Source organism: Sminthopsis crassicaudata, chromosome 2, assembly GCF_048593235.1.
Source record: "Sminthopsis crassicaudata isolate SCR6 chromosome 2, ASM4859323v1, whole genome shotgun sequence".
Classification (NCBI taxonomy): domain Eukaryota; kingdom Metazoa; phylum Chordata; class Mammalia; order Dasyuromorphia; family Dasyuridae; genus Sminthopsis; species Sminthopsis crassicaudata.
In genome coordinates this window covers 451,559,950-451,614,177 of record NC_133618.1, presented here as the reverse complement: position 1 = coordinate 451,614,177, position 54,228 = coordinate 451,559,950, and the positions used below count along the sequence as shown (strand labels likewise).

The window sequence follows — 54,228 nt, the reverse complement described above, 5'->3', positions numbered from 1 at the left end:
GAAACAAAGCCTTTATTAGAACCCTTAGATATAAAAAAAATTTTCCCCAGTTTCCTGCTTCCCTTCTAATCTTGTCTGCATTGGTTTTATTTGTACAAAAATTTTTAATTTAATATAATCAAATTATCCATTTTGTATTTCATAATGTTCTTTAGTTCTACTTTGTTTTTAAAATCTTTTCTGAGTTCTTCTATAAATTATTTCTGGGCAAGTAATCACTTAACATTACTCTTTGGGGAACTAGAGGCTTTTTTTTCCCCTTTAATGTTCTCATCTGAAGATGAACGTGGTCATATCTCTTCCTATAGTAAGTTTCTATGGTTGGGTTCTTTCTCCTTTGCCTGCTCATTTTTTAAAAAACAATGAAAACTTAGTATAACCACTTCTAATCCTAGGGTGGGGGCATAAAGCTTTAATCAATATTCTTTCCTATAGGCCCACCATAAACTTATATTAGTTAGAGACAAGACTATCAGTAAATCCTGAAATTCTGAGATCTGTTCAGAGGGGAACTCAAAGTCCTCATTTTCAGGTAAATGTTTAGCTTTCACACTGAAGTATGAGAGCCAAGCTGTGCCCCTCCTTTTCCTTTTCATTCTAGTACTGAAGAAACAGGGTTTAAGGAAAATAGTAAGGTCCCACCATATTACCCTAATCAGTGCTAGACACTACTGATTACAGTAATGACTGCAACTTGACAAACTTTTCTCAGACTTATAAGAACTGGTACAAAGGTCTGGACCTATCATTAGAGCATTAGCAAACATTAGGCAAAAAGGAATAAATTAGGTTTCTGGTCTTTGGAAATCTCAGGGAATGGGTTCTCAAACTGAGAAGGGGAGAGGAGAAGGGAGGGGAGAGAAGATAAAGGGGAGGACTGGAATGGTGAAGGTTGGGGAAGTTGGAATCCACCTCCTAGAGTCTAACCTATTTTATGCATAAGAAGAGCTGGAAAGGACCTCAGAACATGAAAAGTCAAAAGATGGAAGACAGAGCTGTATTGGGCCTTAAAATATAAAATTTCAAAGTTGAAGGAGATCTTAGAACACAATGTAATTATTGAATTATCTATGTATATGTATATGTACATATATATTTAATTAAAAGACATTAAGAATTGAAAGGAACATAGGACCAAATAATATAAGAACCTGAAGGAACCTCAGAATATGAATTAAAAAAAAATAGAAAACACTGAAGATAGATCATTAGAAGAAGAAAACCTTAGAACATCAGATTAGAAAAACGGCCATGAGATCACCTCGTCCAAGGATTCCTAAGAAATGTATATAAATTACAAAAATGTCCATGAATTTGAGTAGGAAAAAAATTATATCTTTATTTTAACTAATCTTTGATTGAAATTTGACATTTTTAAATTTTTTCATCTTTTTAAACTGCATTATTCTGAGGAGGTATAGAGTCATCAAAATGCCAATGAAGTCCATTACACAAAAGAAATCTAATCCTCTCATTTTACAGATGAGGAAACTGGGTATGAACAAGAATTGATTTTAGCAAATTTTCATAAAGTCATAAAGAAAGTTCATGGATGCTAGGTCTCCAATACCCACATGGTTATGACCTGACAATCTATATAGAAAATTGTATGAGCACAAAATGGGTATCTAATTCTGGGTCCTGTCTGGGTCTCAATTTTCAAAGGATTCCACAGTCCCCTCTCAAAATAATTCTTCAATAAACTGGGAAAACATTTTTACAGTTAAAGGTTCAGATAAAGGCCTCATTTCCAAAATATATAGAGAATTGACTCTAATATATAAGAAATCAAGCCAATCTCCAATTGATAAATGGTCAAAGGAAATGAACAGACAATTCTCAGATAAAGAAATTGAAACTATTTCTAGTTATATGAAAAGATGCTCCAAATCATTAATAATCAGAGAAATGCAAATTAAGACAACTCTGAGATACCATTACACATCTGTCAGATTGGCTAGGGAAAGGTAATGCAGAATGTTGGAGGGAATGTGGGAAAATAGGGGCACTGATACATTGTTGGTGGAATTGTGAATACATCCAGCCATTCTGGAGAGCAATTTGGAACTATGCTCAAAAAGTTATCAAACTGTGCATACCCTTTGACCCAGAAGTGTTGCTACTGGGTTTGTATCCCAAAGAGATCTTAAAGAAGGGAAAGGGAGTTGTATGTGCAACAATGTTTGTGGCAGCCCTCTTTGTGGTGACCAGAAACTGGAAACTACGTGGATGCCTATCAATTGGAGATTGGCTGAATAAATTGTGGTATATGAATATTATGGAATATTGTTCTTCTGTAAGAAATGACCAACAGGATGATTTCAGAAAGGCCTGGAGAGACTTACATGAACTGATGCTGAGTGAAATGAGCAGGACCAGATCATTATATACTTCAACAATACTATATGATGATCAATTCTGATGGACGTGGCCCTCTCCAACAATGAGATGAACCAAATCAGTTCCAATAGAGCAGTAATGAACTGAACCACCTACACCCAGCGAAAGAACTCTGGGAAATGAGTATGAACCGCTACATAGAATTTCCAATCCCTCTAATTTTGTCCGCCTGCATTTTGTATTTCCTTCACAGGCTAATTGTACACTATTTCAAAGTCCGATTCTTTTTGTTCAGCAAAACAACTGTTTGGTTATGTATACATATATTGTATTTAATTTATACTCTAACATATTTAACATGTATTGCCATCTGGGGTGGGGAGGAGGGGAAAAATTGGAACAAATGGTTTGGCAATTGTCAATGTTGTAAAATTACCCATGCAAATATCTGGTAAATAAAAACTATTAATAAAAAAAAATCTTCAAAAGATCCATTTCCTGATTTTCAGAAATTAAACAGCAAACATTACTCTGCAAGTTTACTCACTGCACTTTAAGGAAGACATAATAGAGTTAAAAATGTTTACAATCATGCAACTCCGTGGGGAAAAAAAAGGTGAGGGAAGACAGCAACTCACTTTTTTACACAATGCTTGCATGGTCTATCACTTTGCATGTGAGGAAATTGGATTTCAGAGAGGTTGAGTTTTCCCCAAACCACATAGTAAGTAGTAGGGTTAGTTTTATGGGTTCTTTTCACTAACTGCCGCATAAAGACTAAAAAGATTGGGGCTTTTCAGTATAGAAAAATGAGGTCTGAGGGGTTTAAAGCCAAGGATATAAAAGTATAAGAAGTTCATCTTGAAGAGCTTAGAAATGGTCATCATATTCCAGACAAATGTACCCCTTGAAACTGGAAAGAGCTTACTTTGTAACAGTAAAAGATCTACAACTCCCTCCCCCAATACTTACTTAGTACCCAACTAAAAATAAAACAAAAATTCAAAAAGTGCTTAAATTCCTAAAATAATTAGGGATTATAACTGCTCTTTTCAAATATATGAAGAACTGGGGAAGTTAGGTAGTAAAGTGGAGAAAGCCCGGAGTCAGGAGGAGCTGAGTTCAAATCCTGCCTCAGACAGACCTGTATGACCTTGGGTAAGTCACTTAACCCAGAGAGAGACTCTCACATGTTAGTTAACACTTATGCAGTGCTTTAAGATTTGAATATCTATGTGTGTATATATATATATATATATATATATATATATATATATATATATATATGACATTTATCCTACAGGATTGTTATGAAGATCAAATAAGATTTTATACATATATATACATTATACATGTATATATGTATAAAATCTTATTTGATCTTCATAACAATCCTGTAGGATAATCTTATTTGATCTTCATAACAATCCTGTAGGATAAATGTCATAAATAATCTCACTTTACAGATAAGGAAAATGAGGTTCAGTCATACAACTAGTTAAATATTTGAGACAGGATTTTAATTCAAGTCTGGCCTAAATCCAGCACTAAGTCATTTAGTAGCCTCTCTATCATGTAAAAGAAGGCATAGTATAGTGGCAAAAGTACTGGGATTGGGATCAGAATCAGTTTCAAATATTGGCTCTGCTACGTATCATCCATGAAATCTTAGTCAAGCCACTTATCTGAATTTAATGTCATTTTCTTCACTTGAAAAGTTAAACGATTAGACTGGGCTCCCAATTCTATGGTACTACAATGTGTTGTACTTGGCCCACAAGGACAGAGCTAAGACCAGTGTGGGAAGAAACATGGAAACCAGTTTTATCTCATTATAAGGAAGAATTGTTCATGAATGCAATGCATAGCCTCATGAAGCAAAGTCCCCACGCACCAAGAACTTTAAGTAGATGCTAAATGATCACCTTAGATATGCTATAAGAATGTATTTCTCAAGATGGTGTTGAAATAGGCAATCTTTAAGACACCAAACTCTTGAGATTCTATGACCTGGTTATTAAGGAAGCTCAGGATGTTCATGTCCATCCTTACCCTTGGATGCAAATGTTGGGGACAACTCTTGAGGTTCACATGTTACAGCTTTGGACTAGATGGACAATGGAGTGAGTGATTGTTTATGTGGTTATTTTTCTGCCATTTTCTTGAACCAATTTTCTCAATTGTAAAAAAAAACTTACCCAGCAATACTGCTCCTAAGTCTATCCTTCAGAAATAAGAAAAAAAAAAAAAAGGAAAAGGACACATACATACAAAAATACCTGTAACAGCTTTTTGTGGTACAAAAAAATTAGAAGCTGAGGGGATGCCTATCAATTAGGAAATGGCTGAACAAGTTATGATCTATGAATGTAATGAAATACCATTGTAGTTTAAGAAATGATAGAGATGTTTTGGAAAGATTTAACAACTCTGATCAATAAAATGATCCATGACAGTTCCAAAGAACTCATAATGAAAAATGCTAATTATCTTCAGAGAGAGAGAAAGAACTGACTGGAATGCAGATTGAATCATTATTATTATTATTTTTTTTTTGCAATACTGCTAACATGGAAATGTTTCACACAATTTCCTTTATGTATCATATTTTTTGCCTTTTCAATGAGTGGAAAGAAATAAATTCAGGAAAAAAGTGGTTTTGCATTTTTAGTTTCTATTCCTTCCTGGATCTCTAATAAGATCTGATATAATTTGCTTCATTTGGCATATTCTTACCATGACTCAATGTGCTAGGGACAGGTGAAGGTTGTTTAGATTACAAGATTTTAATCCTGAAATCATCTAGTTCATTCCCTTCATTTTACAAATGAGGAAATGGAGACTAACCACCTTGTCCAAGGTCATACAGGTAAAGCAAGTAAAACTTGGGATTCAAACCCATTAATCCTGACTCTCAATACAGTGCTTTTAATATCCTAACATACTTCCTGGCTTCTTCATGTAGATTGAACCAAACTGCCAATGCTCCTGCTCTAATCCAAACTATCCTCAGTTCACAAGATCATAGATCTAGAACTGAAAAGGATCTTAAAAGTGAGCCAGTCTACGTTTTTCATTTTATGGATGAGGAAACTGAGGTCCAGAGTTGTCCAAGATCATACAAGTAGCAAATAACATTAGCCAGAATCTGAACTTAGGTTTGTTATTTCAAGTTCACTGTTCTTTCCACTGCAACACATCTCAATAATTCTTGAATGGCTCTAGGGATTAGACTATAGCAACTTGGGTAGTCTTTCTTCTGAGATGTTTAGATTCAAATTATTCTGCCTGAATTCCCACATTCTTAGGATCAATTTCCATTAGGAGAACACATTGTAGAGGCAACTATGTGTTGGGGAATCTAAAACCTAAATACCACACAAAAAGACCAGTATTACCTCACAAATAGGGCTGGAGTCAGAGGTCTTTCATAATTCCTCAGCAATTAGCCATACTTGCTTACCATAGCTACAGAAGCTGGAAGAAAATCTGAGTTCCTTTAGCCCAATCCCTCCACTCTGCAATAAAACTGACAATCCTGAAAAGGAAAATGACTTGCAGTCATGAATGTAGGAAAGACACAGGACAAGAATTCAGACCCAGATCCTTTAGCACCCACTTCAGATTTGTTGTGAGGCTCAAAGGAAAATAAATGTTTTAAACTCCTATGGTATTAGCTTACCGTAATTAGTCCAGAGCCAATGAGTACCCTTTCTCCACTGTCCTGGCCTACATTTAAGAGCTAACATTTATAAAATGAACTGATGGACTGAAGAAAAATCTGCCTTTACACTCACTTGTCTTAGTGGCTCCTGATACAATGAGTTTAGTGGTGGTGACCAGTGTCTGCATAACAATTCTCATTTCTTTGATGTTTTATGGTTGACACAAGAACTTTCCTCTTAATACTTTGAGGGAGGCAGAACAAATATTGTCCCCATCTTGCAGATGAGGAGACTCAAACTCAAAGAACTTCAGTGGTTTTATACATCTTTGAAGCCAGAATTTGCACTCCATTCTAATACTATACCCAGCGTCCACCTGGTTGTATGATCTAGGGCTTTCAATCAACCCAACAGCTTGAATATTTAACAAGATGAAAAGCTGGCAGGAATCCTAGAGATCATTTCAACCAACCCATGAATTTTAGGTGATGAAAAAAATAGATCAAGAAAGGTCAGGCAACTCCTCCAAGGTCAGCACAAGTGATCAGCTGTATTGGAATTTACACCAGGTTCTCAGACTCCAAACAGACTCTCCAATGGGCCACAGTGTTCCTACCATGTCACTCACACTCACTCTCTTGCTTGGCTGATCAAAGAATCAGTTTGTGGATTTGGCTGAAAGGCTCCAACTCTTTTCAAGTGTCTTTCCAACCCTTTCCCCAATCAGAGGCTCACAACTTCCAAACACATCATTCAAAGGTTTTTAATAAACAACTTCATTATAAAAACTTTCTTCTTGAAAATGTAATTCTGTAAAACATTGAAAAATCTAATTTAACAAAGATACGCCCTGTGCATTTTCTAATGGCACTTAATATTTTACAATTAAAAACCTTGTTTTATATAAAGCCAAAAATACTCCAATAAAAAGAGGTTATTCACTGTGTATACAAAGTGCTAGAAAGTTTTTGTTTTGTTTTTTTTTTTTTTTCCTTTTTTCTTTTTAAATAGTCCGGCCTTATAAACAGGCAGCTCTGTGGCCTTAACAGCCAGGGGTGGGGTGTCTGTGTGTGTGTATAGGACTAGGATTTGGAAAGGGGAGTTTGAGGAGTGGGTGTGCTAGAGCTGGAGAGGGTGCCAAACATCCAGATTATCAGGGACAGCCTGCTGAGGAAGCTCTGCTGCCTGTAAAACTCCACAGTTAAACCCCACTTTTTCCTGTCTCAGTCCCTTGAAAAGCCTTCTCCTGGGCATTTGGAGACCCCCCCTATTTGCTCCTCTTAGGGAATACCACCCTCCAGCTGTGAAGGTCACTGGCAATGTTCCTCCCACAGCAGGTTCAGAGCTCAACTAGTATTAGGAGAGGCCGGGGTGGGGGCTCCAGAGACTCTGGACTTCTCCGGTCACCACCTGCCTAAGGCAAAGTTTCTTATTACATAAATATCCTTGTTAAAAAGCAAAATATTGATCCTGTACAATATAAACTGTTACCAAAAAAAAAAAAAAAAAAAAAAAAAAAAAAATCGTGCTAAAAACAGCTTCTAGATATGGGGAAAAAAACTACCAAAAAATTAGGGGAAGGGATTTTAATGAGGCACTAAGGAAAAATTGGGAGTGAGGAGGATTTCATAAACTTAGGGCAATATCTACGAGCATAAGTAATCAAACCTGCTCTGCAGATTTCCACTTTAAACAAAATATCATTAGTCAAAGGCTGAAAAAGTTCATTAAAGGGCCTCTCCATCTCCTGTGGCTATAGGGGCTCAGGGACTCAGATCATGCCACATTTCTCCCCCCCCCAAAAAAAAACCAGGAATAGGGAACAACAGGTTATACAGAAGCCAGACTGATGGAGGTTCAGGATGGGAACAGAATGGCCAGCTCTGCTGCACAAGGGAGGCAAAACCAGGTCAGTCAAAAGCTGCCAGTGTTAAGAATGGGAAAATATTGGGGAATAGGGATGGAGGCAGAAAAAGGTACTCTGGGACTGGAGTTTCCTCTGCTATTCATATTCCTGATACTCAGTTACCTTGACTGTACAAACTCTTAGCTGTCTTTTGGTCAATGCTGCATAAGTTTATTATCCTTGGTCAGGGTGAATGAGTTTTTGCAGCACTTTTCAACAAAAATCTTTAAGTCTGGTGCTGAATTCAGGGCAAAGACAGAGTAATTAAGCTATTTGTATCTTTAAAATAACTGCACTTTCAGCCTTTAAAAAAAATGGGTTAACTTCACTTCCCTAATTTGGACCCAAAAAGGAATGATCAGATGGCTATTGGCCAAAAGGAGCTGCCGATGTTTCCCCTGCACAGGGCATACTGGAAAACTGACCTTGAAATAGTAATTTCATGGTGATTTGTGAGGATATTTGGAGAGGTAGGTGTGGGAAAGTAAAGGGTGACAGGACTTGGGGACAGTGAAATGAGGTACCAGTTTCAGGGTTAAGTAGTTGCCTTGCTTATCACATGAAGTTCTTGGGAGCCCTTTTACATTTGTTACTTCAGCAAGAGAAAGCAAGTGGAAGCTGGAGAACAAGGGGCTTGGGGACACACAGGGGGAGGACAGAGATGAATACACATTCACATCCAAGTCCCCTGCCACTTGGGATTGAGGGAAATTTGTATTTTACAGCCAGAGGTCCCAAGACCTCTGCTGGTCAAGTGTGCAGTGACCGCGGGGAGGGGGATGGGGGTACAGTGGTGAAGACAAAATACAACAGATGAGTATAAAGTCATGAATGGTAGCGATGAGCCCCACTGGCCCCTCCTTTACCATTTTCCATAATATAAGTCTTAGATGAAATGAACAGCAACTGGCCATGTGGACAAGGCCAACACCTTTCTTTAGAAAACATAATTAGTCCATGGAATTCACTTATAGCTGATTCTTGAAAGCAAACCACCTAGTCCAAACCTAAGGAGGACTAGACATTTCTACATCTGAAAACAGTATCCCAAACTACCCTGGTTAATTTTTTTTTTTAACATGCTCATTTGATTCTCATCCCTTCACAATTAAGGGCATCAATGTGTTTTAACACCTTCACCTCAAACAACTGATATGCCAGAGGCTAGAGCAGGTGCCTAGCATCACTTATCTGCTCTTCTCCTAAATGGCAATTCTGAGATAATTCCTAACTGGGAATCAAAAGACTACAAAAGGTGAACTAGGTGTAAGCAAACTGAGGCAGAATCACCTTAGTATGTTCTAAAAACTGAATGATGAAGCCAGAGTGAGACAACAGGTGAGGGAATCACTCAAAATGAGAAACCCTAGGGGACTGGCCACTGGATGCGCTTGTGGAGTTAATAGTGAAAGAGGTAGATGTGTGTTTCCTGGGTTGGTAGAGACATCTGGATGGGTTCCAGCAATGTTGGCCCTGGGACTCCTGCCTGCAGGCTGGTGGGAGCACATGTTGGGTCACAAACATAAAGGGGCAAGCCAGGAAGGGGGTGGGGGTGTGTGAGGGAAGATGGACAATACTTAAAAGACAAGCAAAGATGGATGGGAATGTGAGATTGAAAGCTGAAAGGGATCAGACACTTAGTGGGTGACAGATATCTTCCTTGGTACTACCACACAAAACCAAGGATGAAAAAATAAAGAGTAGAAAAGAAAGTAAGAATAGGGGCCTTTGGCTGAGAAAAGCCTGCATATTAAAGACCCCAGAAAGATCAGTGACTACAAATACAGGGGTGAAAGTGGATATGGTGATCAGAGAAATTTAGTGTTGGAGGGAACAGTTCATATATAGTTACTTCTCAATGATAAACCAATCTGGGATTTTCTAATCCTAACTTCTGAATACTATCCTTCCAGTAAACCCACAGCTTTCTGGAAGGGGAATGGGGTTGGAGAGAACAAATGAGGTTGCTCATAACCTCTCCTTTGCCACCTTAATTAACCTATGGAGTCCAGATGTCTTCCTATATAGCTAGGCATAGCACAAGATCAGGGGGAAGGGGAGGAGGCCCCAGGTCTTGGCTTTTAACATTTTTCCATCTCCAATTCAAAAGGAGACCAACGTGTACTTGAGCAGAAGTGATCCAGACCTCTTAAAAACTGCTCCATTCTCCTTGCCTGCCTCATGGGGTAATGTGAGCTAAGAGAGCCACAGAGGACGGCAGAAACTGAAGTAGTCCAAAGTCAGTTTATTTCCCCATGGGGGAAAAATGTGACCTCAAGTGAAGAGAAGTCAGTGAAACCCGACTCCATCATGTAAACAGGGCTCCAGTTAACACCAGGTACCCAAAAGGTTCATGCTGGTGTCAACTGGATTGTATTGGTGGGAATGGATTCGTGGTGTGTAAACAATGCTCACTGGAATAAGTCTACTCTAACGGCTCTGCAAGGGGAAGTGAAATGATGTGTCTGAATCAACTGTGTAAACGGTATCACTGCTGGCAACACTGATACAGAGTAGAGTAGCGGTAAAGAGGGATGGGGCAGTGGGGGAAGGGAACAAGGAGGCCCTTTCTCCTGCCCACTCTGTCCAAGGCAGGTTACTGGAACTGATCTCTCGAAGACCCTTCTCCAGCAGAGACTGTTATAGAGTCTGCAACTGTAGACTGGAAGGTGGGCCTCTCCAGCTGATTTTCTTGAGACAATCCAAGGTGAAACCTCACTGTTCCTGCTTCTCCAAGGAGCCCCTCTCCCCAGAGAGAAGAATGATGCTCTCAAGCCTTAGGGAGGGAGAGTGCTAAGTGTGGCTCCCGATTCAGATTGAAAACAAACAAACAAAAATACCTGAAGTCCTATTGTATGAAATCTTTTCACGGGGGTAGGGTTCAAGCAACCTCAAGGCTGCTCTGGGAGGCTGAACCCAAGTGCTCCATACAGACACTGGAATCCTTTCACTCTTGAACCCAGCTTTGAAAGCTTAGCAGCCTTCACAGGGAACAGGTGGAGGAAAGAAGAATTGGGGTTTATGACCTGAGGGCCAAGCCTGGTACCTCCTCCTTCAGCCTACTGAAAGGCCTGATGAAAACGTGGCAGAGTGGTGGTGCTCAAGCCAGAGGTGAAAACTGGGGGTAATGAATGTAAGGGCCCAAAGTTCAGGGGACCCCCAGGTCCTGGAGAATCTTGAGGCTGAGACTGCAAAGTGGTAAGCAGTGGTTGAGTTTCTGCCTGTGAGTAACCCATGACCAATCCTCCTGTGGTCCCAGGTGGGTTGCATGGAGGAAGATTCAGGGGGAGGAAGCCCAGGAGGTGAGAAAAGTCCATGTTAGCAGCACAAAGCGCCTCAGAGAGGTTGGCAGGGCTCTTGGAAAGCAGGGCTTCATCCAAAAGGGCCGGCTGAGGAGAGGAGGACTGGGGCTCACTGGATGGGAGAGACAGGCTTCCGGGAAGCTCCGACAGAAAGCTTTCCACCTCTGCTTTGGGTAGTTTCTCCGGCAAATATGAGGTAGATCCAAGCTGGTATTTGGGGGGAAGTTGTGGTGGAGAGGAGATGGATGAGGAAGATTCCAGAGGATAACTCATTCCCATTGGCAGGGAATTATGAACCAGAGAATGGGGCATCCCTGAACTTGGCATGGCTGGGAGGTGGGTACTATACATGCCCATAGGTAACATGCCTGGGAAGGTCTTACCCCCTATCATGTCCCTGGATGCCATGCACAGAACTGGGCTCAGCTCTTCTTTCACTGTGACTGAGGAGCTACAGCTAAGGAGTCCCAACATGTCTACTGGTTCTGTCTTAATTTTCAGTAATTCTTGTGAGTGGCTCTTCTTCATGTGCCGAGTTAGATGGTCCTTACGCCCAAACCTCTGGGCACAGTACTGGCAAAGGAAGTCTTTGCGCCCTGTGTGTACCACCAGGTGCCTTCTTACATCCTTCCTAGTATAGAAACGTCGATCACAATGGTCACAGGGATGCTTCTTCTCCTTGGCCCCACCTGATGCTCTCCTTGAGTGAGCCTTCAGGTGCTCCAGCAGGACCTGGGTGTTTTCAAAAGTTTGGAGACACACTTTGCAGCTGAGGTCACCACTAGTGGCAGCATGCATAGCCAGATGGCGTCGATAGCCCAGCTTGGTGTTATAGTTCTTGCCACACTCTGGGCAGTGGAGAGCCTCCTTATGGGGATCATGGGTCTGCAGGTGATTCCGCAAATGATCCTTCCGATGGAACATCTTCTCACAATACATGCACTGGTGGGGCTTCTGGGCTGAGTGAGTGGCCATATGCCTGGATAAAGAAAACAGATGATCAAATGATCTGGCCACCTTCACTAATCTTCTTTGATCCAAAGGTTAAAGTGGGATGGGGTGGGGAGGGAAAGGAAGAGGACTAAGGCCTAATATCCAGAAGCTAGGAGTTAGAAACATAGCTCTCTTTATCCTTAATGTGTCAGTTCCCTTTTGCATAAAGATGCTACACATACAAATCTCTCTTCTATCTCTGGTATGCCTCATTCCACCTGATTTTCAAAACATGCTTTAAGTGGTTTTGCAAAATGCTTTATATACATTCTTTCACTATAGTTTTACACCAAGCAGATACTACACGTACAAATTATCAAGAGTAAATATATATATAAAGATATTCGGACGACAATTATTCTTGTCCTTTAGCTTCAATCACTTAGGTGCTTGTCCCAGGGTATACCTATGCCAAGACTCTATACAAAGTATTAAGAAGAGACAGCATTTTAGCTAATGTAAGATCTCTGTCTCACTGATCTGACAGTCTTAATCCTTGTAAATTTAATTTATAGTGTTTTGAAGTAAGAGAATATGTATACCACAAGAATGCTGCTTTTTTCTGGAAGGTGACTCAAATCATCAAATACACAGAGAAGATTAAATGCAACCCAGATAAGGGAAGTGACTTGCCTAAGGTCACACCCAGTGGCAATCAAGAAAATACACTTCCTGACACTTCTTTCTATGTTTCTACTTTCTTCCTCAACAGCACAGACAGAAGACTAATAAACAATGTCAAATATACAAGTAGAGAGGGCAAAAATTCAAATTTGTTTTTAAAACACCCATTATCAATTTTGTCCTACAAACAAGAGAAAATGAGAATGGAAACTCAGCTATCTGCATCATAACTGACTAATTCATTCCAGTAAGTAATTCTAAGTTGTTCTTCCAAATTCACCACTATTCTGCTAGATGGCGTGGATGATAATCAAGTTGGAAAAAAACCATGATATCAGAGCTCTTCTAGTAAGCTGGAAGAGAAAGCTATGTAGGCCAAAACAGGGAACATAAACTCTAAATCAAAATACTTTAAATGGTAACATACTATGTGAAAAGAACATGGAATTAACAACAGGAAACATAGGTTTTACTTATGGATATATCACTGGCTTTCTGTGTGTTCTTTAACAAGTCACATTCTCTGGGACTCAGTTTCTCCTCTATAAAGATTTTGAACTCAATGATTTTAGATTCCCTTCAAGTTCTAAAAGTAGGATTGATTTTCATTTTCAAGGTAGCCTCCATCAATTAATACAAGTGCATAAGATCAGGTATCAAATATGTAGAAAACACAGTCTTTGGTCTCAAGAAGTATACTGTTCTTTAAAACACATGGAACTCAGAACAATGTATGGTTTCCTGGGTTTTGTTTTCAAATGAATTTCTGGCTCCAAAACTGTCCTTATAAAGAATTTTATCACCTACCTATAAAGTTTGTACTTGGATGCAAAGGCCTTGCCACAGTGCAGCTGAGGGCAGTTGTACGGTCTCTGTTCTGTGTGGGGGAGGCTGTGAGTTCTCAGCTTCTCCCCACCTGAGAAGGAGGTACCAGAGATTTCACATTGGCACTTGACTTGACTTTCTGCCTCACGGCCTCTTGGCCTGGGAACTAGTTTCCAGCCTGTCTCCTCCTCCTGCTTTGCATCTTGAATCCAGTTAGGGACACTGGTGAAGAATGCCGTCATGGCAGGGTTAATGGGGAAGGGCCATATTAATGAGAACTCTTCCCCATCAGCAGTGTGCTCACTCTGTTCTGATACAGTTTTCAAAGGAGCCTTCAGAAAAATATCTTCACCTGAAATGTTAGAAAAACTAGGGTTAGAAAAGCCAGCATTAGGTTAACGAGTTCTTGATTACCTATGCTAATACAAATAAGGAGATTGACAAATAGTAAAAGATTCAGCACTTTTAATTTACAAAGCACTCTTTTCTTACAATACCTTTAAGAGACAAGTAATGCAAGTATTATTTTATTCATTTTAGGGATAAGAAAATAAGGCTCAAAGAAGTTAAAAAGAAATGTTTAAGATGACGTTGGTAAGCAGCAAATCCAGAACTATAACTGAAGTTTTCCAAAGCCAAGTCCAGTCCGTTGCTTCTCCAAAATTCAATATCTCAATTTTTTTTTCAACTATTAGAATCACTGAATCTTCCCATCAAATCTCTTACCAGAGATTTTACTTTCCATTCTATCCTATTTTTAATTTTCTTCCTCCAGCAGAAAGGTGCTAAAAAGTAAACAACAACAAAAAAATGACAATAAAAGAATCCCCTGCTTGGGAAATGAGACCTTGGAATAACCTGCCCTTAGAATCAGGCTAATAGGGCAGTGCACACCCAAGCATACCCAGGGTGAGATTTCTGCTTCTGAGCACTCAAACACAGGCTACATATATGCTGACTGTGAGGCTCCCCCAGGGATTTACATAATCCCAGAAAGTTTTTTATTTGAACAAAGGGTTAGTAACCTTTTGAAAGCTCTATTCTCTCCTTCCTTCCTAGGACCTAACAGGATACCTTACATATCTTTACCATGTTCTACTCTTCATGGTAAAGTCATAGTATATTTATTTATACATCCTATCCTCCTATTACACTAGTTCCATGAGCTTAGGAAACATAAACAATTACTTTGTAAAGGGCCTGCCCCACATTTAATGCTTGGAGGATACAAAGATGAAAGGACAACAATGCCTGTTTTCAAGTTTACAATTGTTGGGGGAAGGGTTTAGAAGTGGGAATAGGACACATCCACAAATAATTATGATAGAAGGAAATTAATAAGCACAAAGGAATGTAAATTATATAAGTATCCAGACAAAATGCTAATGAGAAATATAAGGGTCAGCCCATCTTGGGGAGGAAGTGTATGAATCAAGAAAAGTTTCGTGGAGGATGGAACATGAGCTGGGATTTGAAGGACTAGAGAGATTTCAGCTCACAGAAATGGGGTGGAGATGAGTCCATTTCAGGTAACAGAAAGGAAGGAATCCATTTCACACAAAAGAAATGGCAAAAGACAGAAAAATAGGGAGAGGTGAAAAGTCCGGTTTGCTGAGATCCAGAGCAAATGGGTCTCATTTAGATTTAGCTCCCCTTATAGCTAGCAGGGTTCTGCATATAGTAAGCAAGCACTGAATATGGTGAATGACATATCAATGTTTTTTTTTGTGGTAGCAAAGAATTGGAAACAAAGTTGATGCCTATCAAGTAGGGAATAGCTAAACAAACTGTAGTGCATGAAAGAAATAGAATATTACTGCCCCATAATAAACAATGAATATGAATAATTCAGAGAAGCATGAGAAGGCTCATGTGAACTGGTGTAGACAGAACCAGGAAAACAACCTATATAATGACTTCAAAAAAAAAAAAAGAGGGAGCAAAAAAAAAATTATATGGAATGCTATGTTACTATATTGATGCTTAGCCTTAGGGTTAAAGAAAATGTACTTCCCTCTTTTTTTTTTTTTTTTTTAAAGTCGGGGATTATGTTACATATAGTGTCAAACTTGTTTGATATATTGGATGATTTTACTGAACTATTCTTTAAAAATTTTTTTTCAATTACAGGAGATGATTCATATTCAGAAATGAAGGCGATATAAGAAACAAAGAAACCAATAATTGTTTTTTAAGAGATGAAAGTTCTAAATGCCAAGATTCTATATGGGTGGAGGCAGAAAGTTATATGTCTGATTACTTCCAGGCTACCAACTAAAAGGATTGGGTTCTACAAATGTATTACTATGTTCAATCTTAAAAAGCAGTAAGGGGAAAAAGTACAGAATAAAAACTACCACTTAATGTGCCATCAAAAATAATTATGTTGCTTCAATTAAAAAAAAAATTTAAAAACAGGAAAAGAAGAAAAAAATAATTATGCTTACTACTTCAGTATACAGACTATAAGTTGCCAATTCTCCATGTAAACAGAGGGAGATTTTCCTATGAAATCAAGCTGATCCTGGCAAGGATGGCATTTCATTAAAATTTCATTTCTTCTCAAGATAGAATTTGTGGCTATAGGTCTATATTAAAAAGCTATGTTGCTTATGATAAAGACCAGGGCATGATAATCCATTGCATGGCTGCTCCTCATGCTTGCACCTGCTGTTCACAAGAACATTTCCTGGAAGCCTAAAGAAATAGAACAGGTTGATAGACAGCTTCCGCCACCATTAATATATGGTATAAGGAAGGAGCATTAGACTTGGAGTCAAAGATCTAAGTTCAACCCCCAAGTCATAAGATTCATGGGCAAACTGCTTTTTCTTCATCTAAAAAACAGGGATTTAAAAAAACAAAAAAACCAAACCCAGGTACTTGTTTATCTCATGGGATTGCTATAAAGATTTTATAAAATGTTAAAGTACAATAGGAACAGTAGCTATTAACTACAAAATGGACAAGCTTCCCCTATTTAGAGACCATTCTTCTTGTTTAATAAATAGCCAAACATAATACAAGTATTTTCGCATCAGAAGTACAGATCTGTCTAGAAAGATCTGCACAAAAGTGGCAGCATTTTACACTAGTCACATGTTGAGGATGGCCCACTAAAAACCAATCCCACTTTAGCCCTTGGGTGATACTGTTGTATTTGTCATACAACACTCTTCAAACTTCTTTAATGTCCAGTTCTCATGCTGTGCTACTCCCCTCCCCCATGGAGGTGGGTGGGTGGAATTACCTGTTTATAATACCAGAGATTACCCATGCCCAAGGCATACTAAAGAGACAGAACCCCAGTTCTAGAAGTTACCCTTGCTTAAAAACAAACTGGTGCCTGCTATCTAGGTGAGGATGAAAATTAGAGAGAAGTGAGTCCTAGTCCCTTGGTTTTCAGTGATATGAAAGAGGTGACTGGTTCTGGAAACTCCACTCAAACTCAGAAAGAGAACAGTCCGTCCCCCACCTCCCACACATCCACCTCATCAGTTCTCCTGAACAAGCAGAAACTGTAGCAGCAACTCAATACACTCTTACTGAAAGAGTGAGTAATGGGCTTCTAGGAAGAGGCCAGCGGGGGCTGAGAAGAGAGCCCTCACAAGGGCTCTGTCCACACAAAAAGCACATGGTTGGGTTCTCTTTGCTTGAGCTGCACTTAATGGGGATGTAGCTTTCAAAGAAAAAAGAACACCCTATCCTCCTCTATACTATTCAAAGTGATTGTGGAATTACTTTGCACCCAGTCACATGCTGATTGTTGATGAAACAGGTGTAACTTGGTCATCCTTTGGAGGGAGATCTTTTTTCCTGTTTCTTTGTCTATACTCTCTCTGACCTGGTGAGATCTCTGTGCTATTCAAGAGTACTTGCTCCTTTAGGTTTCCCCTTCCTCAGTAAAGTTTCAGAAGGCTGCCATTCTCCCTAGGCTGCTCTTCTGGTCTTGTGCATTGACCTTAACAACTGGAGAAGCCGACAGAACCTGTTCCCATAAAACAAACACAATCCTTCCCTCCCAGTTGACAAGACATCTTAGTAAGCTGGTTCCCCATGGTGTGGTTCTCCAACATTTTCCACAGAGTCCTTTTGGTGTCAGATGGGGGGAGGGGGACGGAAGGAAGGGGAAATGGACTGGGGAAGGCCCTCCTTTGATGTCTAAATTTTACCCACTTCTTGGCAATGAGGCACTAAAGAATGTATCTCTTCCCCTCAGGTCCCAAAGCCAATTTTGTTACCTTCACAACCCCTCCCACACTCTCATTCTCCTTCTCCCCTCACCCCCCTTAGCCTCACAATTAATTGCCAGATACTACTCCTTTTCCTTCAGGATATCCTCTGCAGCCACTACTTCTACTCCTCCTAACTGGCTTCCTCCAAAATTCCATAACCTCCTCCAAAAAGCACCTACCAAATGAGTCCAAGCATACCCCTAACAGGACTAAGTTCAAATTCCAGGAGAAAATCTAGGACAAATGGGAACTATTTCAGCAATATCGTTTCTCTAGTTAGGAAAAATTATTGTAAAACATCAACACATGAGCAGTTCAAAAATGTATAGTCTCTTTTGGAAATATAAATCAGAAGGAATTACATCCTGATAATCCTTTAGTTCTCCAAATGCTAATTCCACTCAGATAAACTAATTTTTTTGGCACTACAAAAATTTCACGGAAACTCTTCTGCTCTATTATGCTCCCATTCTATGTACACTACCCTCATACTCTACTCCGGCCTTTTGCCCGGAGAAGGCAGCTCCCTGAGATCTCCCTGCAGCAAAGAAAGGGTTAAGCTCCATGTGAGTTCTTACCAAATCGAAGACCCACAGAGGATTAGAGTCTCCACTTCAATGACTACCCTAAAATAGCATGAGACTCTCTTATCCCTCTTCTCCAGGACCCGGGGATCTGAGAAACTGGCCCCACCACCTGCTGACTGAAAGCATCACCAAGGGCAAACGTGCAAAGCGGTGAACGGCGCCTTCCCCTCCTCGGAGCTCAAAATAGCAACCGCGACATTATAAATAGACAGAGAGCAGGCAGGCCCTGACCCACAGCACCAGAAACAAATCCTCCCGATGCATTCCCGGAGGAGAAAATACAGGCGCAGGAAGGGAAACAGCACTCTAGCCTCGGCCGAGAATTACCAGGGGGGAGGGGGGGCGCGAAGGAGCCTCAGCGGCTTGCACCACTCCGGGAGACATCAAACAGGATTAGCAAGGCCCGGATATGCTTTCCGCGGGTCCCTCAGACCTCTGTGGAAGGCAGGGGCTGAGGCGTCTCCACTGAGGGCTAACAAACTGTAAACCGGGGAAAAGAGCCGGCTCCGAACCGGCTTCCCCCGTGACCTTGGGCAAGTAGTTTCACTCCCTGCGGAGCTCAATTTCCCAGCCCACCCGTGGGGCCTGCTGCGTGTTTGTGCGTGCGGTAGAAGGCCGGATCCCCCGTGAGATCGCGGGGGGTAGCCTGCCCGGGTGAAGGGACCGCGCACGGTGACAGACCGCGGGACCTAAGTGTGGGGGGTGGGGAGGCGGCGGCTGCACCTGCGGGCTAGAGGGCCGGGATCACGTGGGGGGGGTCGAGAACGCAGAGAACTCCCCCCCACTACTGCCCCCCAGGAGAAGGAAGGTGAGGTGCTGGGAGGAGCGCGGCGTCACCGCCAAAGGGGTAGCGAGGCAGATCTTCAGGGGTCCTGGATCCCGTTTATCAGAGGTGGAGGGGGGGTAAGAGGGGCGGGAGCTTTCCGGTCCTTGCTACCCCTTTTCGGGGTTTAAGAGATCCGGCCTTTGCTTCCCTCTCCCGCGCAGGGAATTATCCGGGCCTCCCTCCCTTCCCCACCCCCCCCCCCGTGGGCTCGGATTATCCGGGCCTCTCCCTCCCTGTGGGGCGCGCGGAACGGGCGGGGGCGGGGACGAAGCTCGGTCGTTAGCCGGCTCCGTCCACCCAGCCCTGGCTCCGGCGCCCCCCGGAGGAGGGGGTGCTCTCAGGTCTCGCTCCCCATGCTCACGCTCCTCACTCACCGCGCTCGGGGCCCCCGCGCTCCGGGGCGGGCCGCGCTCCGGCTCCGCCAGGCCCGGTCAGGCCCCGGTAGTGGCGGCGGTCGGGCCATTGTGCGGTGCATTCTGGGAGCCGCGCGAGCGGGCGCTCGGGCCGCCGAGGGGAGGGGGGGAGGAGCGGGGGCGGTGCCGCGAGCTCTCTATGGTCGCGTCGGACGGATAGAAGGGCACGGGCGGGACCGCGCGCGAAGCCTGGTGGGAGCGCGACGGGCGGGCCGGTAGCCTACAGCCGTGGGCAGACATGGTCACCGCGGCGTGGGCACTCCTCCTGCCCTTGCTCGGGCTCCTGCTGCCCACGCGGGTTCTGACCCACGCCTGGGACCCTGCCGGCTACCTGCTCTACTGCCCCTGCATGGGTAAGGCCTCCCAGGCCGGGCGCCCCCTGCTGGGCTCCTCCCGGCTGTCCTGCGATAAAAGGCACGAGACCGGGGGATGTAGAGCTTGGCCTCAGACCAATCCACTCAGCTGGGGTGGGGGGAGCTTCTCTGTGGTGCCCCCCCTCCAGCCAGATTGGTTTACTTCAAATCTAGGCAGAGTCTATCCGGGGACTGGACCAGTCCACTGTGGCTTCAGGAGAAACCTGCCCTGTGGCCCCGGACCAGTTCACTCTGGTGCCCGAGGTGGGGGGGAGGGGAGAATGAGGAGAAGGGAGCCCTCCCGTTCCAGCCCGATTCGTCTAATTCAGCTCCCGGGGGGGAGAGGGGGGGAAGGGAACCTGACAGGTCTTCCCAGACAGCTCCCTCAGCCATCGCCCCAGACGGGCCCCCCGAGGAGGGGTGGTCTCTAGGCCCTGGCCGAGCTGTGCAGATAGTGCAGACGATGCTGTCCCACCTGCTCTCCTGCGGCAGCTAGGAACGCCTTCCCTGCCCTCTCCTCCCCGGAGAACAGAGCAGGGAGCTTTCTGGACCTTTGGCCTCTTCTGCAGAGGAATGGCCAGGAAATTAAGACTTCCAGACTCTAAATTGGAAGGGACTTTAACCCCGTCCCTCCATTTTGCTGAGAACTGAGGCGCAGGAGAGGAAATAACGACCCAAATCAGACTGCGTCAGTGCAAACCTCCCACTAGAATGCTAGGCTTCCAAAGCCACGAAGTAAATTTCTTAAGTGTTTTCTTGTCTTCTTCCCTCTTCCCACAAAGACTAAAACTTTTGCCCACTGAAAATCAGATCTAGTGGAAAGATAACTGGATTTAGAGTCAAAAGACCCAAATTCAAAATCTAGCCTTAAACAAGTTTCACTTCTCTGGGCCTCGGTTTCCCCATTTACAAATTAAGGAGATGAGAAAGAGTTCTTAAAGTTCCTTCTGGTTTTTACCTGTAGCTCGCAGTGATTCCGCAAACATTAGGTGCGTTTTGTGTGCGGGCCTCACGGCTCAATCTCACCCTGGCTTATTCGTGTTTCTAGGGAGGTTTGGGAACCAGGCAGATCATTTCTTGGGCTCCTTGGCATTTGCAAAGCTACTGAACCGGACCCTGGCTGTCCCACCTTGGATTGAGTACCAGCATCACAAGCCTCCATACACCAATGTGAGTCCCGGTCTGTGCCTCGGCCTTAACCCTGCCCGTCAAGATTTTGAGGGAATTTACAAATTTCACAAGGGTCTGTGAGATACTATCAATAAAGTGGGGCTTTTTGAAAGTGTCCTAAGTCATTACTAGTAAAATGACTTCTTGGGCCCACCCCCGGAATTGCAAACATATGTTCTTTTTCCTGATATCTTATTCTTTCTGCAGAAAGTGTGCTTGGATCTGTTTCTTGTATAGTAAAAATGGGTTGCCCTGAACCATTCTCATTGTCATTTCAGCTCCCTTGTGACATATGCTGCAAAGGTGAAACGGCATTTAGTCTGATCATGAGCCAAGGCAGAGCTTAGCCAGCTTATGTTAAGTTCAACCTCATGGCTCCGGTTCATTAGCACTCTATTTTTAATGAGTTCACTTGGACATAGACTAGCAATGCCTACAGACATAGCAGTGGCTGCTCTTCAGTTTTCTCTAAGAGGTGACATCAACTCGGGGACAAAGGTGTCAGAAAAGAGTTCTTCCTTCCTAAGACAGGAGTCAAAGTGACTGCCGAAACACTCCTCTCCCATCTTCATTTTCTCCTCTTACTTTCCCTCTCCCCAATTTCCCCTCATTCTTTATTTTTCTCTGTTATTTCTTTTTCTTTTCTTATCTCTCCTCTCTTTGTCTCTCTCTCTCTCTCTCTCTCTCTCTCTCTCTCTCTCTCTCTCTCTCTCTCTCTCTCTCTCTCTCCTTCTTTCCTTTTCTCTCTCTCTTCTCTGTCTCTGTCTCTGTCTCTCTCTCTCTCTCTGTCTCTGTCTCTCTCATCTCCCTTCTTTTTATTTGTCCCATTTCTCTTTTCCATCATCTTTTTGTCCCTCTCTTCCATCCTTATAGCTGCATGTGTCCTATGAGACCTACTTCAAGTTAGATCCACTCAAAGAATATCATCGGGTCATTAGCTTGGAAAGATTCATGGAGGAGTTGGCCCCGAACCACTGGCCTCCTGAGAATCGAGTGGCCTACTGCTTTGATGTTGCAGCCCAGCGGAGTGCTGACAAGAAGACCTGCCCTATGAAGGTGGGTCCTTGGAAGCTTTGGTCTTCACTCCCTTTGTCCATACCTGGAACCTGCTGTACTTTCTACCTGCATTTCTTTTGTGAAGTCTTCCTTCCTTCTTTTTTTTTTTTTTCAGCTATGTATGTAAATGTAGCTAGAAGGAATATTCTTTCTGCTGATCCTCCTAGGGCTCCTTAAAAATATCATCTAATATGAAGCAATTTGCCATATTTCATATGGTGGAGAGGATATTAAACAAGTGGTCAGGAAATCTAGGTCTCAGGCCTACTTTTGCCACTAATTTACTGCATGACATTAGATGCCATCCCTTCTCTCTCAACCTCTGGTCCTACTTCTATAAAATGAGGGAGTTGGATTAAATGATCGATAATGATCCCTTCCAGTTCCAACACTTTGTGATTGTGTTGACTGCAAATGCCTATAATGATTAGGAGTCATTCAAGTCCAGGGCTCAGATCCAATCTGATTCCTTATAGTAGGTATTTGATAAAAATGTTTATTTAGGCAGATCAGTTTGTATTGCCATTTAGAAATTGTGAAGCTACAGAAGTGAACATTATGTGATGCTTCTCAGAACTTTAATGATAAATTAGGGCTTTGTACACTTCTCATGCCAGTCAAACTGACCTGAAGACTTCATTCACAGTGTTTCCATGCCTTTGCTCAGACTCCTCCGTCCTTGTATCTGGAATGCATTCTTTGAGAGCACAGATTAGGTGCTGTCTCCTATATGAGGTCTTTTCTGATTTCCCCCTCTTATCCCAGTCCCCACTTGCTTCCTTTTGAAATTATTTTGCACGACATTATTTATGCTTTGTATTTACTTACCTTTATTGAGGCCATTCAGACATTTGTTGTCACCTGGAATTAGATCTCTTGACTTCTCCACACCCAGCCCTCTCTCTCGGTTCCTTTTCTTTTCAAGGCCCAGCTCCATTTGTCTGATTAGTGCCCAGCTTCTGTCCATCCCAGCAACTGACTAAATATGTTATTTTGCAGGAAGGGAATCCCTTTGGCCCATTCTGGGATCAGTTCAATGTCAGTTTCAATAGATCAGAACTTTTTGGTGGCATTGCCTTCAGCTCTTCCTACAAGGACCATTGGATCCAAAGGTACTAAGAGTGGGAGTGGGAGTGGAGAGGGGTTGGGCAATTAAAGGTGGAGGTCAATAGTTGGCCAGAGCCTAATTCTGCCTCACAATTTTAATCTATAACATGCAGTTACTTGGGATTGAAGGGGTAGCCAGTGTACCTCAGAGAGAAAGGGATAACAAATAGCACAGGGCCAGTGTACAGAGAGTATCTGCTGTGTGATCTGTTCCCAATTCACAGCCTGACACCACAGGACATTGACCTACTGTGGAGTTGAGCAATAGTTTATCCCCTGATAAAGACTGTCATAAAATGAACATTTCATGATCATGTGAATCCAGGGTTCCTGGTCAAGGGATGAATTATTTGCCAGTTACCCTTCCTTTTCAGAAGTTAAAATTGGAAGTCGCTTCTACATGAGGAAAAAAATTTCAGTCTCAGCTAAGAAAACTATATCATCCTGATAATTATCAGATACAGTATAATTAATGTGTTCTCTGCCATATGATACTGTTTAGAAAAAAGTAGGTTAAATGAACAGACAGATATTTATTGAATGCCTTTTACTATGTGTTACATACTAGGTGCTGGGAAAGACATAGAAAATTATAAGACATCATAGTTCCAGATTTCAAGGACTTTACATTTGAGTTAGGGAAGGAAACTTAGAGTAATCCAAAGTGGTTGAAGCTAAAAGCCTCATGTAATAAAGATAATAAATGTTGTAAGGGAAGATGAAAAAGGGATCAAGTTACCTAATAGTCTTAGGAAAATCTTCATAGAGAAAATTAGCCTGGTCTTGGGTCATGAAGGATAGAAAGATTTGGGAGAGTCAGAAAGCAGAGTTATCATTTGGCCCAGGGAGGGACCAATATTTTTTCTTTTTCTTTTCTTTTTCTTCTTTTTTTTTTTTTTTTGCATGAGAGAGATTTAGGGTGTGACTTATTCAGGGTCACACAGCTCATGAATGTTAAGTGTCTGAGACTGAATTTGAACTCAGGTCCTCCTGACTCCAGGGCCAGTACTCTATCCCCTATTTCATCAAACTGCCTGGGAGCACAATTCTTAAAGTACTAATTCTGTTCTTAAACTAATGCTTTTGATGCAGATGGACACAGCAGTTTATCCAACAGAATTCAAGCTGAGGTAGAAAAACATGCGATTATGAAACCTTCTACTTTTTATTGGTGTTAAGTGAAGAGTTATCCCCCCAAAATCCCCTGCTGCCTCATTATGGTATGAAGATATAGTGAGAAGCTTGGATTCCTCAAGGCTTCCCCATGAAACACAAGTACTCCATGTCTTTCCAAGCTGGAAAGACTAAGGATAAGAGCCCAGTACTCGGCTGTGTGTCTATGGTCTGGGACCAGCCATACTAAATCAAAGAGGTTCAATGTTGAAAAGCCGGCTTCCATCACAGCACCTTATGAACACTATGAAGGATGAGAGGGATAGAGGTGGACAGTTTTGAGAGTACCTGTGTCAGTGAAATCATGGCTCCTAAAAGACAGATGTTTGAACTGGTTTTTATTTCTTTTTTAGTAAACATCAGAATTTTTAATAATCACTCATATTTATAGAGAGCTTTAAGGTTTATGAAGTATTTTCCTCACAGCCCTGTGAGCTAGGTTGTGCAAGTATCATTTCTATTTTGCAGGTGAATGAACTGAAACAAAGAGAGTTTGTATAGAGCTCATACTCATACAGCTAGTAAACTCTGGAGCTGGTATACAGATGCATTTTTATTCTTCAAAAATACCACTGCTCACTAGCCTGAGTTCCTTTTTGAGAATAGACTTCGGGGCTGGTCCATGGGTGACCCCCATGGCAAAAAAAAAAAAAAAATCTTATTATTTTATCATTTTACTTCATTTCTGATCCAGACTGAATTTCTGTACAAAATCACTATCTCTTCTTCAGGACTCAACTCCAAATGGCTCTTGAACATTTACAAAAAGCTAGCGAGTAGATCTTAAGCACATGGACCTCTCTATCTCCCCTTATTTTCCCCTATTTCCCCCCTCTCCTCTCCAGGATTTGCTTTTATTGAGGAGATTCCAAAGAAGCCTGCCACAGGCCCTGAAGGCCATTTTCTTTCATTTTTTTTACATATTTCTTTATGAATCATGTTCAGACAGAAAAATCAGAACAAAAAGGAAAAACCATAAGAGGGAGAAAAAAGTGAACATAGCAATATGTTGATTTACAGTCAGTCTCCATAGTTCTTTGTTTGTATTTCAGTGGCGGTTTCCATCCAAAGTTTATTAGAAAAAAAACAAAAAAAACAAAAAAAAAAGTTTATTAGGATTGCCTTAGATCAGCGAACCACTGAAAAGAAGCAAGTCCATTATAGTTGATCATCCTACAATCTTAATGTTGCTGTGTAAAATGTTTTTCTAGTTCTGCTTGTTTCACTCAGCATTAGTTTTTGTTTTTTTTTTTTTTTTTTTTTTTTGCTTAGTAAATTTTTATTGATTGACTCACAGACTCTCCACAGCTTGGGCTAGCACATCAGGAGTCAGGAACTTGTTTATCTAGCCACATGTTATTAGAACAAAAGTAACTGTAATATTTCTCTACTCAAGACAATCATCAAAGACTCTTGGAGGGGAGAAGGAATCTGTATACATGCAAGGCTTTCCCCCTCTGTGATCCAAGAGTACACTTAGCATTAGTTTACATAAATCTTCCCAGGCCTTTCTAAAATTAACCTATTCATCATGTTTTATAGAATGATAATATTCTATCACTTTCATATACCATAACTTCCCCAATTGATGGACATCTACTCATTTTCCAATTCTTTGCCACCACAAAAAGAGCTGCTACAAGTATTTTTGGGTATATGAGTTTTTTTCTCTCTTTTGTGATTTCTCTGGGTCACAGAGTAGTAGAATCCCAGTAGTGGCACTTCTAGATCAAACAGTATACACAGTTTGATAGCCCTTTAGATGTATTTCCAAATGTAATATTAGATGCAGTTCTCTAGAATGGATAGATCATCACAGTTCCACCAACAATGCATCAGTGTCCCAATTTTCTCCCATCCCTCCAACATTTATCATTATCTTTTCCTTCATCTTAACCAATCTGAAGAATGCCTAAAAGCCGTTTTCAAAGAGAACACTGATACATCATGAACCTTGTTTAAAAAACAAAAACAAAAAAAAAAAAACCTGTGACTTCCTAGAAGGTTTGCTTTGAGGGAAAGAGCTCACTTAGTTATGTAGATTCTGGTGTGTGTATGTGTTTGTGTGTATGCGTGCATGTGCATGCATGCGCTTTTAAACAGCCTCATTATTCCACATTCACCCCTTGGATTTACGTAGTCAAATGGGGTTTTGTTTTTTTCCCTATGGTTTGATGCCTTCAGCCTCATGGCCCCAATAATACCAAAGGAGCGAGTCTGTGCTGTGTGTGTGTGTGCGTGTGTGTGTGTGTGTGTGTGTGTGTGTGTGTGTATATATATATATATATATATATATATATATATATATATATATATACACACATAGATAGCTATATATGTGTATGTGTACTTATATGATTCATAAATAATATATATATATATATATGTATATATATATATACATAGATAGCTATATGTGTGTGTGTGTACTTATATGATTCATAAATAGACACAGACAGGTAGATGGATGCCTTTTCAGGACAAAGAATGATTTTTGGAAGAGGAGCCATTCTGAGGGCCCACAATGGGTATGAAATTTGAGAAAAAGGTCAGCAAATATATTTGTAGGGGTAAAGTTGGAGGAGTTGATGATGATGATGATGTGTCATGAGGTCTGAAAGACTGTAGATTACAAAACTCCAGAAGTTAGAAGTTCTGGCTTTGCCTTTTATTTAGGTGTGAACTATAGACAAGTTTTTTCACCTATCCAGGCTTCAAAAGAATTGTAGAAATGTGAGTTATTCATTTGTGAGTTAGAAGTGTGAGTTTCACATTTTGGGGGTGGGGGGACAGCTAAGTTGTATAGTGGTTAGAGCATTAGCCCCAGAGTCCAAGTGATCTAAATTCAAATGGGACTTCAGACATTTGGTCTGAAGACATCAGGTCACACTCACTAGTTTGTGTGACCCCAGGCAAGTCATTTAACCTTGATTCCTTGAACAATAACGAAAAAAGAAATGTGAGTTATACCTCTGCTTCCTTTTCTTCATCCTCCTTTGTTCTCCTCTTTTCCTATTTCTTCTCTTCTTCCTCCTCCTTGCCTTCTCTGAGCATCACTGTCCTCTTCTACAAATTGGGTGATAATAATACTTTTGTATTACCTTCCTCATTGAGTAGTTTCAAGGAAAGAATTTTACAAACTGTAAAACACTTTAAATATAAATCATTGTATTGTTTAAAATAATAATGTAACTGTTGGGGGAGAGGTACTGCAGGGATTAGAGAGAAGGGAGAATGCCATTCATGGTAGCCTGTGATAAAAGGTTTCAGAAACACTCATAAAATGACCACAGTAGTTCAGGCTGGATCTCATGGCGGTTATTCAGGCTTGCTTCTCAAAAAAGCAACTTTTCATGCATATCAGAAAAATCATTTTGATCAATCTCTTCTAGATGACTTTTTCCTAAACAAATAGAGAACGAATTTAACATTTTTTACAAGACATGGGCCTCCACACTGATTATTTTATCTCCATAGTTAATGGGCCTGATCCTGCTAGCAGGTGAATTATTCCAGATCTAATTAGAGCATGGAATTTACAAAATTTGCTTATTTAAATGAAAAGGGAACTAGATGATGACTTCCAAGATCTTCCCAACTTTGACACTATGTTTTAAAAACCTTCCAGCTCTGAGATTCTGATTTCTGGGGTTTTAGAAATGTCAAAATCAGGCCTCTTTCAGAAATATCTGAGACAGAATTAGTGATTTTATACTTGGTCCTTCGTGACATCCCCACTACTTCTAGTGCCTGCAAATGAATTTAATTTGACAGAAGAAGGAAATAGTTCTCTCTTAATTTTGAAAATCTCCAAGAATCAATCTAACCTTTTTAGGAATATTTTTTATTAATCCTTCCAAATTAAAAGTAGACTTAGCTGAAGAATGATCATAGAGTTGTTCTACATAGTCATAAGAGCCTGAACAAAATCCATTTCTTCTCTAAAGGCAGTCACTTACTTGTCCCTGCAACTGAGGTATGTTCATTATTTGCTGAATCTAAGGCCCAAAGCTCTGTGCTGTGCCACACCCAGGAGTGAATTACAGCACCACAAGTTGAGAGCCAACATGACATTCACAAGGTTAGAAGACTCCACTGTAAATTTTTAATTATAAAACAAGCAGACAGGATTGTAAATTCCAAACCACAGACAATAATGCTTTGAGCTCTGCACCTAGCATTCTTATCAGTTCGTTGGGATTTCAAAATCTCTTGTGCTTGTTGCATGTGGTTCGACTTTTCAGCTGGTCCGAGGTCATGGTGCAACTTCATCCATTTCCTGTGGGGGTAGGCTGTAGGCTCATGTCTTTTCCCTCCATCCCTTTCCCTTGAAGTGGCTAGGTCTGTGACTGGGCCTATGCTCTTCTCCTCCTAGGTTCCCCCCAGATAAGCATCCAGTGCTTGCCCTCCCAGGAGCTCCAGCTCAGTTTCCAGTGTTGGAAGAACACAGAGCCCTGCAGAAGTACATGGTGTGGTCAGACGAGATGACGCAGAAGGGGGAGGCCCAGATCCAGTCTCATCTCATCAGGCCTTACATTGGGGTTCATCTCCGAATTGGCTCTGACTGGGTAACTTTTCTACTTGTTTAGGGATCTTTCCATGTTTACAAGCTTTGTGGGATTGCAGGAATATGAGTGTATGGAGGGGGCGGGGCCTATGGTTTGCTACCATTCTCTTGCTAAATTCCCTTTCAGTAGATACTGCTCAGTTGTGATCTAACAGCCACCATTTTTCTCCCTGTTTTACAGATGGATAGACTGAGGCAATGAGAGGTCTTGCATGTGATATCCCCCCAGGTCAGGCAGCAGGCCAGTGATGGAGGGAAAAATAGAATATGAGAGTCTTGACCCTCCTTCCCTTGTGCTAGCTTGTGGACTATTGTGAGAGACAAGTTCTTAGAGACTGGGGTAGGATACTTTTTTTTTTTTTAATCATATTAAGGATCCATGATATTGCCCATGTGGATGCTCTCAATATCATAACAATACCAGATTATAACTCCTTGTTGCCATATCAAGCAGTTGAAGGAATGCCTGGAGCCAGACCTCTTCAGATAAGCTTCTTTGTTATTATTTTTTTTTCCTGAGGCTGGGGTTAAGTGACTTGCCCAGGGTCACATGGGTAGGAAGTGTTAAGTGTCTGAGACCACATTTGAACTCTGGTCCTCCTGAATTCAAGGCTGGTGCTCTATCCACTGCGCCACCTAGCTGTCCCCAGATAGGCTTCTTTGAAATTAAGGAGGCTGTTCCACAGCTAATGGATACCTGGTCCTAGTGCTTAGTCTTTCCAGTTTGGCAGAGGTAGTGCTCCACTGATGTCCCTGCCGTGGAGAATCCAAGAGTATCTGTATCACAAAGACCCCCAAGCAAACTTATATAGAAGAAGCAGTGAGGGATATGCAAAGACCAGGTGTCCCTGAGAGCATAAAAGCTGACCAAATATATTCAAAAACTTCACAGGGAAGAGTTCAAGAAGCCTATAGGAAGATAAATTATTATTATTTATTGTGTTGTTTTTTTCCTATAAAAATGTAAATTTTTGAGTTTGAATTTTGCATTTTCTTTGATTTTTTTTTTTTTTATTGGTAGAAGAGGTCTTCAGAAGGAAAGTGATGTCTCTCTTTAATGCTTTCTTTTCATTGTACTTCCTGACTTTCTTCACATCTTGCCTCTTTAGAAAAATGCCTGTAGTATGCTGAAGGATGGGACAGCCAGCTCCCATTTCATGGCTTCACCCCAATGTGTGGGCTACAACCGCAACACTGCTGCGCCTCTCACCATGGTCATGTGTCTGCCAGATCTGAAGGAGATCAAACGTGCCCTGAGGCTCTGGGTGAAAACAGTAAAAGCCCAATCCATTTACATTGCCACAGACTCAGAAAGCTATGTCTCTGAAATTCAGCAGCTGTTCAAAGGAAAGGTAAGCTCTCTGGGAAAGAAGGGGATACAGTGTTAGAACCTGACCAGAGACTAAGCTGAGATTGCTCTCTGCCTGCCCACCCCATGTCTCATATAGAACTGAGGCACTTGAGGGAGGGAGGCAAGCTGACAAGAAAAAGGCTAGTCCAGTTCCTTAGGGGTTGGCCATCTATGCCACATTTAACTAGTCTGCCTGTCACTGCTGCTGCTTCTTGCTTTTCCTGGCTCTTCATCCCTTTGTCCTTCTCTCCACCTGCTTACTAAGGACAGGCAGGGCTCTGATTTATAATGACTAACCACAGTCAGCGTTAATCCTCTCCCTCTCTCTTTGTCTGTCTCTCCCTGACCACCAAGAGGGTTTGTTTATTGCTCTTTTCCTGGATTCTCTCATTGTAATATTCTAATTGTTTCCATATGTGTAAATCCTATTTTTCTCACAAGTCAGCAGCTATAGTTTCTTATACAAGAAAGAAATGGAGGGACAGCTAGGTGGCGCAGTGGATAGAGCACCAGCCCTGAAATCAGAAGGACCTGAGCTCAAATATGGTCTTAGACACTTAATACTTTCTAGCTGTGTGATCCTGGGCAAGTCACTTAACCCCAATTGCCTCAGGAAGGAAGGAAGGAAGGAAGGAAGGAAGGAAGGAAGGAAGGAAGGAAGGAAGGAAGGAAGGAAGGAAGGAAGGAAAGAAAGAAAGAAAGAAAGAAAGAAAGAAAGAAAGAAAGAAAGAAAGAAAGAAAGAAAGAAAGAAAGAAAGAAAGAAAGAGATGGAGAAATATAATGGAAAAAAAATATTGTAATTAGGAATTCAAATCTGGTATAATCAACAGATCAGTTGACAAACATTCCTGAAGTGCTTCCCATGTGCCAGATGCTGTTTAAATTCTGATTAAGAATTCCTGGCTTTAACATTATCTACCTCTGTGATCTTAGGCAAGTCACTTAATGCCTTGGAGCCTCATTTTCCTCCTGTGTAATGTGGGAAAAATAATTGCTACATCATCCAGCCTTTTAGAGTAATAGTGAGAAAAGTATTTGATAAGCTTTACCATACTTTATAAATGGAGATGGTGATGGTAATAATGACTGGCCTTCTTTCTCTTTCCCTAGATCAAGGCTATCAGTGTCACTCCAAAGAAAAGGATGTCTTTGGAAGCCCTATGTTCTGTCTTATTCCCTTATCCCCTATTAGTAGTGAATATGTTGCAGAAGAGGTGGATTTGTCACTTTTTTTAGAACATATAGACTTTTTTTTTTCCCTTAAGACAACACGGGATAGTAGAAAGAACAAAGAACACTAGATTTGTAGTCATAAACTGTTTTTGTTCAGTTACTTCAGTCTTGTCCAAATCTTCATGACCTCATTTGGGCTTTTCTTGACAAAGATACTGGAATGGTTTGTCAGTTCCTTCTCCAGCTCATTTTACAGATCAGGAAACTGAGACAAACTAGGTTTGCTCAGCATCACCCATTTGAAATCGTGCCTTCTTGACTTAGGCCCCATGTTTTAGTCACTGAGCCACCTAGCTGCCCCATGTAGTCACAAAACCAGAGTTCAAATTCCAGGTTTGCCACTAACTATAGTATGACTTGATTCCAAACCAGTGTTCTTATTAGCTCATACTGACTTTCTATCTCTGTCTCATAAACAACAAAAGCCTTACTTCATGGAGGTAATTCCTGGCTTACATTTATTATATTATTAATTATCCTGGCAGATAGTCATGTTAGAAGAGAAAGAAAATAATCCAAACATCCACCAAGTGCTAATTTAAGCAGAACCAGCAGCCAGATTAGTACAAGATTTGTACCATACTATAGGTTAAGATTTCAGAAGTCAGGAATGAAACACAATTCTCTTAGTAGAAATGTGGGAGATGACAGATGTGAAATGTTGACATAGTCACAGTGTTCAGTTTTTCCTAGTTGTTTTTCTTTGTTTAAGGGAAGGTTTCTCTCAAAGAGAAAAAGAAGATTTTTGGAAATGGTAGTGATATAAAAACCAAAAAATGTCACAAAACATTTTTAAATGAGCTTGTATAGGAAGTCAAGCCTATAGTCACAGGTTACATTGCTTTGCATAGAGCCTTGGACTTGGGAATTAGGAAAATAAGGTTCCAGTCCAAACTCTGCCTCTTCGAAGCTGTGTTAATCTTGTGTGCTAATCCCATGAAAATTTCCCTCTCTGTGAAATGGGTATAATAATAATACTTGTTTTACTTACCTCACTAGGGTATTTGTGAGGAAAACCTTTTGTAAACCTTAAAGAATCATAGAAATGTGCAGTTGTTATTGTTCTGGAGGAGTTAGGACTAGATCTGGGTGTGAAGGTAAGGATACGATTTGTAAAGGCATGAAGAGGGAGAGAAGGTTTCCAGCAAATGTAGAAGTTGCAAGAGAAGGTAGGGGCAGGAACAAAGCCTAATTCTTTCAGGAATGTTTAGGAGATTTACCTGGCTGAAGTGGAGGAGGGTTGTATGAGGAACTGAGGGAGGGTAGCATTGGAGAAAGATATAGATGCTGGCTGAACTAGCAAGTTCATGGGTGTGTCGTACTGGAAAAGGTCGAAAACTTGTTTGTGCCAAGTATGAGGTGGAATTTGATCTTTATATTAGTCCTCTTGGCTTTTTAAATTTTCATTCATGACCTCAGACTCTAAGAAAGAAAATACTGTTAAATCTGACTCATTGAAGCCTGACTTTCAAGACCTTTCACAGTCTGAGACCATCTCAACTTTTCTTATTTGTTCTTAAATTCTAAAAACAAATACACACACACACACACAAGTATTTCAGCACATTCTAAGAGAACAGGGGGGAAAAAGCATTCTGTGAAATTGTGAGTCTATTTCACACCTCTGGCCTTTTTTAAGAGCACATAATAAATTCTTTAAGTTACTTTAAAACCTTCCCTAATTGTCTGAATTTCCTACTATTCTCTTCTGGGCCTTTTTTAAAATGACCCTCTTTTGGAAGGGAAGGGAAAAGTCATCACTATTACTAATCTTTTCTTTGTCCCAATTAAATATGAGTAAAAAAAAAAAAAAGAGAGAGAGAGAGAGAAAGAGAAAACCCTTGGAACAAATAAGCCATGGTCATGTCCAAAAATGTATGTCTCTGCATCTTATGTCACTCCCCTCTGTCAAGAGATGGGTAACACAATTCATTAAAAGTCCTCTAGAAATATGATTAATCTGTTTTAATGAGAGTTTTAAAGTTTTTCAAAGCTCACTTTGCCTACTATTGTTTTCCATATTTGAATTATTCTTCTAGTTCAGCTCTCACAATTCAGGATTCTTTGAAATAGTCTCCTTCATCACTTCTTATAATGTAATGATAGACTTATTATATTCATATCCAGTTTGCCTAGCCATTCCCCAGTTGTCTAAGAAGCAAGCTAAGGTACCTTTTAGATTCTAATTCTTTCCTCTCCCTTCCCCCCTTTTAATCCTTCCTTCAGGATTAGGAAATTTGTTTTGCTGGTGACTATTCCCTCAGTATTATCTTCTCTCTTAACTCCTCTCTACCCTCCCCCACTTCTCACTTGTTTCCCTGTGGAGTCTGATGTATTTCTACACCAAACTAGTGCATATTTTCATGCCAAACCTTACCTTTCCACATTTATTCCATTTTCTTTACTTCCTTTTACAATCTGGCCTTGTCTAACTGTTCTTATGTCTCCCCTACAATATACCTTATTCTCTCTGGCTTTCACTTGATGTTCCTTGTGCCTAGGATGTCCTCCTTCTCCCTCTTGACCCATCTTTTCAAGCCCAACCCAATTGCTACCTTCTCCATTAGATCTTCTCTGACCCACTTTTCCTCCCTCCCTCCCCCAGTTGCTTTTTTCCTTTTAGACTTTATATATAGTACTTGGCCTGTGCCTTTTTAATGCTCTTACCTCAATGATTTAAAGAATTACTTGTCTACACAGAAGGTCTACTGAATTTGTTGGGATAATCTTTTTCTGCTTCTTGTGCTATCTTGCTAGTGACAATGAAGCACTTGCCTCCTCTTCTTCTACTCTCATTAAATGACCAGCCTGAGTCTTTTTCTGATCAAACACCGCCTTATTGATGTCTCCTAGATTCTAAGATTCAAAACTCCTGAATTCCTTGCTCTTTCTCCCAGTTACATCCAGGCTGTTGCTAAGTCCTATTAGTTTCTCCTTTGCAACAGCTCTTAAATATTCTCCTTTCTCTTCTCAGACACAGTTTCCACCCTGATGCAAACTTCATACCTAGATTATTGCTATAGCCTAAGGTATGTCTGCCTCAGGTCTCTCCCCACTCTAGGTCACTCTCTATTCAACTACTAAAATGTAGTTTTGGTCATGTCAGCCACCCCTATTCAGTAAACTCTAGTGGCTTCTGAGTGCCTCTAGGATCGAATACAAACCTTGATCCAAAGAGTGTTCAAAGATCCTCCTACCTTCCCAATCTTCTTACAACCTCCTCCCCAACAGATACTCCTTGGTCCAATGATGCTGGCCTTCCTGGTTGTGCCATGCACAATACTCTTCATTCTCCCAGTATTTTCTCTAGCTGTCTCTTAATGTTTGGAACAGACTTTTCTCCTCTGCTCTGACTCCTGACTTCTCTGACTTCCTTTAAGTCCTAATTAAAATGCCACTTTCTACAGGAAGCCTGCCCTAACACCCCTTCATTCTAATGTTTTCCCTCTTCTAATTATTTCCTATTTGTCCTGTGTATATAGTTTATTTTGTATATGGTGAGGAGTTGAGAATGGCACCTACGTTGCATACATGTAGAAGTTGTTTAATAATTATGTATTTATTAATTGACTGATCTTTCACACAGTTTTCCTAGTGCGAGTCATTATTAGTTATATAGTACTTGTATAAACCCACCATGTGGCTTTTCATTGGTCTTTAAGGGTACTATAGTTGTGATTGTTCAGAAATTGTGCTATTCTGTTACACAGAGCCAGGAGACCTTTGCACTTATGATATGCTGTGTACGTCAGTATTTTATGTTTGTTTCGTCTTATTTCTCCACTACATTGTAAGCTCCATGAGGTCATAGACAGAATCTTAAAACTCAGTATCTCTCTCCTCACTAGGCAGGTGCTCTGTGTGATAGGTGCTTTGTCAGTATTAATTAAACTGTTTAAGTGAGATCCTTTAGATTAACCTGCTCTGCCTCTTTTCTCCCTGCAGGTAAGGGTGGTGAGCCTGCAGCCTGAAGTAGCACAGATTGACCTGTATATCCTTGGCCAGGCAGACCACTTCATCGGCAATTGCGTCTCTTCCTTTACTGCCTTTGTGAAAAGGGAACGTGACTTACGGGGCCAGTCCTCCTCCTTCTTTGGCATGGACCATCCCCCACATTTGCGAGATGAATTCTGATCTTCTGTCCTCTCCCCTGGCAATCAAGGCCGTGAATCCTGGGGTAGCAGTGGCCAGACAGTGAGGTCAAGTCACCAGCCTGCTTCATCCAAATGCTGGGGGGGAAGGGGGTGTCTGTGTCTAGTGTCTGGTTGTAACCCACCTGAATTCCAGCATATAGGCTGCCTACTCAACTTAACTTCTGGAGACCAGAGAGCAGAATACCTCAAATTACAAGGGCTTCCTCTAAGACTAGAGCTGCCTTTGTGGTCCATTTCTGGGTAATTCCTGAGATAATCCTTAGTATTAGACAATGGAATACCTTGTCTCTTCCTTATTTTCCCGTACTTCCCTGTCTACATCCTGCTGTTTCTTCAAAGGAACCCTGTTTAATTGGCATTCCATCATTGAAGTATAGTGGCCCTCATGGTTTTTTAAGCATCCACTGGCCACATAATGTGGTGCAAAGGGCACTGGCTTTTCTACTTACAAAATATATGACCTTGAATGAGTCACTTCAACTTTGGGCCTCCCTTATTCCAAGTGTAAAAGAAGAATATTGGCAGAGGTGACTTCCAAGGTCCCTTCCCACCCTAGCCCTGTAATCCTCCGAGTAGCAGATCTGGATTACACCTTTTCTGGTTTTATATGAACAACTTAGATTTTCCTCCCTGTATAACTATTTTTATAACAGTGAAAATCATTCATGTAGAGACCTAAAGTGGCCTTAATGGTTCAGGCAAATGAAAAACTGGGACAGGTTTGTTAGCTAGGGCCTGGCAACCTAAACCATGCTTGCCAAAGATGACCCTTTGGTTGCCTGCCATCTCCTTATACTGCCCCTGCTTTTCTGCATTTATCATGGTCACCCTTCTTTTTACAGTTCTCTTTCTGAGAGCCTCTGTGCACTGATACTCCAGAAGGGCCATTTTGGATAAGCGAGCACTTTGAAAGGTTGCTGATTTCTAACAGAACCTCTCAATATAAGAAGTTTGCTTCTATGGCTTTTACTCCCTTTGGGCTCTGGAGTACCAACCAAAACTTTGTTCTTCCTTCTTGCCTGCCTTCCTTTGTGTAGTGGGATCTGAGGCTTTGGTGATGGGCTGTGACAACCAAGATGCAAATGGCCCAGTCACAAGATGGAACTTTCAGATCTGGTCTCTCCATCTTAAGTGGCTTTTGCCATTTTCCCTCACTCTAGTTTTTATCCCTTTTATAGGACCTGGGCGATTTTCTTCCTGGAAGTCATTCTCTCTCATGTTCTTTATGATTAAGGCATTATACAGTCATCCTGCACACTGCCTAAGAGTGGAAGTTTTCTCTAGATGACTTGTAAAATTCACAGATTTCAACACCAAGGTTGATTCTGTTCACCTCTGCTTCTGTTTCTCCTTGGTGGAGGCAATTCAGATTCAGAGGTAGGGGACCTGACAGAAAGCCAGGCTTGCCACTCATCATTTTGGTTTTGACATTGACATTCATCTTCTAAGGAGGAATTGAATTCTGATTATAAAGTGAAAATGATTTGTTGTAGAGATCACAATCAAGGGACTTGCCTCAAGATGCCAGTCTGTGAAGGAAGATGCATTTGTGCTGCTCAAATTCCCTTAAATTTCAAAAGGGCCTTAGGAGACCCTACTGAGTAAGGAAAATCCCCTGGAAAGGAATTTTGTAAATATTTTTTTCAATAAAATACAGCCATACATTTTTAAGTCTTGAATAAATTAGCCAAGTGACCATCTCTCACTACTGTCTTCCTGTACCCAGCCAGCCAGGCAGGTTAACGAGCTGGTAAGCAGACCTAGCAACCTCTTCTTATCCAAACATCTTCTCTGTCCAAATGTGCTTCCCCAGAGTAAAGTCACAAGAACAAACTTAAAGCTTGTGTTTAGTTATTGTGTAGCTCACATTTCTGCAGGGCTTTTGATTTACAAAGTTATTTCCTTACAATAATACCCTTGCAAAGAAGGTAAGACAAAGTTTCCCTTAACAAATACAAAATGAAACCCAGAAAGATGAAATTACTTGAAGACTACATAGTTAGCAGACACTCAAACCCAGATCTTTTGGTCTCCAGATTTAGTGTTCTCCAATTCATCAATGGATGAATTTTAACCAGCACTGGTTGTGTTGAATATGGAACAATAATTAAATTCTAGGCCTGTTTCTTCCACCTATAAAATAGGTCTACTAATTTTGCCCTTTATAGGTTTTCTGAGAATAAAATGAGATAAATACACTATGGCTATAAAGTAAGGAGATTGTTTAAAATCAAATCATAAGTGGGGGAGCTAATCCGAAGCTACCTATCATAAGGATGACGTAAAAAATATATATATATATCAAGGACATGTATTCCTAGAAAAGGCAGTGAACTGATAGTATAATAGGAATGGGGTTAAGGAATTTTATAAGGGAATTTATGGAAAATTAAAAGACCAAGAGGAAAACCTTTATCTCCTTGATCCTATAGGGAAGATTTATGAAAGGAGAGATCGTGATAGAGACTAGAATTTTGATTTCATCAATTTAAGAAACTCAGATGAGGAAATTTCTATCTATATTGATTTTCACCCTTCCTACAAAGATCAGTCAACAAGCATACTTATTATTATATATGAAGTATATTTAGGCCCTGTGCAGGAAAAAGCCAAAATCAATCCCTACCTTCAAAGAAATTACTTTCTAATAGGGAACCATAAATTGCAATTACATACAAAATACAGAGTAGATGGAAAGTAATCTCAGAGAGAGACACTACTACCTGTGGGACAGGGGAAGGCTTTCTGAAGAAGGTGGTGTTTGAGCTAAGTCTTAAAGGAAGCCAGGAAAACTTAAGCAAAACATCTCAGGCATGGAGGAAACCCAGTACAAAAGCATGGAAACGATATGGTATGTTTAGTTTGAGGAACATCAAATAGACCTGCATCCTAAATTATAGTGTATGTTTGAAAAACATCAAATAGGCTTTCATGCCTGAATTATACCCCTTATGAAGGAGAGTCAAATATAATGGGAAGTCTGGAAGGGCCTAGGTTATGGAAAACTAAAATGCCAAACAGATAAGGAGCAATGGATCCCAAAGTGTCTTAGGAAGCCTCTGAATCTCATTGATCAAGGAGATGATGTCCTTAGTTTTAGAAAAATCACCTTGGCAGCCAAATGAAAGAGAATGGATTTCTGAAATGAGATACTTGAAACCAATAGACCAGTCCAATGGCAAGAATTATAATAGTCCATATGAGAAGTCATGAGGTCCTGGACTAGGGATGGCTTTGTAAATAGAAGACTTGTTCTAGAGGTGTAAAGGTAGAAAGTGAGATTTGTCAGTGTATTCGTAAATGAAAATGACTCAAGGATGGTACTGACTAGGAGAGCCTGGGAGAATGGTGATGCTTCTGACTATTGCCTAGGCCATTTAGAGGTGATTAATTTCCCTAGGATCAGAATATGGAAGGATTTAGATAAGAATTTCACTGGATAAGAAGACTTGGTCTGATTGTGATCCACACAGTGCTGAGAGCACAGACACAGATGAGACAACTCGTGCACTGGTGCATTATGTATCAAAACGTGAACAATCTAAATGCTTGTCTTTCTAAAGCAGTCTTATTGTGGGATTCCAAGTTAATCTGCCTGGACTTCTCCTGGGAACTTGGAATCAAAATATAGCACATAACAGTCAGTTTTAATTGTTTTACAGTCATTTTTATACCACTCCCACTCTCGTAGAATTCTTCACACTCTACCAATCCAAATTACAACTCAACCCTTCCCCCACACCTCATGCTTTCTTTGGTAAATTTTACTCATATTTCTCCATGAATTTGAGTAGTATGCTAGTGTTATTATACTCCATGAAGTCAAAGGATCTAGGAACGAGTCCTCATGAAACTAATTTGGACAAGTAATTTCACCTCTCCAGCCTCAGTTTGGTCATCTCAAAGAGGGATGAGTTACTTGTGTCCATCTACATCACATGGTTGGTGTGGCTTTTGAAAGAACTTTGCTATAAAAATAGACTTTCTTCAACCACTATAGATATATATAATGTTTTCTCATCCTGTATCATGCCTAAGCATGCCCTTCCATAAACAATAATAGATCACATTTATGTAGATTTAAGATTTGCAAAGTACTCTACAAATATTCTCATTTGAGCCTTACAACAGCCCTGGGAGGTAGATGCTATTGTTAACCCCATTTTACTAATGAGGAAACCAAAATAAGCAGAGGTGAAATGAGTTGCCCAGAATTGCACAACTAGTAAGTCTCTGAGACTCGATTTGAATTCAGGCCTTTCTGATTTCAAGTCTTACTTATTGTTCCAAACTAGCTTCCTAGTAGATGCACATAGCAATCTAAAAGCTTCTTTTTAACATTCCTTAGGTATCAATGTAGCACTCCTTCTTTCCATTTATTATTCCTCCCTTTTTCCCCATAACCAGTCTTTTTCATATTGCCATTTACACTGCACCAACACAGATCACCAATTTAAATCTATTAAGTGTCTTTTCCTCATCCTTTGGGTCATGTGTCAAATGGTTGATTGATTGGTGGTTGTTCTTGCTCAGAGTTCCAAAATGACATTGCTATGTCAGGGTCAAAGTACAGTGGCTGATCAGACCAACTTGTGTCAAATGCAGATTTATCTGGGAAGATAGACAAAAGAGAAGGCAGATCTTTGAAAAACTTACCCAGTGGAATTGTGAGTTCAGGATGCACACAGGGCCAAGTGTAAATACTTTTTATAGATCCAAAAAGTTATAGTTATCATTTATTAAGCAAATAGTTACTAAGTACATGTTTAGGTCTTGTACTTGGTAATGGAAGAGATCATAATTTAGGTTGAACACTTCTCACATGTTCACAGTTTTGCAAAGGAAATAAGTCCAAAGGCAAAAATATAATTCATTTGGATATACCAAGTGCAAAGAGATCTAAATAAGAAGTTACGTGTGATTTGAAGTGAGAAACATTAGTTCTCACTGGGTGACTAAGGAAGGCTCCATAGAAAAAAAGATGCACCTCATTTAAGCTTTGAGGAAAGGGAAATCCTTCAAACAACACACTCCATCTTCCTGTGCTGGACATTTTCTCTGGCTTTCCCCCATGCTTAGAATATTTTCTTTCTTCATCTTTATCTTATGGATTCCTTCAAATCCCAGCTAAACTCCCACCTTTCACCAGAAGCCTTTTTTATCCCTCTTAATTCTAGTACCTTGCCTGCACTGGTTATTTCTTATTTATCTAATATCTAGTTTTACATAGCTGTTTGTATGTTGTCTCTCCCACTAGACTCTAAATTTCCTTGAAGGCAAGGACTGACTGTGTCCTTTTTTTAGTAATAGTTTTTTATTTTCAAAATATATGCAAAGATAGTTTTCAAAATTCACCCTTGCAAAACCTTATGTTCCAAATTTTTCCCTCCCTTATCCCCATCCCCTTCCCCGAAACATTATATTGTCCAACATATGTTAAACATGAACAATTCTTCTATACATATTTTCATACTTATCATGCTGCACAAGAAAAATCAGATCAAAAAGGAAAAAAAGAGGGGAGGAAAAAACAAACAACAACAACAACAAAAGTGAAAATATTATATTGTAGTCCACATTCAATCCCCATAGTCCTCTTTCTGGATGCAGATGGCTCTCTCCCATCACAAGTCTATTGGAATTGGCTTGGATCACCTCTGTTGAAAAGAACCTCATCCATCAGAGTTAATCATCACATAATTTTATTGCTGTGTACAATGTTCTCTTAGTTCTACTCACTTCACTTAGCATCAGTTCATGTAAGTCTCTCCAGGCCTCTCTAAAATCATTCTACTGGTTGTTTCTTATAGAACAATAATATTCCATAACATGTATGCCATAACTTATTCAGCCATTCTCCCAGCTGATGTGCATCCATTCAGTTTCCAGTTCAAGGACTGTGTCTTGCCTTTATTTGTAAACCCAAAGCTTAGCAAAATGAATGTTTATTGAATGACTAACTCAACTGATTCACTTTCCATATCTGTAAAATAAGATGGGCTAACTGAATGAATGAATGATCTCGAAGATCCCTAACAATAATTATAAATTTATAAGGCAGAAATAGAGTAGAGGAAAGAGGGAATAAGGCGGGGAGAGGGGGCTACAATATAAGTAAAGGATCCCAGGCTATAGAGCCAGAAAGAATCTCAGAGAATATCTAATCCTATCTCATTTTGTAGATAAAGAAACAAAAGTGAAACATACATGTAATTAAGCATAAGAATCAGAAATTCCTTCATATTCAATGCTCTTTTCACTATCAGATAGCTGAGTTTACATTAAAATAGAAGGGAACAGAAGAATATTGTGGAGTTCAGTTTGGTCAAAATTTGTACTATATGATAGGAATCAGTAGGAGATACCTGGAAAAAATAGGTTATAGAAGTATATTTATATAGGACTTCCCAGACCCTGAATCTCTCTATTCAGAGATCCATACTATCTTTTAGTATAAATAGCATCCTTATTTGATAGAAGGGCAATCTGAAAAGTCCTGAGGGAAGTGACTTTTTCCAAGATTACACATTAAGTTAATGAGAAAGCCAAAACTCAGGCTGGTTTTTTTTTTTTTGTTTTTTTTTGTTTTTTTTTAAGTCTAGTACTCTTTGAGAAATCTGCCTGCCAACAAAGTTCATGCACCATTTATGTTTAAAGTTGATCCAAAGGGCTTTATATTGCAAGAACATATGAACAATAGAGAGTGAGTCGTATCATATATCAGTCCCAACCCTCAAAATTAGCCACTCTCATTGATGTTGGAGAAAGAGATTACAGTTGGGCATCATGGTGAACTGGAAAGAGCCCTTGAGAGAAGTGATGTAGAGTAAAGTGGAGAATGTGGTCGTCAACTACACCCAGAGAAGGAACACTGGGAAGTGACTGTAAATTGTTAGCACTACAGTCTATCTACCCAGGTTACTTATACCTTCGGAAGCTAATACTTAACGTGCAACAAGAAAATTGGATTTACACACATATATTGTATCTAGGTTATACTGTAACACATGTAAAATGTATGGGATTGCCTCTAGGAGAGGGAGTAGAGGGAGGGAGGGGTAAATGTAGGAAAGTTAATACAAGGGAGAATGTTGTAAAAAAAAAAAAATTACCCATGCATATGTACTGTCAAAAAAATTATAATTATAAAATTAATTTAAAAAAAAAGAATGTGGTCGTCAGAGTCAGAAAGAATTGGGATTCAGGTAGTGCTTCTGATAGATGTTGTCTGTGTAATCTAAGCAAATCATTTAATTTCTCACTATACTCTTTGGAGAATAATTACTGAACTGCTTTGGTAAAGGAATTTTCCCTATTGAGAATTCCCCATATCAACGAAATCTCAGATCTGGACAAAGAAAAACAAACAAACAAACCTGAGAAACCAATATAACCTGATTTGAGTGGTTATGACCATGAGCAAGTTACTATCCTTTTCAGAAACCTGTTTCCTTCTCTCTAAAATGGGGATAATAATACTCTCACTAAGCCTCCTGCATAGGGTTGCTGTGAGAAAAACTTTTTAAACTAAGCAGATAATTTAAATTCTTTGAGCCTTAATTTCCTCATCTGTAAAATGGAGGTAAAAATCAAAAGTGTGTAGAGTGCCAGGCATGGAGTCATGAAGGTTCATCTTTGTGAGTTCAAATCCAACCTCACTTGCTAGTTGTGTGACCCTTGGCAAATCACTTCACCCGGTTTACTGGAGTTTCGTCAAGTGTAAAATGAGCCTCAGGCATTAGAGGCAGCTGGGAATAAAGAATTACACTTGAAGGCAGGAAGTCCTGCGTACAAATCCTGCAGACTAACCCTGTGTCTCAAAGAGACTCTGAATCTCTCTGTTCCTCAGTTTCCTCATCTATAAAATGAGAGGTTTGGGTAGAATTGCCTCTCAAGTCCCTTCCAATTCTAAATCTATGATCCTAATATTTACTAGCTGTATGACTTCAGGTGAGTCACAATTTCTCTGTTCCTCAGTTTCCTGTCTGTAAAATGGGGTTAATGATAGCATCTACTTCACAAGATTGTTGTGGATCAAACAAGGCCACGTCTGTAAAGCACACTACAAACCTCAAAATCCTATATAACTATGAGTGATCATCAAACTCTAAAGCACCATGAACACGAGCTATTATTATTAGTGAGCTCATTACAGCCTTTCTAGAAAGTTCAAAGAATCATAGTAGTTCAATAAAAGAGCTTCCACCAGCTTGAAAACTTCTCCCCTCCCCCACCTCTCACTACAGTCTGCCATGTCAGTGGTGATGACAGAGAAAAACAGTGGCCTGAAGGACTGTGGATTATGTTGTCAATGTTAATTCAAATTCTTGCCTGAAACCTGATTTATTTCAAGCCCCAGGCCTTCTCCTTCAAATAACATTATTTAAGGGCGAACAGGCTCCGTTTGCTTCAGCATCTAATCCATTATTAAGAGTCTAGGATGTGGGGCCTCTCTAGCCTCAAGTGAGGACCCCATGCAGAACTGAGTAAACACCAGGAGGGGGACAAACAAAAGAGATTTCCCAGAAGTTCTTCCCATCCCCCCACAGCTAAATAGCTCAGTGAGAAGAGGGAAAACAATATCGCCAGCATGGTGAATCTCCAGGCACCTAGGTTGAGCAAGCCCCATTTACCCTCCTGATGTGATATATGGGACATGCTGAGGTCCCCCCTGGTCCATAAAGATCTCTCATGCCCTTACTCCCTCTTTTCCCTTCTCTTGTCCATTCCTCTATAGACTGGGACTTGAAAAATCCACCATTAGAGACTCATTCCTTCGGGTTATTAGTCTTCAAGAATTCCCTATTAGAATGTAAATACTACAGGAGGAAGTTATTACTAAAGAAACTTTGCATATTGCAGAAAACTGTAATGATGAATGCTACATTTGAACCTATAGATCTTAGAATACCAGAATTTAAGTGACCTCAAAATTTAGAAGATGAAATGTCAGAGCTGGGAAGGAACTTAATTCATAAAATGTGGAAAGTCAGAACTGTTAGAACATAGATTGTTAGATATGGAAGTGATCTTAGAAGCTATTATTTTACAGTTGAAGAAACCAAAGTTTAGAGTGGGTGAATGACTGCTAGAGGAGCCTTGGTGGAATTCAAACTTAAACCTATTCCCCAGGCAGATGTTTTTTTCTCAATATTCATACAAGTCTCAGAAAGTATCTCAAGTCTTACATAATGCTTTTAGCAAATGCCTCCTTTCATACTGAGCCCCCAAACTGTGGAGTCTTCTGCCACCTATCCCCTAACTTTGAAAAGTTTTGCAAAAATTTTTCCTCTCCAACCCCCCCCCCCACATTCAATTTCCAGGTTCCCAGTCCTTCCTATCCTTGTGACCTGATAGTTGTTACAAAACATAGTTCACAGTTAAATGTCACTTTAAGGCTGGCAAAAGCTCTTGTGACAGTGGAAATCACTAGACTTGAAGTCAAAGGATTCAGGTTCAAATCCTCATGTGTCTACTTAGTGCCTGTGAGACTTTAGAGGTTACTAAACCTCTCTAAATCTCAGTTTCCTCTCTTGCAAAATGAGAAAGTTGAACTAGATAATCTCAACTAGATAAGATTCCTTCCAGCTCTAGGGTAATGATCCTTGGATCATTTGTTTTCCATGACAGTCCTGTGAAGTAGTTGCTATTTTTACCCCCCATTTTACAGAAGAGGACACTCCAAGAGGCTCTGAGGGGTTGAATGACTTACCCAAATGGTGATGAATATTCAGCGTGGAATTCAAACTCTGATTTTCTCAGTTTCCTGACTAGGGCTCTATCTACTATGTAATGCATTCACACTAAGATAGTAATTATTTATGGATTACCAATTTCCAATTTCTGCATATTGTAAACTTGTATTTTGAATGCAGGAAAATTACAATGATACTTTAAAAAATAGTATTTCCCCAAAAATACATACAAAGATAGTTTTCAGCATTCATCCTTGCAAAATCTTGTGTTCCAAATTTTTCTTCCTCTCTCTCCCTTTTCCCCTCCTCAAAACAGCAAGCAATCCTATATAGGTTAAACATGTGCAGTTCTTCTAAGCATATTTCTATATTCGCATGTTGTGCAAGAAAAATCAGATCAAAAGGGAAAAAACATGAGAAAGGAAAAACAAACAACAACAACAAAAAGGTGAAAACCCTATGCTTCAATCCACATTAAGTCTCCATAGTCCTCTCTTTGGTTTCAGATGGCACTTTCCATCCCAAAGTATATTGGAATTGCCTTGAATCACCTCATTGTTGGAAAGAACTAATTCCATCACACAATCTTCTTGTTATTGTGTACAATGTTCTCTTGATTCACTTGATTGCTCTCTTCACTTAGCATCAGTTCATGTAAGTCTTTCTAAGCTTTTCTTTTTTTATTATTGCTTTTTATTTACAAAATATACGCATGGGTAATTTTTCAGCATTGACAATTGCGAAACCTTTTGTTTCGATTTTTCCCCTCTTTCCCCCCACCCTCTCCCCCATGGCAGATTGACCAATACATGTTAAATAAGTTAAAGTATATGTTAAATACAATATATGTATACATGTCTATATAGTTATTTTGCTGTACAAAAAGAATCACACTTTGAAATAGTGTACAATTAACCTGTGAAGGAAATAAAAAATGCTGGCAGACAAAAATAGAAGGATTTTTCCAAGCTTTTCTGAGATCAGCCTGCTCATAATTTCTTGTAGAATAATATTTCATTACTTTCATATATCATAATTTGTTTAGCCATTCCTCCAGTGATGGACATCTACTCAATTTCCAATTCATTGTCACTACAAAAAGGGCTGCTACAAACATTTTTGCACAGGGTCCTTTTCCTTCTTTTATGATATCTTTGGGATACAGACCCAGTAGAGACACTGGTGGTTCAAAGGATACACACAGTTTTATAGCTCTTTAGACATAGTTCCAAATTGTTCTCCAGAATGGTTTAATCAGTTTATGACTCCACCAACAATGCATAAAATGACATCTTTAACAGCAAGCTTTAGAAGGTAAGAGTGGGTCTTACTTGTAAGCAAAGCAAGTAGGTACATATATATAATTTAGACAATGCTGGGTAAAGTCCCAATACTCTGAATCTTTCTGTCTTTTACTTTTACTGAGAGGAAGCCTGAAATGGTGGGTGGAGAATTGTCTTTGAAACCAGGAAGACCTGAGTTCAAGTTGTATCTCTCTATTTTTTATGCATTCTGTATTCTAAGTTCTCAGTGCTTTAGTTACCTAACCTCTTTAGTATCATTGACCACTTGTACAGTTTGGTGAAACGATCGATTATTTCTCAGAGTGGTTTTGATTTTTAAAAATTCAGTTAGAGCTTAGTAAAAATATAGATGCAATATTTTTTCCTATTCAGGTTCATAGCTGCTTTCCCATTCCTCCATCTTCAAACTATTTAAAGAGCCCTTATGGGTTCATTGACCTCTGGTTAAGGATTTCTCTCTTCTAATTTAATTTAAGTTTCAGAGAGAGGGCTGACTTACAGAGATAGAAGAAATTTCCTCATCTGAGAGTCATTTAGGCCATTTGAAATCACAGCTCGTCTCCCAATACCTTCAGCTATCTAAGCTTCAGGCTCTGATCTAAGATCAAAAGCAAATCCCTGACAAGGGAAGGTGTGTTAGGGCTGTAAATTCTTATCAGAATCTTCTTATCAGTCAACACCTAAATAGAGATATGCGTTGAGACAAACCAATGAGATATAACTGAGGGAGGAGACCTTCTCATAGGTTTTCCCATCATATAAATTGTAATCTTGAAGGATGGGACTTCTTGACTTTTTTTTTTTTTTTCCCCAGTGTTTAGTGCAGTACCTCGAACATAGCAGGCACTTAATAAATATTTATTGATCGTTTGACTGATCGTTTGACTTACTGATTTCTTTGTTGAAAACCTTTGCTGGTTACTAAGATTAGAGCTGATCACCAGACTCATAAACATGACTAATTCCTGAATTCTCACCAGTGAGCTTGGAACCATTCCTTTGCAGCTTCCTATTTCTGTGGTATATAGTGAAAAGGATTCTAGACCAGAAGAACTCAGTCTAATTCTGGCGTCCTTAAAAACTATCTATGTGATGATGGCTAAGTCCAAGTTGCTTCATCTCTCTGTGTCTCAGCTTTGTAAAATGTAGATTTGCAAAATGAGATTGTCCATATTGATAGTCTCTAAGGTACAGTCTAGCTAGTTCTGGCAGCTTATTTTCTATGATCTCATCATAGAAATCTGTCATTTCTAACATTTTATGTTCTTTGTTCTTGTTTTTATTAGTTTATTTCTTGTTGTATGTCCTAATGTTCCAACTTTGGTATTCTTTGGGATTAAAAAAAAGTTTTATTGATTCTTTAGGGTTTTGTTTTGTTTTTGGTATTGCTGTCACCTCCCAATATACCCTTTCCTTACCGACACAAAGAAAAAGCAAAAAGAACAAACAAAACCATTGGGTCTGACAACATATACAACATTCCATTCTGAGATCTATGTTCTAAGGTCCTTTACAGTTTCAACATTCTTCTGTCTGTTTTAAAGTCCTTTTCCATCTTTAAGATTGTGTTCTAAGTCCCTTCCTCTGACATTCTTTGATAGGCAATCCCTTCCTCCTCTGATATTCGGTATTCTATTCTAAAGTCTATTTTTAAAAGTTTTTCAATATACTGTTTACAGAGTAAGAAAATCCTTCTAACACTCCCTGGAAAAGCAAATAGTACCCACCCAGCACTTAAAGATTTGATTAACTGGGAGGAACAAAGCCTGGTCTTAAGAAGAATTAAGGAGTATACTGGTATAACACTGAGTTTGCAGGATTTTCAGGGGTCAGAGGCAAATATATAAACAAAATACATTTGTTCAACTATCATCTAATTAATTAAGAACCTGTTCCATCTATATTATTGTGTTTGGGGGGAGGGATAGAAAGTAAATAAAACAGACTTACAGAGCTTTTGGATCTTAGCAAAAACTACAGTTGATGGTGCAGAGGATGGAGTACCAAGCTAAGAGTCAGGAAGACGTGACTTCAAATGTGGCCTCAGATACTTACTGTTTGACTCTGGGCAATTCACTTAGCCCTGTTTGCCTTTCTTTATCTATAAAATGAACTGAAAAAAAGAAATGGCAAACTACTCTAATATTGTGGCCAAGAAAACCCCAAGTAGGACTGCAATGATTGAATCAACTTCTCCCACCTCCACCTCCCCACAAGCTAAATATATACATATACATACATATATACATATATGTGTATATATATATATATATATATATATATATATATATATATATATATATCCATTAGCAAGCTTGATTTGGTTTTTAAAAAATTGAATTTAGAATCAGAATACTGGCTTCAACTCTTCACAGGCTATTGACTATTATAATTATTTCTACTAATTTACCTGTCCTTGAACACATTGGTTAATCTTTCTCAGTTTCAGATTTCATATTCATAAACTGAGGGAGTTGGATTAGATCAGAGTTTTTCAAACTATGCAGGACCTTTGTCCTAGGTGGGGAAGGTTGGACAGAAAAGCAACTGCAAAATCATTGAATATTTTCAAATACAACATGTGCATAAATATATCCAATTTTTTCAATGAAAACAAAGTTCAAACCAAAATAAGACTAAGACAGAGGAATCACCTCTAACTTATGATAAATGCAACATAGTCATTGTTTACTAAGACATACATCAATTCTGAGAAATTTGAATTAATACAGGAGTAATCTGCCATGACCAAAGTCATTTCAGCATAGGTTCATGACACAGATGAATTGCATGGTTGTACTCTTTGCTCAATTTGAACTTGAGGTGTGTTAATTTCAAGTTAAAGGATCTTTGTTTGGAAACTAAAAATGCCAAAAATGTCTATTATATGTCTCAACACCATTTAGTTAGTCACCTAATAAGTTGATTTTTCTTTTCCTTTTTTTTTTTTTTAGAAACCTGTGACTTTTAAAAAGTGAAATAACTCAAGAATTTGAGTTTTTTAAGAGTTACTTGCAATTTTCTTTAAATTTTTTAACATTTTTTCAACAAACAAAAATTTACTTTCTTTCCCTTCCACATCCTCTACTTTAAAAAAAAAAAAAAAAAAAAAAAAAAAAGGTTTGTAACGAATGTGCATAGTCAAACAAAATAAATTTCACATTGGCTACATCCCAAACCTTTAAATTTGTATTTGCTCTTGGAGTCCATCACCACCCTGTTGGGAAGAAGGAAGTATATTTTATCATGGGTCTTCTGGAATTGTAATTAATCATTGTGTTGATGAGTTTCTAAGTCTTTCAAAATTGTCTTTACAATATTGTTGCTGTCATATAAACTGTTCTCTTTATTCTGTTTATTTCATCCTGCATCAATTCATACAAGTCCCTCCAGGTTTCTCTGAAATTGTCCCCTTTATTATTTCTTATGGCAAAATAGGATTCCTTCACATTCATATAACATAACTTGTTCAGTCATTCCCCGACGGATGAGCACTCTCTTAGTTTCCAATTCTTTGTAACTGCAAAAAGGCTACTATAAATATTTTTGTACATAAGGTTTTTTTTCCTCTTTGATCTCTTTGAAAGTATAGACCTAGTAATAGTAACCCTAGGTCAAAGGGTATACACAGTTTAGTAACTTTCTGGGCACAGTTCCAAATTCTCCAGAATATCTGAAACAGTTTGTAAATCCACCAAGAGTACGTTGTAAGGTATCTGTTTTCCCCATAGTCTCCCTAGCATTTGTCATTTTTACTTTGTTACTTACTTGGAAATTTTGACAATTTATCCTAAACTCATGTCTTAAATTTTTGTCTCTCATGTTTTAAAAGTGCAGTAACATCCCTTTGTGATAAATAAGTACATAACTGATTTTAGTGAATGAAAAATCATTTATTAAGAATTTACTACTATTAGACTTGGGCTGAAAAATTACATCTGTAACCAGGGAGAGAACTATGTAGACTGAATGTGAATTGAAGCATAATATGCTCACCTTTTGGGGAGTTTGTTTGCTTTTTTCTTTCTCATGGTTTTTCCCTTTTGTTCTGATTTTTCTTTCACAAAATGACTAATCTGTAAATATGTTTAAAATATATCAGATTGCTCAATGTCTTGGGGAGAGAGGGAGAGAAAATTGGAACTCAAAATTAAGGGAAAATGAATATTGAAAACTAGCTTTACATGTAATTGGAAAAATAAAATACTATTGGATTAAATCTATCTATCTATCTATCTATCTATCTATCTATCTATCTATCTATCTATCTAAAATTAAGAACTGAGTATCCAAAGAGAAAATGAGATAATTCTTGTTCTCAAGGACCTCACATGTAAAAAAAAAGTTCAGATGTAGGGTAGATAGATTCAGGGGACCTTAGGTTATATAAATAGAGCAGATGACAGGGCCCTGGACCACAGGGTACAGAGGCAGGGTAGATGGTAAGGCCAGGAAGCTTTAGAAGGCAGTAGCAGGGCAGATGGTAAGGCCTGGTAATCCTCCTTTTCATTGGAAATAGTAAAGTTGTTTGCTTCCATATTATCCAAATGGTGTTTCTAGTCAAGAAGCTCAGATGGGTTCTGGATGATCTAGGGCCAGGAGCTTATGGAAAGGATAATTGTTTCTGTTAAAAGATATGAACAAAAGAGGAGCTACATATACTTTTCTAGCTTTTATAAGAATGGAACAACTTTATAAAAGAAAAAAAATCAATTAAAAGGAATTTTCTTTGCAAGACTGTGATCATATGAAGGCAAAGTATAGAATATTTTTATATTATTGCAAAACATACAGGCTTTTTTCATGCCAAAGTACTTTAAAGTATATTGACCTAAAAAAAAGAAATTATTGGGGTTTTTTAGTGATGATAATAATAAAAATGAAACAAATTCATCTATGATAGAAATTTCTTCTTGAAATATGGTATTTGGTGAATTTTTGAGCTTTAATAGTCTCAAATTCATACTGTATAATCCCCAAAAGATAAAGTAACTAGATTTGTGACAAGTGAGTGCTATGGACAATAAATTTACAAATGTACAAATTTAAAATTTGATGTCTCCCAATTTTAAAAAGTGCCTACTAATACATTGTTGGTGGAGTTGTGAAAGAATCCGGCCATTCTGGAGAGCAGTTTGGAACTATGCCCCAAAAGTTATCAAACTGTGCATACCCTTTGATCCAGCAGTGCTGCTATTGGGATTATATCCCAAAGAAATACTAAAGAGGGGAAAGGGACCTGTGTGTGCCAAAATGTTTGTGGCAGCTCTTTTCATAGTGGTTAGAAACTGGAAGATGAATGGATGCCCATCAATTGGAGAATGGTTGGGTAAATTATGGTATATGAATGTTATGGAATATTATTGCTCTGTAAGAAATGACCAGCAGGATGAATTCAGAAAGGCCTGGAGAGACTTGCATGAACTGATGCTGAGTGAAATGAGCAGAACCAGAAGATCACTATACACTTCAACAACAATACTGTATGAAGATGTATTCTGATGGAAGTGGATATCTTCAACATAAAGAAGATCCAACTCACTTCCAACTGATCAATGATGGACAGAAACAGCTACACCCAGAGAAGGAACACTGGGAATTGAATGTAAAATATTAGCACTACTGTCTATCTACCCAGGTTACTTATACCTTCGGAATCTAATACTTAACGTGCAACAAGAAAATTGGATTTACACACATATATTATATCTAGGTTATACTGTAACACATGTAAAATGTATGAGATTGTATGTCATCTAGGGGAGGGAGTAGAGGGAGGGAGGGGAATGAAATACAAAATGAATACAAGGGATAATGTTATAAAAAATTACTCATGCATATATACTGTCAAAAAATGTATAATTATAAAATTAATAAAAATTTTTAAAAAGTGCCTGTCTCATAAATGAAACAGAAGAAATCTCTTGACTGATTTATAGATGCTGTTCCCATTTGTTTTAAAGACCTAGATATCACCCTGCAACATATTCAACTCCTCTGTTTAGCAGATTGAACTACTACTACAAAAAATCAGCTACTTACAGCATATTGAGCTACTACAAAAAAAATCAGAGTATCCTATTCTATACTTTGTATATGGATACCTCTCAACAAGAACAACAACTACTATACTCCACCATCTGGGTTCCACTCCCATCCCAAAGACTTCTTAAACTCAGTCTATCTAAAACTCAACTCATTATCTTTTTCTTCAAATCCCCCTTCCTTCTGAAGTTCCCTAATTACTACTAAGGACATCATCATCTTCCAGGTTTACAATTTATGTATTATCAACTCTTTACCCTTTTTTCACCCTCCCCTACCATGTCTCTGGTCTACATCTTCTCTTCTCTGACACTGCCACTGCTCTGGGGTAGGCCATCATCACCGCATGCCTACACTACTGCAATAGCCTGCTCTGTGGTCTCCCTGCCTCTTCCACTCAACTGTCAAATTAGTTTTTCTAAAAGGAAGATCCAATGTTGGATCTTCACTCTATACCATTCAGTAATGTCCAATGGCTCTCTATCACCTCTAGAATAAAATAATAAGATATAAAATCCTTTGTTTGGTATTCAAAGTCCTTTACAATCTGGCCCCCGCTTACCTTTCCCACATATTCTTCCGTCTAATGAGTGTACCAAACACTGGCTTCCTTGCTATTCCTCCAACAAGAATTCTAGCTCCCAACTCTGAGCATTTTTCTCCCCCCACTTTTTAAATAATTTTTTTCTAATTATATGTGAAGACAACTTTTAGCATTCATTTTTAGAATATTTTGATTTTCAAATTTTTTCTCCCTTCCCTCTCCTCCCCTTCCCAAAATAATAAGTATATAGGTTATGTATGTGCAATCATGTAAAACATATTTCCATATTAGTCACAGTTGTGAGAGAAGAAACAGACCAAAAGGAAAACAAAAAGCAAAAAAAAGTAAGTGAAAATAGTATGCTTCAATCTGCATTCAGACTTCATCAATTCTTTCTTTGGTTGTGGATAGCATTTTCCATTATGGGTCCTTTGTAATTGTCTTGATCATTGTATTGCTGAGAAAAGCTAAGCCATTCACAGTTAATCATCAGTCTATGTTGGTTTTATTGTGTGCAATATTTTCCTGCTTCTGTTCATTTCACTTCACGACTCTGGGCATTTTTCACTAGTTAGTCTCCATGACTAGAATACTCTTCTTTCTCATCTGCACCTTCTGACTTCCTTGGCTTCCTTCAAATCCTGGCTAAAGCCCCACCTTAGAAAGGAAGCCTTTCCTATTCCCTTAATACTAGTCTCTTTCTTCTATTCATTGTTTTCAATTTATCTTATATATCTCCCTTATTATATTATATGTCTC

At 39.5% G+C, this 54,228-nt stretch overlaps 2 protein-coding genes across 2 annotated transcripts; one reads left to right on the top strand and one right to left on the bottom strand.

Moving 5' to 3' along the window:
* Positions 1-10,758: 10,758 nt before the first annotated feature.
* On the bottom strand, positions 10,759-19,851 carry PLAGL2 (PLAG1 like zinc finger 2). Its single transcript, XM_074292772.1, has 3 exons — positions 19,678-19,851; positions 13,638-14,007; positions 10,759-12,192 (listed from the first exon to the last, which is right to left on the bottom strand). Exons 2-3 carry the CDS (start codon positions 13,895-13,897, stop codon positions 10,971-10,973), a joined length of 1,482 nt encoding a protein of 493 aa, XP_074148873.1. The 5' UTR covers positions 13,898-14,007; positions 19,678-19,851; the 3' UTR covers positions 10,759-10,970.
* On the top strand, positions 19,822-37,545 carry POFUT1 (protein O-fucosyltransferase 1). Its single transcript, XM_074292773.1, has 7 exons — positions 19,822-20,069; positions 21,118-21,239; positions 22,113-22,295; positions 23,295-23,407; positions 28,951-29,143; positions 30,252-30,494; positions 35,673-37,545. The coding sequence occupies exons 1-7, from the start codon at positions 19,955-19,957 to the stop codon at positions 35,859-35,861; spliced, it is 1,158 nt and encodes a 385-aa protein (XP_074148874.1). The 5' UTR covers positions 19,822-19,954; the 3' UTR covers positions 35,862-37,545.
* Positions 37,546-54,228: the final 16,683 nt, after the last annotated feature.

Bases quoted from the DNA above. Each gene is read 5' to 3' on its own strand.
- PLAGL2 (XM_074292772.1), bottom strand. From the start codon at position 13,897: ATGACGGCATTCTTCACCAGTGTCCCTAACTGGATTCAAGATGCAAAG. The intron at 12,193-13,637 runs GTAGGTGATAAA...TTCTTTATCCAG, and splicing joins TCCAAGTACAAACTTTATAG to GCATATGGCCACTCACTCAG.
- POFUT1 (XM_074292773.1), top strand. From the start codon at position 19,955: ATGGTCACCGCGGCGTGGGCACTCCTCCTGCCCTTGCTCGGGCTCCTG. The intron at 22,296-23,294 runs GTGGGTCCTTGG...GTTATTTTGCAG, and splicing joins AGAAGACCTGCCCTATGAAG to GAAGGGAATCCCTTTGGCCC. The intron at 29,144-30,251 runs GTAACTTTTCTA...TTGCCTCTTTAG, and splicing joins TCCGAATTGGCTCTGACTGG to AAAAATGCCTGTAGTATGCT.